General features: G+C 44.2%; 1 protein-coding gene and 1 pseudogene across 1 annotated transcript; one reads left to right on the top strand and one right to left on the bottom strand.

The window, feature by feature from the left end:
• The first annotated feature begins 17,779 nt into the window (after positions 1-17,779).
• Positions 17,780-19,932, top strand: LOC106588141 (dolichol-phosphate mannosyltransferase subunit 3-like; annotated as a pseudogene).
• An 11,441-nt stretch (positions 19,933-31,373) lies between these two features.
• Positions 31,374-44,643, bottom strand: LOC106588172 (ephrin-A1). Its single transcript, XM_014176894.2, has 5 exons — positions 44,354-44,643; positions 34,299-34,594; positions 33,621-33,686; positions 33,319-33,399; positions 31,374-33,104 (listed from the first exon to the last, which is right to left on the bottom strand). Exons 1-5 carry the CDS (start codon positions 44,449-44,451, stop codon positions 32,980-32,982), a joined length of 666 nt encoding a protein of 221 aa, XP_014032369.1. The 5' UTR covers positions 44,452-44,643; the 3' UTR covers positions 31,374-32,979.
• Between the last annotated feature and the right edge of the window lie 27,446 nt (positions 44,644-72,089).

The raw sequence follows: 72,089 nt of genomic DNA, 5'->3' as shown, positions 1-72,089 counted from the left end.
TTTTCTGACTTAATCTTACAGTATCTTCTTTGTCAACTCAAACGTTCTTTCTCTCTCGGTACCTTTGGGCCCCCGAGTGGCGCAGCAGTCGGGAGCCCAAACATTATCTCAGTGCTAGAGGCGTCACTACAGACCCTGGTTTGATTCCAGGCTGTATCACAACCGGCCGGGATTGGGAGTCCCATAGGGTGGCACACAATTGGCCCAGTGTCACGATTGTGTGTAAGAACGGACCAAGGCGCAGCGTGAATATCGTTCCACATATTTTATTATAATGTGAAACTATGCAAGACATACAATAAACCATAAACAAAACAACAAACCGTGACGAAGAGATGCTACATGCACTAACTCAAAATAATCTCCCACAAAACAAAGGTGGGAAAAACAACTACATAAATATGATCCCCAATTAGAGACAACGATGACCAGCTGCCTCTAATGGAGGATCATCAAATCAAATCAAATGTATTTATATAGCCCTTCTTACATCAGCTGATATCTCAAAGTGCTGTACAGAAACCCAGCCTAAAACCCCAAACAGCAAGCAATGCAGATGTAGAAGCACGGTGGCTAGGAAAAACTCCCTAGAAAGGCCAAAACCTAGGAAGAAACCTAGAGAGGAACCAGGCTATGAGGGGTGGCCAGTCCTCTTCTGGCTGTGCCGGGTGGAGATTATAACAGCACATGGCCTAGATGTTCAAATGTTCATAAATGACCAGCATTGTCAAATAATAATAATCATAGTAGTTGTCGAGGGTGCAACAAGTCAGTAACACGAGTAAGTGTCAGTTGGATTTTTCATAGCCGATCTTTGAGAGTATCTCTACCGCTCCTGCTGTCTCTAGAGAGTTGAAAACAGCAGGTCTGGGACAGGTAGCACGTCCGGTGAATAGGTCAGGGTTCCAGCAGGTCTGGGACAACAGGTCTGGGACAGGTAGCACGTCCGGTGAACAGGTCAGGGTTCCATAGCTGCAGGCAGAACAGTTGGAACTGGAGCAGCAGCACGGCCAGGTGAACTGCTGACAGCAAGGAGTCATCAAGCCAGGTAGTCCTGAGGCATGGTCCTAGGTCCTAGGGCTCAGGTCCTCCGAGAGAGAGAAAGAAAGAAAGAGAGAATTAGAGAGAGCATATTTAAATTCACACAGGACACCGGAAAGACAAGAGAAATACTCCAGATGTGACAGACTGACCCTAGCCCCCCGACACATAAACTACTGCAGCATAAATACTGGAGGCTGAGACAGGAGGGGTCAGGAGACACTGTGGCCCCATCCGATGAAACCCCCGGACAGGGCCAAACAGGTAGGATATAACCCCACCCACTTTGCCAAAGCACAGCCTCCACACCACTGGAGGGATAACTCCAACCACCAACATACCATCCCGGGACAAGGCCGAGTATAGCCCACAAAGATCTCCGCCACGGCACAGCCCAAGGGGGGGCGCCAACCCAGAAAGGAAGACCACGTCAGTGACTCAACCCACTCAAGTGACGCACCCCTCCTAGGGACGACATGGAAGAACACCAGTAAGCCAGTGACTCAGCCCCCGTAATAGGGGTAGAGGCAGAGAATCCCAGTGGAAAGAGGGGAAACCGGCCAGGCAGAGACAGCAAGGGCGGTTCGTTGCTCCAGCCTTTCCGTTCACCTTCACACCCCTGGGCCAGACTACACTTAATCATAGGACCTACTGAAGAGATGTGTCTTCAGTAAAGACTTAAAGGTTGAGACTGAGTCTGCGTCTCTCACATGGGTAGGCAGACCATTCCATAAAAATAGAGCTCTATAGGAGAAAGCCCTGCCTCTAGCTGTTTGCTTAGAAATTCTAGGAACAATTAGGAGGCCCGTGTCTTGTGACTGTAGCGTACGTGTAGGTATGTACGGCAGGACCAAATCGGAAAGATAGGTAGGAGCAAGCCCATGTAATGCTTTGTAGGTTAGCAGTAAAACCTTGAAATCAGCCCTTGCCTTAACAGGAAGCCAGTGTAGGGAGGCTAGCACTGGAGTAATATGATCATATTTTTTGGTTCTAGTCAGGATTCTAGCAGCCGTATTTAGCACTAACTGAAGTTTATTTAGTGCTTTATCCGGGTAGCCGGAAAGTAGAGCATTGCAGTTGTCCAACCTAGAAGTAACAAAGGCATGGATACATTTTTCTGCGTCATTTTTGGACAGAAAGTTTCTGATTTTTGCAATGTTACGTAGATGGAAAAAAGCTGTCCTTGAAACAGATCATCGAAAAAACCCAACATAGAAAAACAGAAACTAGACCCAAACAACATAGAAAAATAAACTAGAATAAACCCCCCAGTCACACCCTGACCTACTCTACCATAGAAAATAAGAGCACTCAATGGTCAGGACGTGACACCCAGCGTCGTCCGGGTTAGGATTTGGCCCGGGCAGGCTGTCAGTGTAAATAAGAATTTGTTCTTAACTGGCTTGCCTAGTTAAATAAAGGTAAAATAAAAAAAAAACGAAGTTCCTTCCAAGCTGTAACTTCACGCTGTGGGAAGCAGGGGTTCTGTTTGCATATGGGAGGCAGTCAGGGGTGTTGGGGGATTGAAGAAAAGTCTGGATGAGCATCTAGATTTAATGCACCATTCAGGTCATCAATTGTTCAACGTGCAAATTCCCTTCCTTTTAACCCCCTATCTTCTCAACATTTTGACTCTGTTCCCCCTGTTCCCTTCCCTCCTCTCCTCCTCTCTCGGCCCCTCTCCACTCCACAAACTCAATCCCCTGTTTCTCTCTCCCCACTGCTTCTCTCCCTCCCAGCCTCTCACTTTCACCTCTCTCTCCACTGCCCCTCTCCCTCCTAACCTCTCTCTCCACTGTATCTCCCTCCCAGTCACTCCTCCATCTCTCCCCACTGCCTTCCCCGTCCCTCTTCCCTTTCCCATGGAGGCTCTTGTGTCTGCCAGGCCCTCTCTGCTGGAGCACAGGTTTCCTGAGTACAGGAAAAGGAGCTGGCAGAGAAACACATTGAGAAACGCCAGCACGGTCGTTCCGACTGAGGCACACACGCACAGGGCTAGTCACACTGAGGTAACACAGACAACTACACTGCACGTCACAGAAACATATATTCGTATACAAAGGCATGTACAAATATATATAGGTAGATGCAGGCACACGTACGCACACGCTATTGCAAATGCATTTGTAGAGGGGTACTCACATTCACTGTCTGTAATAACTATTTGGCAATTGCAGTTTTATATATTCAGGCTCAGTACTCAACATACAATTAGAGTCAAATACTCACTAAATGTTTGTGTAGGGTAGGCCTATATGAGTAGAGTATGTGTGTGTTAAAAGACACACATATTCTACTAATATACACAAAAACATAGTATCTTACACACTTGTATGCATGTACAAACCCTGTTAAAACAGAATGAACCTGTGCCTGCAGGCACGCACACCATCACTCACACTATTAACAGTAAACACCAATGTCCCATTTTACTCAGTGAAAGATGTTAATGTCTCAGTGGCTCTTTAGTGTCTCCCTTGCCCTCCCTAAGTGAATGATGTGTACGTCTCTCTGGCCCCTAAGTACACTCTAAAAAGGGCAGTGCCCTCCGCTGCCTGCCAGCCACTCCAAGTTCACCACTGTGAATGAACGAATGTGACCCTCGGCACCTGAAGAGGCATTGACCTAATGACGCTGGCTGTGCCACTGAGCACATGAAACATCTGTTGGTCCATTTTTAACTTGGTATATCATTACCATCACCTAGGGTGAGACCAAGGTTGGGAATGATAATCTTTGAAAATGTGTTTTGAAATTGAGAGGAGGGGACATACAGTTGAAGTCGGAAGTTTACATACACTTAGGTTGGAGTCATTAAAACTCGTTTTTCAATCACAGTTAACAAACCATAGTTTTGGCAATTCGGTTAGGACATCTACTTTATGCATGGCACCTGTCATTTTTCCAACAATGGTTTCCAGACAGATTATTTCCCTTATAATTCACTGTATCACAATTCCAGTGGGTCAGAAGTTTACACACACTAAGTTGACTGTGCCTTTAAACAGCCATAAAATGATGTCATGGCTTTAGAAGCTTCTGATAGGCTAATTGACATCATTTCAGTCAATTGGAGGTGTACCTGTGGATGTATTTCAAGGCCTACCTTCACACTCAGTGCCTCTTTGCTTCACATCATGGGAAAATCAAAAGAAATCAGCCAAGACCTCAGAAAAAAAATTGTAGACCTCCACAAGTCTGGTTTATCATTGGGAGCAATTTCCAAACGCCTGAAGGTACCACGTTCATCTGTACAAACAATAGTACGCAAGTATAAACACCATGGGACCACGCGGGACCACGCAGCCGTCATACCAACTAGCAGTACTGTAGAAACTAAATGCATTACAACGGAACGATTTGACTAGTGTAATGTTAGTTAGCTACATAGTTGTCTTTGTATCAAAGATAAAGGCGTAGTACAGAGTAACAATCGAGGTTAGCTAGCCAGCTACATTTTCAAACAAAGTCAACAACGCAGCCACTGCTAGCTAGCCAACTCTACCAGCTAGCAGTACTGTATAATTTTTAGTCAATAAGATTTTTGCAACGTAAGCTTAACTTTCTGAACATTCGAGATGTGTAGTCCACTTGTGTAGCTAGCAGGACTGACTTTGTGTTAGCTAGCCAACGTTTAATTACTTCTGCGTTATGAAAGGAACTAGACACGGACACGAATGATCCATTGGTAGTTTGTTGTAACCAAGTATTGGTGCTAACCGTGTGTTATTGGATGCTAGCATGCTAGTTAGCTACGGCGTCATAGGATACGGTGCACTGGGTGGATTTCACGGAAGAAGACTGTACCAAGTTATCTAGCTGAATAAACTAAGTTTGAGCCTATTCCTGGAAACATTGAACCACTGTAGTTTACATCAATTGTAATTTCTAAAGTGGAAGTTGGAAAAGTTATATTTGAGTGTTTCCGTGAATGGTTAGTGAGGGAGGCCTTGCTCTCTCGCTTCCCCAGTTGTTTAGTTAATTTTCATGCCAATCTCCTTTGCATTAGCGTAGCCTCTCCTGTAGCCTGTCAACTATGTGTCTGTCTATCCCTGTTCTCTCCTCTCTGCACAGGCCATACAAACACTTCACACCGCGTGGCCGCTGCCACTCTAACCTGGTGGTCCCAGCGAGCATGACCCACGTGGAGTTCCAGGTCTCCGGCAGCCTCTGGAACTGCCGGTCTGCGGCCAACAAGGCAGAGTTCATCTCAGCCTATGCTACCCTCCAGTTTCTCGACTTCTTGGCGCTGATGGAAACATGGATTACCACAGAAAACACTGCTACTCCTACTGCTCTCTCCTCGTCTGACCACGTGTTCTCGCATACCCGAGAGCATCTGGTCAGCGGGGTGGTGGCACTGGAATCCTCATCTCTCCCAAGTGGACATTCTCTCTTTCTCCCCTGACCCATCTGTCTATCTCCTCCTTTGAATTCCATGCTGTCACAGTCACTAGCCCATTCAAGCTTAACATCCTTATCATTTATCGCCCTCCAGGTTCCCTTGGAGAGTTAATCAATGAGCTTGACGTCTTGATAAGTTCCTTTCCTGAGGATGACTCACCCCTCACAGTTCTGGGTGACTTTAACCTGTTAGGGCTAGGGGGCAGTATTGACACGGCTGGATAAAAAACGTACCCGATTTAATCTGGTTACCACTCCTACCCAGTAACTAGAATATGCATATACTTATTACATATGGATAGAAAACACCCTAAAGTTTCTAAAACTGTTTGAATGGTGTCTGTGAGTATAACAGAACTCAAATGGCAGGTCAAAACCTGAGAGATTCCTTTACAGGAAGTGGCCTGTCTGACCATTTCTTGAACTTCTTTTCCATCTCTATCTGATTCTGAAAAAGCGTGTGCGAGCAAGGAGGCCTACAAACCTGACTCAGTTACACCACCTCTCAGGAGGAATGGGACAAAATTCACCCAACTTATTGTGGGAAGCTTGTGGAAGGCTACCCGAAACGTTTGACCCAAGTCAAACAATTTAAAGGCAATGGTACCAAATGCAAATTGAATGTACGTAAACTTCTGACCCACTGGGAATGTGATGAAATAAATAAAAGCTGAAATAAATCATTCTCTCTACTATTATTCTGACATTTCACATTCTTAAAATAAGTGGTGATCCTAACTGACTTAACCTCTCTCGGGTATGTGGGACGAATCGTCCCACCTAGTCAACAGCCAGTGGAATCGAATGGCGCGAAATACAAATACCTTACAAATGCTATAACTTCAATTTCTCAAACACATGACTATTTTACACCATTTTAAAGACAAGACTCTCGTTAATCTAACCACATTGTCCGATTTCAAAAAGGCTTCACAGCGAAAGCAAAACATTAGATTATGTCAGGAGAGTACCCAGCCAGAAATAATCACACAGACATTTTTCAAGCTAGCAAATATGTCACAAAAACCAAACCACAGCTAAATGCAGCACTAACCTTTCATGATCTTCATCAGATGACACTCCTAGGACATTATGTTATACAATACATGCATGTTTTGTTCAATCAAGTTCATATTTATATCAAAAAACAGCTTTTTACATTAGCATGTGACGTTCAGAACTAGCAAACACACCGAAAACTTCCGGTGAATTTACTAAGTTACTCTTGATAACCGTTTACAAAATACATAATTATTTAAAGAATTATAGATACAGAACTCCTTTATGCAATTGCGGTGTCAGATTTTAAAATAGCTTTTCGGCAAAAGCACATTTTGCAATATTCTGAGTAGATAGCTCGGCCATCAAGGCTAGCTAAACAGACACTCGCCAACATCGAGGCTCAGTAAACTCAGAAAAATTGGATTACCTTTGCTGTTCTTTGTAAGAATGCACTCCCAAGACTTCTACTTCAACCACAAATGTTGTTTTGGTTCAAAATAATCCATAGTTATGTTCAAATATCCTCTGTTTTGTTCGTGCGTTCAGGTCCCTATCCGAACGGTGATGCGCGGACGCATGTCGTGACAAAAAATTTCAAAATATTCCATTACCGTACTTAGAAGCATGTCAAACGCTGTTTAAAATCATTTTTCTCGTAAAATAGCGATAATATTCCAACCGGGCGACGTTGTTTTCGTTCAAAGGCTGAAAGAAAAACATGGCCACTTCTCGGGCATCTCCTGTCTCTGAGCCACCAGCCTGACCACTCACAAACAGCGCTCCTGTACCTAGCCCAGAGACAGCAGAGATATCATTCCACTTTCTGGCGCCTTCAGAGAGCCTATGGGAGCCTTAGAAATTGTCACGTTACAGCAGACATCCTGTATTTTCGACAGAGATGCCACAGAAGCACAAGAAATGGTCAGAGAGGGCACTTCCTGTATGGAATCTTCTCAGGTTTTGGCCTGCCATATGAGTTCTGTTATACTCACAGACACCATTCAAACAGTTTATAAACTTTAGAGTGTTTTCTATCTACATCTACCAATTATATGCATATTCTCATTTCTGGAAAAGAGTAGTAACCAGTTTAAATCGGGTACGTTTTTTATCCGGCCGTGAAAATACTGCCCCCTACCCTAGAGAGTTTAAGACAGGGAATTTTTACTAGGATTAAATGTCAGGAATTGTGAAAGACTGAGTTTAAATGTATTTGGCTAAGGTATATGTAAACTTCCGACTTCAACTGTATGTTTGCTTCAAGAAACAATTAGAAGTACTTGTAATATGTGTTTCTAAAGAAACACAAAACAGACAAACTATGTTTTATTGTTTTTGCATTATCATCCCCTAGCTGTAACTAATGTTGTCGTTGTTGTTGTTGTAAATTGTTGGACACTGCTTGTATTAAATTCAATCTCGCTTTGGGGTGGCAGGTAGCCTAGTGGTTAGAGTGTTGGGCCAGTAACCGAAAGGTTGCTGGATTGAATCCCGGAGCTTACAAGGTAAAAATCTGTTCTTCTGCTCCTGAACAAGGCAGTTAACCCACTGTTCCCTGGTAGGCCACCATTGTAAATAAGAATTAGTTCTTAACTGACTTGCCTAGTTAAATAAAAAATGAAACACTACATATCACTATTTACCTATGATGTCAATACTCTGCACCCAGTGGTGAGTTGGTTTTTAGGAAGAAGGAAAGAAACCCGATTAATATTTTTATTAGATGATTTAACGATGTGGCTATATTTGTATTTTGAATTCATCTAACGTTACCGCAAATTCGCTGTCGAATAGATGCATTTTGTGTCGCATAGGAACCTAACTAAAGATAGATAGCTAAATAATCTGTTATCTCTACTCTAGTAAGATATCATAATTTCCTTGAGAAAAATAGCCATCATGTAGGCCAACTGACTGAAGCTATTTCTCTATCATCGGATGGGGCCACAGTGTCTTCTGATCCCTCCTGTCTCAGCCTCCAGTATTTATGCTGCAGTAGTTTATGTGTCGGGGGGCTAGGGTCAGTCTGTTACATCTGGAGTATTTCTCTTGTCTTATCCGGTGTCCTGTGTGAATTTAAATATGCTCTCTCTAATTCTCTCTTTCTCTCTTTCTTTCTTTCTCTCGGAGGACCTGAGCCCTAGGACCATGCCTCAGGACTACCTGGCATGATGACTACTTGCTGTCCCCAGTCCACCTGGCCGTGCTGCTGCTCCAGTTTCAACTGTTCTGCCTGCGGCTATGGAACCCTGACCTGTTCACCGGACGTGCTTGTTGCACCCTCGACAACTACTATGATTATTATTATTTGACCATGCTGGTCATTTATGAACATTTTAACATCTTGACCATGTTCTGTTATAATATCCACCCGGCACAGCCAGAAGAGGACTGGCCACCCCTCATGGCCTGGTTCCTCTCTAGGTTTCTTCCTAGGTTTTTGGCCTTTCTAGGGAGTTTTTCCTAGGGAGTTTTTCCTAGCCACCGTGCTTCTTTCACATGCATTGCTTGCTGTTTGGGGTTTTAGGCTGGGTTTCTGTACAGCACTTTGAGATATCAGCTGATGTACGAAGGGCTATATCAATAAATTTGATTTGATTTGAAATTTGATTTGATATTCATAGCTGAGCTGTACCTATATCATGTTGCCAGTTTCTACAGCGACAGATTTGTGCATGTATTCACCTGTTGGCTACGAGCTAGGGTAGCGCACTAGCTCATTTGTAGTATTGGCAAGGAATAGCCTAGCCCTGGGCATTTGCCGCGTTCATGTGCTAGTCGGAAATAGGAATCTCGGATATTCAATTCAATAATGTGATTTGTTAATTCGTTGAATGCGGCACGTGATTAGCTGCAACCAGTTAGCAAGTCGGACATTTCCGACTAACACGTGAACACGGCAATTGGCTGTGTTGGAGAAGATCAATGTATCATGGGTAAATAGTGACTGACTGACTGATCTACAAATAATAATGAGTCGTTATTAATGATGCAAGGTGATTTGTAGATCAGTCAGTCGGTAGTCACCTGCAGTCGAATTGATGCTCTCGAACACGGCCACAGTCTCAAGTCAGATGGCGTCACCTCTTCTGCAATGCTCCTCTCTTCAACCGATCAGTACAGGCAGAATCGATGCGCTTATGGAGCCAGATACCTGCCAAAAGGTTGAACGTACGTATCGTTAGGATCGTAAGGAAATACATATGTAAATTGTTCGGATGGTAAGAAAAGCCATGCATGAAACTTAATCGTTAAAATAGATCTATAAACGTTCAAATCCTATGTTACAACTATGAATGAACATTTACACGTTCAATTACTACTTTACGTCTCTCTTTACCCGGTTACTTATCTGTTTTGTGCATACAAACTTTTGTCAGTAATGTGGCATTTGCAAAGGACATGAACCGAACGTAGCTAGTTGAAGTTAGCTAATCATTAAAAAACAACTATAGTCAAGACATTAGAGATGCTTTGCATGTTTAATCCTGTTTAATTTCCAAAATACAAGTCTAGAGCTTGTTTTACAACTGCATTCAATAACGATGTTATACCAGTAGATTACGAAGTATAAATCAAATCCAATTTTATTGGTCACATACACATGGTCAGCAGATGTTATTGCGAGTGTAGCGAAATGCTTGGGCTTTTAGTTCTGGCAGTGCCGAAATACCTAACAAGTAATCTAACAATTCCCCAACAACTACCTAATACACACAAATCTAAGTAAAGGAATAGAATGAGAATATATACATATAAATATATGGATGAGCAATGACCGAGCGGCATAGGCAAGATGCAATAGATGGTATAAAATACAGTATAAACATGAGATGAGTAATGCAAGATATGTAAACATTATCAAAGTGACTAGCGATCCATTTATTAAAGTGGCCAATGATTTCAAGTTTGTATGTAGCCTCTCTGTGTTATGGATGTTTAAGTCTGATGGCCTTGAGATATTAGCTGTTTTTAAGTCTTTCGGTCCCAGCTTTGATGCACCTGTACTGACCGCACCTTCTGGATGGTAGTGGGGTGAACAGGCAATGGCTTGGGGGGGTTGTTGTCCTTGATTATATTTTTGGCCTTCCTGTGACATTGGATGCTGTAGGTGTACTGGAGGGCAGGTAGTTTGCCCCCAGTGATGTGTTGTTCAGACCGCACCACCCTCTGGAGAGCCCTGCGGTTGTGGGCGGTGCAGTTGCTGTACCAGGCGGTGATACAGCCCGACAGGATGCTCTCAATTGTGCATCTGTAAAAGTTTGTAAGGTTTTTATGTGACAAGCCAAATTTCTTCAGCCTCCTGAGATTGAAGAGGCGCTGTTGCACCTTCTTCACCACACTGTTTGTGTGGGTGGACCATTTCAGTTTGTCCGAGATATGTACGCCGAGGAGCTTAAAGCTTTCCATCTTCTCCACTGCTGTCCCATCAATGTGAATAGGGGGTGCTCCTTCTGCTGTTTCCTGAAGTCCATGATCATCTCCTTGTTTTGTTGACATTGACTGAGAGGTTGTGTTTGCAAAACACCTCAATCCAAGAATCCTCCCCTCCTCCCTGTAGGCTGTCTCGTCGTTGTTGGTAATCAAGCCTACTATTGTTGTGTCATCTGCAAACTTGATGATTGAGTTAGAGGCGTGCATGGCCTCACAGGCATGGGTGAACAGGGAGTACAGGAGGGGGCTGAGCACGCGCCCTTGTGGGGCCCCAGTGTTGAGGATCAGCGAAATGGAGATGTTGTTTCCTACCTTCACCACCTGGGGGTGGCCCGTCAGGAAGTCCAGGACCCAATTGCACAGGGCGGGGTTGAAACCCAGGGCATCAAGCCTAATGATGAGTTTGGAGGGTACTATGGTATTGAATGCTGAGCTATGGTCAATGAACAGCATTCTTACATAGGTGTTCCTCTTGTCCAAATGGGATAGGGCAGTGGCGATTGCGTCATCTGTGGACCTATTGGGGCGGTAAACAAATTGAAGTGGGTCTAGGGTGACAGGTAAGGTGGAAGTGATATATTCCTTGACTAGTCTCTCAATTCACCTCATGATGACAGCAGTGTGTGCTACGGTTCGATAGTAATTTAGTTCAGTTACCATTGCATTCTTTGGTACAGGAACAATGGTGGCCATCTCGAAGCATGTGGGGACAGCACACTGGGATAGGGAGCGATTGAATATGTTCGTAAACACACAAGCCAGCTGGTCTGCGCTTGCTCTGAAGACGCGGCTAGGGATGCTGTCTGGGCTGGCAGCCTTGCAAGGGTTAACATGTTTAAATGTCTTACTCACTTCAGCCACGTAGAAGGAGAGCCCACAGTCCTTGGTAGCGAGCCGCATCGGTGGCACTGTATTATCCTCAAAGCGGGCAAAGAAAGTGTTTAGTTTGTCTGGAAACAAGACGTCGGTGTCCTTGACGTGGCTGGTTTTCCTTTTGTAGTCTGTTATTGTGTGTAGACCCTCCCACATACATCTCGTGTCTGAACTGCTGAATTGCGACTCAACTTTGTCTCTATACTGACATTTTGCTTGTTTGATTTCCCTGCGGGGGGAATAAGTACACTGTTTGTATTCAGGCATATTCCCAGTCATCTTTCCATTGTTAAATGCGGTGGTTCGCGCTTTCAGTTGTGCGCGAACGCTGCCATCTATCCACGGTGTCTGGTTAGGGTAGGTTTTAATAGTCACAGTGGGTACAACATTTTCTATACACTTCCTTATAAACTCACTCACCGAATCAGCATATACGTCAATATTATTCTCTGAGGCTACCCGGAACATATCCTAGTCCGCGTGATCAAAACAATGTTGAAGCGTGGATTCCGATTGGTCAGACCAGCGTTGAATAGTCCTTAGCATGGGTACTTCGCAGAGGTGTGGACTCGAGTCACATGACTTGGACTCAAGTCAGACTCGAGTCACAAATATGATGACTTGCAACTCGACTTTGACGTTAACACCAATGACTCGTGACTTAACTTGGACTTGAGCCTTTTGGCTCGACTTGACTTGATACCCTCCCCAAGCCCAAATATTAAAAATTATGCTATTAAAAAAAGTGTGCAGTGCATCAAGTCTTCATTTAACGGATTACAGTTTGAATCGGACAGCAGCCAATCAAATTGTGCCAGCTGAGAAAAAGTTGTGCGTGGCAGTGCAGAGGAACGTCAGCGGGTGAATTCAGATGGAGCCCTTGGAAAGATGATACCCAAAATGATTATTTTCGGCTATACGGACGAGGCTGTATCAACAAAAAAACGGATTGCAACTTGCAAAACATGCTGGAAGAAAATTACAGATGAAGGCGCAAAAATGTCCAACTTTGTTCGACATTTGAAGCTGCACAAAGAATGGTAAGTCGTGGCTAATATAGCCGACAGTTATATAATTTATAACTTTACTAGTGTAGCATGCAGGCTAACGTTACGTTAAATCAATGAGCCTCCACACAGTCAGTCAGTGCAGAAACGTGATCATTGCACCCAAGATTGAGCTACAACTGGCTAGGCAGTTGGTAGCCTAAATCCTGCCTGATGTTACTGCTGTTCTTAAAACCATTGACATACGTTAGCCTACAGTAACCACACAGAGTGTGTGTGTGTGTGTGTTAAGGTTGGGCGATGGTGTACAAGCCTACATCGCCTGATTGCGCCCCATAGCGATCCTCGATAGTCGATCACTATTGGGGGGGGGGTCTTTCTCATGGCTACCCATGTATTTCCATGGAAATATAAGGTTTATTTGGAAAGTAATAAATATATAGATATTTTTAAAAGCATTCATGATTTGCGTAAATGTAATATACTAACTATTACTCTTGTTAAAAATATGAAATGGTATTACATTTGGTGAAGAGCACATTATGACTTGTTTAGAACTCAAAACTCAAAGTTTAGGACTTGAGACTTGACTTGATACTTGACGGTCTTGACGGTCTTGACTTGAGACTTGACTCGGACTTGCCTGTCTTGACTTGGGACTTGCCTTGAGACTTGAGTGCTAAGACTTGAGACTTACTTGCGACTTGTAAAACAATGACTTGGTCCCACCTCTGGTACTTCCTGTTTGAGTTTCTACCTATATGAAGGGAGGAGTGTATAGGAGGTGTATAGTCTTGGGCCTTCAGCAAATTACTTGTGTGAGAATGATAAAGACACAGAAGAGCCTTGTCTAGAATAACCATCTGAGCTGCAAAATAGAAAGTACATATGATTTAGGCTAGGCCTATTCAGCTATCTAAATATGCCATGTTGTTGTGTGTTATTTAATGGCCATATAATTGCATAATTTGTTTGTATAGCCGTGTGGGGCTATGGTGGTGCTCATGTAACCAAATGAATCACACTTTTCCCAGTATTTGGGAGCATGGACTGTAGGCCTTATATTAGGCATTTGACTGTTGTATTAGTGAATTCCACTCTGTATGTAGGCTTGTTATAGCCATTTGCGTTGCACAACCCCATCACGCAGAGGCTATATCCATATCAATAAATGAGACATAACAAAATATTGATTAAGTATTGGCTATAACCTGTCCTGAGTGAAAGAGCCAAGGGGTCATAAATGGTCAAGGCTATTTATAGCCTTTTCTTATTGCCAGATCTGTTTTCCCTGTCAGCCACTGCACGTGCTTCTTCAACTATTTTGTTTAACATTTATTTAGAGGATATATTTAGAGGCCTGTGAGCTAGGGCCTTTTTTTTTAAAAGGGAGCCCTATAATAAAAACAGTTATTAAACACAAATAGAGTTCTAAAATTATTCAGCAAGACACCAGTACCCAAAATGATAGCCTAAATTGCAATGCTTACAAGTTGAAGGCCTATTTTTTATTTGGATAGACCTAAATTAAACATTGAATTATTAAAGTGATAGGCTAAAGAACTTTGGAGAATTCAGATAATTTTGAATACACATGGACTTCAATAAACAAATGGATAAGACTGTTCTATTCTCTTTGAGTTAGTTCCTATTGCATCTCAGACAAATGACTGAATGGATGACATACTGACTGACTGAAGGATGAATTAAATGTTCAAGTATGTTGGAATGACGAGTTGCACGCATCATGCATGCGCTGCACTTTATTTGGCTAGTAGGCAAATAGGCCTCTACATTAGGGTATAATGACTGTTTGGCTGCATGCCTCCAGAAGGGCATCTTCTGAGGCTGAGAGGTGCTTTTCTGAAGGAACATGGTGCTGTGGTGCTGTATGGAGGTTACAAGCTCATCAACTGGGCAGCAGTGTCATGATGGAGGGAATAGTCTATACGGAGACTACTTACATTTACATTTAAGTAATTTAGCAGACGCTCTTATCCAGAGCGACTTACAAATTGGTGGATTCACCTTATGATATCCAGTGGAACAACCACTTTACAATAGTGCATCTAAATATTTTAAGGGGGGGGTTAGAAGGATTACTTTATCCTATCCTAGGTATTCCTTAAAGAGGTGGGGTTTCAGGTGTCTCCGGAAGGTGGTGATTGACTCCGCTGTCCTGGCGTCGTGAGGGAGCTTGTTCCACCATTGGGGTGCCAGAGCAGCGAACAGTTTTGACTGGGCTGAGCGGGAACTGTGCTTCCTCAGAGGTAGGGGGGCCAGCAGGCCAGAGGTGGATGAACGCAGTGCCCTTGTTTGGGTGTAGGGCCTGATCAGAGCCTGAAGGTATGGAGGTGCCGTTCCCTTCACAGTTCCGTAGGCAATCACCATGGTCTTGTAGCGGATGCGAGCTTCAACTGGAAGCCAGTGGAGAGAGCGGAGGAGCGGGGTGACCAATGCAGTAATGCAATACTTAAGACCAATGCAGCAGAGTTATTATAAAGTGTGGGAATAAGCTTATGTCAGATTTAGCCTCTGTTTATTCTCTCCCTTGTTCATTTCAAAGTCCATATGTTCATGACCCGATTCATATAAATCATGTCAAATTATTATATTTTAAATTCATATTAACCACTCCTACAGATATGATTTGGCAATATTTGGAGATATGAAATAAATATCAAAATGTTCAATAAAAAAATATTTTGAGTGGCAGACTCCAGTGGTCATACAAAATTCATAGATTCCCCAAACAGCTATTATTATTCTATGTTTCATTATTCCTGGTAGATACTACTAGTTATGTTTAATTATTCCTGGTATTTACTACTGGTTATTATTGCAGACAGAGCCCAGAGAATGGGGTGGTGCAAAACTGACTTAGTCATATTTTGATAAGGTGCATGCATGGGGATGTCCATGTCACCCAGAGATATGCAGATGTTGTAGAGAGACACCTAGCGGACTGAAACTTCACTGGTATAGGCATAATACAGCTAGTGCTATCTAGACTTACACTGGCAAACAAATCCATTACATTAGCTACTTAAATGTGAAGTAAACTCAACTGAGGAGAAATAGAGAATGGAGACTTTTAACTTGAAAACATGCAGGATACCTCTTTCCATTCCCTGACTTCCGTTTTTTTTGTACTGTGTTATGCTTGTTCAGGTAGCACTCCTCACAGGTCATTTGGTGTATGTTTTTTTTGTTGGTGAGATGAAACTGCCAAAACTCTGAAAGGTTTTATTGTACATCAGAATTGCAACAGATTTGTTCAAGTCTAAAATGTTAGTCCGTAATCGTAATGTGGTGTTTGTATGTTCACAGATGAAATTTCACGTTTATGTTCATGTTTCACACATGGATTTTCTTACAATCCTAACAATATGTACTGTACGTTCAACCGTTTGGCAGGTATTTGGCTCCATACGCGCTATCTGATGTAATGCTGCATTCAAACCAACTGGGAACTCGGAACTGGGAAGTGCGCTCAAAACAACTGGGAACTCTGAAAAAACCGAGCTCCCACTGGGAAAAATCGATTTGAACGTCATCCAACTCGGGAACTCGGGCCTCTTTCTAGAGCTCTGACTTTCTGACCTAAAGATCACTGACGTCATGATTTGACCTCGTATTTTTCAGAGTTCCCAGTTGTTTTGAACGTGGCATAAAACAATGAGCCCTGGGCAGAGGAGACGATGAATCTGTATTGTTCTTGACCAAGTGCACATGCGCCAAATCCACCTCTTTAAAAAGATCACTGTAAAAACGTACCCTAAATTGTCTACTTAATCTACTTGCATGAAAAAGTATTACATTTAGTGTAGCGCATGTGAAACATCCGGTTAATGTTAATTTCATATTGTTGTAGGTGATAAAAATCAATTATCTTTCTGGATCTGATCCAGCATCAACATGTGCGTGGCAAAAAATAAAGAAGCTAATGATCCTCTGTGGCTAAGTCATGCTCCCTGGTGAAGTATTTTGAATGATTTTATTTAGACAGGAGTAATTATATAGTTTTGGCGAAACATCAATTTCCTTTAAGGCAGTCCAACATCTTAACAGTGCATTGTGGACCCGCCAACTTTCTTTTCCAATCGCAAGAGGCTGAAACCAGAGATATATAATGACAAGATGCTCATGTCTCTGCCCTAACAATGGGATCTCTGTCCCAAAGGCGGGAAGGTAGGCGACAAGCTTAGGTCTGCATATGTCACGTCCTGACCCTTGTAAGAGGTCATTTGCCATAGTAGAGCGGTCAAGGCGTGACAGGTGGTTGTGTTGGGTGGTTTTGGGTTTTCTGTTTATATGTGGGGTTTTTCTAGTATTCTATTTCTATGTTTTGTTTTCCAGGTTTTTGCCGGGTATGGTTTCCAATCAGAGGCAGGTGTCTTTCGTTGTCTCTGATTGGAAGCCATACTTAGGCAGCCTGTTTTCCTTTGGGGCTTGTGGGTAGTTGTTTTCCGTTTTGTATACGTACCTGACAGAACTGTTGGCTGTCGTTTTGTTATTTTGTTGAAGTGTTATCATTAATAAAAGAAATATGAGCACTTTACACGCTGCACCTTGGTCCCCTTTCAACGACCCCTGTGACAGAACTACCCACCACCAATGGACCAAGCAGCGTGCATTCTCGAGGAGGAAGAGCAGGACCAAGCAGTATGGTTCAGAGGAGTGGACCTGGGAGGAGATCTTAGATGGGGCAGAACCCTGGACAAGCCCTGGGGAGTATCGCCGTCCGCAGTGGGAGATAGAGGCAGTGAAGGCGGAACGACGATACTGGGAGGAACAGCTAGGCAGGCAAGAAGAGGCCAAGAGGCAGCAGCAAAATACATTTTGGGGGGGGCACACGGGTAGATTGGCAAAGGCGAGGTTAAGACCTGAGCCAATTCCCCGTGCTTACCGTAGGGAGCGAGTGACGGTATAAGCACCGTGTTATGTGGTGGTGCGCACGGTGTCGCCCATGCGCACTCACAGCCCGGTGCGCTCGGTGCAATCTCCTCACCGTTGCCATGCTAGAGTTGGCCGGCTGCCTGGGAGATGCACCGGTTCAACGTATCTGGTCTCCAGTGCGTCTCTTCGGCCCAGGTTATCCTGCACCTACTCTACGCACGGTACCCCCCATTCACCAGCACGGCCCAGTTCGTCCTGTACCAGCGCTCCGCCCTTGCCAGGCTATTATCAACATCGAGCCAGGATGGGTTGTGCCAGCCCTAAGCGCCAGACCTCCAGTGCGCCTCCAAGGCCCAGTGTACCCTGTGCCTGCTCCGCGCACTCTCCCTCCAGTGCGCCACCATAGCCCAGTACGTCCTGTGCCTGCTCCGTGCACTCTCCCTCCAGTGCGCCACCATAGCCCAGTATGTCCTGTGTCTGCTTCTCGCACTCTTCCTCCAGTACGCCTCCATAGCCCAGTACGGGCCGGTGCCTGCTTTGAGCACGCGGTCCTCAGTGCATCACCCCAGTCTGGTGAGACCGGTTCCAGCTCCCCGTAGGAAGCCTCCAGTGATGATCAATGGTCCGAAGCCTCCAGCGATAATCCATGGCACGAAGCCTCCAGTGATGATCCATGGCTCGGCGCCTGTAGGGATGATCCATGGCACGAAGCCTCCAGTGATGATCCATGGCCCGGAGCCTGTAGGGATGATCCATGGCACGAAGCCTCCAGTGATGATCCATGGTGCGGAACCAGTAGTGATGATCCATGGCACGGAGCCTGCAGTGAAGGTCCCCGGTCCGGAACCTACAGAGACGCTCTCCAGTCCGGAGCCTCCACCGACGCTCTCCAGTCTGCAGCCTCCGGCGACACTCCTCAGCCCAGAGCCTCCGGCGACGCTTCTCAGCCCGGAGCCTCCGGCAACGCTCCTCAGCCTGGAGCCTCCGGCGACGCCACTCAGCCCGGAGCCTCCGACGATGCCCCTCAGCCCAGAGCCTTCAGCGGCGGTCTGCAGCCCAGATCTTCCAGCGGCGGCCTGCAGCCCAGATCCTCCAGTGGCGGCCTGCAGCCCAGATCCTCCAGTGGTGGCCTGCAGCCCAGATCCTCCAGCGGCGGCCTACAGCCCAGATCCTCCAGCGGCGGCCTGCAGCCCAGATCCTCCAGCGGTGGTCTACATCGCAGAGCTTCCGGTAAGGATCTACAGTCCGATTCCTCCAATAATGATCCACAGGCCAGGGTTTCAGAAGCGGAGGGATCTGCAGGCGGAACGGGGGTTACGCCCTGATCCGGAGCCACCTCCGTTGCTGGAGGATCGGAGGCAGAGGAAGGGTCTGGGTGTAGCGCATGAGCCGCCATAGACGTTTGTCACTTTCCCTTCCCTCCCTTTGTGTTTGGGGTTGTTTTTGTTGGGTTTTTGTTTGAGTGCAGTCGGGGTCTGCACCTTTGGGGGGGTGGGGTACTGTCACGTCCTGACCCTTGTAAGAGGTCATTTGCCATAGTAGTGCGGTCAGGGCATGACAGGTGGTTGTGTTGGGTGGTTTTGGTTTTCTGTTTATATGTGGGGTTTTTCTAGTATTCTATTTCTATGTTTTGTTTTCCAGGTTTTGGCCGGGTATGGTTTCCAATCAGAGGCAGGTGTCTTTCGTTGTCTCTGATTGGAAGCCATACTTAGGCAACCTGTTTTCCTTTGGGGTTTGTGGGTAGTTGTTTTCCGTTTTGTATACGTACCTGACGGAACTGTTGGCTGTCGTTTTGTTATTTTGTTGACGTGTTATCATTAATAAAAGAAATATGAGCACTTTACATGCTGCGCCTTGGTCCCCTTTCAACGACCCTTGTGACAGCATATTATTACCCTAAGAAATGCCCTGGGTTTATACAGAAAAGAATTTGGCGAGACTGAGCCCTCTCGCTTCGCCTCTTCGTTTGCTGAAACTACATCACTAGAGAAAAAGCACCCGAGCCCTGAAGTTTCCCATCATCCTGACCAAGCTCCTGGAGTGGGTGTTCGGCATCTCGGTAATAGGTGCAGCATTGGCTCTTGTGACTTTTGACCTTCTAGACATGAGGCTCCCAGAGGCCTACAGGGAGGTGGCCGGGCCCATGCCTATGTATCTGCTGCTAGTGTTCGGCTGCTACGAGGTAGCCACCTTCAACGACTGTGAGGAGGCATCCAAAGAACTACAGGCTCAGATAAAGGAGGCCAAGTAGGACCTGAGAAAAAAGGTTTGAAGATGTGAAAAGTAGAGACTATAGAGACTCTTGGAGAGACTGTTATAGACACCACAAAGACAGATTTGGAAACATACACAAGGCAAAGTTCTTATCATGGACCATGTTTTTTTTAAATTTCCTACAGTTCCCAATGTCCATAGAGTGGAGTGGATAAAGTCTTAAAATCAAATAGGTTCTTCCTGAGTTACATACATCATTGGATGCTGTAGTCCCTATTCTGTATTCATTATTCACCCTATACTGATGCCAAGTCACACGAAGACTCATCCATCATCCATATCTGACAGCACTATCCAGTAGCCATTTAGACAATGCATCTTACAAAAAACAGTAACACATAGCCCTTAGATCAGGTCCCCCAGCAGATATGTTTTCTGAAAATAAATCAATCATGTTTTAGCAAAGATTTCCATCCCTATTGTGTTTGCAAGTTGGTCACGTACACAACCGTTCAAAAGTTTGGGGTCACTTAGAAATGTCCTTGTTTTTGAAAGAAAAGCACATTTTCTGTCCTTTAAAATAACATCAAATTGATCAGAAATACAGTGTAGACATAGTTAATGTTGTAAATGACTATTGTAGCTGGAAACGGCTGATTTGAAGAAGAGTGAAGAGTGAACAGTGAAGAGGCGACTCCAGGATGCTGGCCTTCTAGGCAGAGTTGCAAAGAAAAAGCCATAGCTCAGATTGGCCAAAAAAATTATAATATTAAAATGGGCAAAGAACACAGACACTGGACAGAGGAACTCTGTCTAGAAGGCCAGCATCCCAGAGTCGCCTCTTCACTGTTGATGTTGAGACTGGTGTTTTGCGGGTACTATTTCATGAAGCTGCCAGTTGAGGACTTGTGAGACGTCTGTTTCTCAAACTAAACACTCTAATGTACTTGTCCTCTTGCTAAGTTGTGCACCGTGGCCTCCCACTCCTCTTTCTATTCTGGTTAGGGCCAGTTTGCGCTGTTCTGTGAAGGGAGTAGTACACAGCGTTGTACGAGATCTTCAGTTTCTTGGCAATTTCTCACATGGAATAGACTTCATTTCACAGAACAAGAATAGACTGACGAGTTTCAGAAGAAGGATCTTTTTTTCTGGCTATTTTGAACCTGTAATCGAACCCACAAATGCTGATGCTCCAGATACTCAACTAGTCTAAAGAAGGCCAGTTTTATTGCTTCTTTAATCAGAACAACAGTTTTCAGCTGTGCTAACATAATTGCAAAAGGGTTTTCTAATGATCAATTATCCTTTTAAAATGATAAACATGGATTAGCTAACACAACGTGCCATTGGAACACAGGAGTGATTGTTGCTGATAATGGGCCTCTTTACGCCTATGTTGATATTCCATTAAAAATCAGTCGTTTCCAGCTACAATAGTCATTTACAACATTAACAATGTCTACACTGTATTTCTTATCAAGTTGATGTTATTTTAATGGACAAGAAATGTGCTTTTCTTTCAAAAACAGGGACATTTCTAAGTGACCCCAAACTTTTGAATGGTAGTGTATGTTCTGATGCCACTGGTTATAAATGAACAAACTGCTGATTACATATGTTTGGTTTCAACCAATAACATCAATGGAAACAGAGCAAGCATATTAAATGCTTGTACTATTACATCACTAGTGCTTGTACTATTACGATAACCCTATAAAGGGCACTTGTGCACTGTGAAGGAAATAGACAAGATCCTTTAGGAATGTCTATAACATAAAGCACAGTCAAATCACTGTTCTGTGGCCAAGTGTAGTTCACTGTGAAAAGTCTACTAATGAATCTCAAGGGTCATGCTGGTACAGAACGGGACTAGTTTCTGTCCCAGGAATGTCAAACAATTGCGTACTGTCTAGCTAATTGAGTAGTATGTCTGGAGATTCAGCTGTTGATCGCATCGGCCAGTTTTTGTGTTCAAAAAGGGCACATTCCATTGTAATGTTTCTGACTTGTGTCCTGAGGCAATTGCGACTTAATAAAGACTGGCCGTTTTTTCCCAAAGCGCTCTTTCTCTCTATTTGTGTGTGTGTGTGTGTGTGTGTGTGTGTGTGTGTGTGTGTGTGTGTGTGTGTGTGTGTGTGTGTGTGTGTGTGTGTGTGTGTGTGTGTGTGTGTGTGTGTTTGATGAATATCTCAACATATGGCCTCGGCTTAGGAGCTTCTTTACTTCAACCACATAATGAATGCTCTCTACTGTTCTATGGATAGTCTAAAAAGGGTCTTATACAGTATTTGTTTGGCAACATAAAAATACATACTGTTTCCCTTTTTGAATTGGTTTCAGCTGAAATATATAGGCGAAAATATTTAGCTCAGAACTGATCTGATGTCTCTTTCTCTCGTCAGGCTAAAATGGCTGCCTTTGCTCATTTTCAGTGACCCCTGCTGGGCACAGATAGAGCACAGTCTGGGCAAAGGCATCATTAAAGGGCGTAAAAAAAAGTTATATAACGAATGCAAACAAATGCATTCCATGTGCCTGATTGGCGTGGGATCAAGCTCTGCCTTGCCACCCCCCATGGATCTGTTGCAAGCCCCACAGAAAAGTGGGGTAGTCCCGCAGATTTGCACTTTCCACTAATCACCTGCATGCGTAAATCTGACTTCATCTGTTTGTCTTTATCTCCAACTTTGATCGTTAGCCTGTAACACAAATAGTGTTGTAGTTAACATTGGCCTAATACATAAAAATAACTTTGTTGATGTCAATGTTTTGCATCAGACAAACAGAAAAGGGCCAAATCCAACAGAACTCTAGACTAAAGCACATTCTTAGATTTCAGTTTTAATCCCAAATCTCCAAAAGTGACATTGCCTTCAACACAGTTTGAGTATGTTTATGTTTTAGCGATAAATCTGCAATCTAATGTAGCCTACAACCAGTAATACACAAAGCTCTCCCATTAGTAATGACCTTTCAATTGGTATAGCTCTTTGTTAAATCTCCTTGCATTTTGTTTACAATGCACGTGAGAGGATTACCGTTAGTGTTATTGCTATGCGTTGGGCAAAAGGCTATTCACAAGAGGGAAGCTTTTGATTTAATACAGTACTGTAACTTGAAACGCAGAGTCAAATCCATAATAATGATCGCATAATAATGCAAAATCTCTTCCGGCCGGCCCACTGACGAGGCTTAGAGAAGAGTTATGATTCACACGGCAAAAGGTGGTGTAATGCTACCATTGCATTTCAACTAACCCAATGTGACTTTTGTAAGAGAGGCAGTCACAATAGACCTTGAGAAAACATTTTGTATGCCTTCTGGGCCCAAGCATTATGTCTCTGTGAAAAGTAATACGCCAGAGAATAAAATGGAATGGAGTTCAAATGAAAATGTATCATGATTTGTTCTTCAGGTAGTGTGACATTGACATAAGTTAATTCATCTGAGAATCAGTCTAAATGTCTTCTCACTGCTGAAGAACTTGAGATTGACATCTCTTTTCCAAGTGAGCCCTGGCCAAGAAATACAAGTGAAACAGCTTCCATCCATATCTTTTCTCATGTGGAAACTACGTGTTGAATTGCATTGTACAGAGTATATTCATTCATTCAAGGTAATTTATGAGGTGATGTTGATGTTATGAATTAACCTTTGCCCTCCAGGCCAATAGCTCCTGGTCCTAAAATAGGATAAAGTGGTATAGGCCTACCCTCAGCTGCCACTAATTTTAGTGTTACAAAGCAATCATTTTAACAGTGTAGTTTGGAGTGTTTGTAACGAAATAGGATATAAAAACATATTGCGTTATTTTCATATGCTTTTTCTTTGGAAATGAGTGTCCACAGACAAGCATATGAGAAGGATGTTTGTATAGAATAGTCAACAGATTCAATTCTTTGTATAGAATATTCAACCGATTCTATCAAAACTGTTCAACCCTATCCAAAGATTATTTTCATATGTTTTTTATATGATTTCCTGTGGAATTCTATGAAACTTTGTCATGAGTAGGTGTAGTCATTATCTGATACCTTGAAAGCAGATAATGTATCTATCTAGTCGCTAACCCTCACAACTATCAAATACTCCCCTTTCTCGGAACCATGAGCTGTCAACATCACCTCATGAATAACCTTGAACAAATGTTCTGAATAGATGTTTGTATGAAAAATTGTCCTTTTGGTCCACTGTGGCTCAGTTGGAAGAGCACGGCGCAGCTTTGGCGCTTGCAATACCAGGATAGTAGGTTTGGTTCCTGGGACCACCCATATGTAAAATGTATTCAGGCATGACTAAGTTGCTTTGGATAAAAGCGTCTGCTAAATGACATATATTATTAAATATGTTTGATAGATTTACTAGAGTTGACACACCATTGTTTCTACATTGCCAGTAAAAGGATGATTCATTTTGAATTATTAATTTGTTTTGTAACACAAAGTTCTGTGTAAGTCAAACTCATTTGAGTTCTTGCAGTCACTGCCTAGTGGTTTTGTGTGTTTTTTCTGTAGAATTTTAGCTTGCGTTTTGAAATATCAACCAACAATTTCATGAGAGGTCTGGTTTTGGCATGAGAGGATCTGACAGACAGGGAAGCAGTGAGAGAGAGAGATGACTTATGCACACAGAATGTACTCCCTGTTTTTTTGTTGCTCCCTCTGCAAGCTGAGCTGACGAGGCGTAGGGGAGACCGGGTTGGTTGTCACAGTGCTGATTACTCCCAATCCAAATGCTGCTTTGTAATAATTTTAAGGTTAAAAATGTGTGAATTATTTGAAAAAAACTCATCCACCTTGTCAATTCATTGAGGTGAGGGGAGTTTAGGTTTTTCATGTGATTTTATTTTATTATTATTTTCTTTGTAATTGTTAGGATTTTGGGAGTATCTATGAACAATTGTGTTTGTTGAAAAGAGGAAATGGAGAGCTATATTTAAAACCTATTTCAGAGTTCCTAGGTCAAGCCATGTGGTAAATAGCATCTTAATTAGCATTGGGGGGAGATCGGTTGTCACAATTAACTCCATTATAACATTTTTGGGGGTTGGTTGTGGGGAATTCCGTGGTAGAACGATAGTAACAGAATGACATCACAGGTCCCTGATCTGTACTATACAGAAATGCATAATTATGCATCTCAATCTCTTCATGGTGATGTATCCTCAATAGGTACACAAGGTAGAAACATGTACAATCCTCCTTTGCATGTTTGGGTATTGTTCTACACACTGGCTAATATGCTAATGAGCTCCTCCCTCCAAACAAGACCGGACCAAATCTGTATCAATCATAGATGTCTATGTTTCTCAGGTTTGGACAGCAAAGTAGAGCACAGCATATCAGAGTTAGAGCCCTGCATGTGAATTGTAAGCCCCTACCCATGACCGAGACATTCAGGCCCTACCCTACTCAGGCCCGATTGCTTCTGCCTAATTTAAAGCCAGGCCCCGTGAAAAGCCCGAAATCAGAAATAACTTCCTCTGTTAGTCAATCCATTAGCTGCTCCTCTTTGTCTGTCACTCGATCCCTGCTCATGGCAGCTTTGAGTCTGTGAGTAACCATAGCAATGGCTTTGCTTGGGCTGCCCTACTCATGAGGAGACATAAGAGCAGTTATCTGTTTGCTATTTTTCATCACTCTGCTAAAACTCAAGGAGCATTAATATTTTTTTGTGAAATAATCTCTCCTGTTTTATATTTGAAATCAGTCAATTGAAATAAGTAAATTAGGCCCTAATCTATGGATTTCACATGACTGGGCAGGGGTGCAGCCTGGTAAGGCATAGGTCCTGGGTGGGCATGGGTGGGCCTGGTAGGGAATAGGTCCTTGGTGGGCCTGTTAGGGCATAGGTCCTTGGTGAGCCTGTTATGGCATAGGTCCTTTCACATGACTAGGTCAGAATGAGTTTTTCCCCACAAAAGGGCTTTATTAGAGACAGAAATACTCCACATTGGAGGCGGCTTATGGTAGAGACATGAACATTACATTCTCTGGCAACAGCTCTGGTGGACATTCCTGCAGTCAGCATGTCAATTTCACGCTCCTTTAAAACTTGAGACATCTGTGGCATTGTGTTGTCTTACAAAACTGCAAGTTTTAGAGTGGCCTTTATTGTCCCCAGCACAAGGTGTACCTGTGTAATGATCGTGCTGTTTAATCAGCTTCTTGATATGCCACACCTGTCAGGTGGATGGATTATCTTGACAAAGGATAAAATGCTCACTAACAAGGATGCAAACAAATGTCTGCAAAGAATTTGAGAGAAATAATGTTTTTGTGCGTATGGAACATTTCTGGGAACTTTTATTTAAATAAAAGTTCCCAGAAATGTTCCATACGCACAAAAACATTATTTCTCTACATTTTTTTGCACACATTTGTTTGCATCCTTGTTAGTGAGCATTTTATCCTGTTGGATTTATATTTTTGTTCAGTGTATAATGTCAGGGCACTTCGGGCTCGGGTCGGGTAACAGAGCTTTTCTAGCCTTCCCTGTAGCTCAGTTGGTAGAGCATGGTGTTTGCAATGCCAGGGTTGTGGGTTTGATTCCCACAGGGGGCCAGCACAGAAAATAAATGTATGAAATTGTATGAAATGTATGCATTCACTACTGTAAGTTGCTCTGGATAAGAGCGTCTGCTAAATGACTAAAATGTAGAGTAGAGTTCTGTACAGTGGAGTACAATACAGTACATTATACTGTGCTCAACTCTACTGCACTGTGCTGAGCTAATACTCTACTGTTTTCTAAGACCCCTTTTCTATCTGTTTAACCAGAAATCAAAGCCTTTGCTTATTCCAAGGTTGAAATATATACACCAACTTTGATGTGCTCCTATGTTAGTGCTCATGGGGCCTTTTACATGGAAATGCCCTTGTCACAATCCAACCCATTGTAACCATATTGTTTGGGAACATTGCCACTACCAGTATACAATAAATCCCAAGCACTTTTGTGCTTGTGCTATAAAGAGCTCCCTTCGTTGCCTCCCTCTCACGCACATATTTTTTCTGTCACACACCCACACCGGCACACACGCATGTGTAAACACACGCATACACACATTTACTCAAAATGTCATATGTTATTATCAATGCATAAAATGCCGAATTTTGTTAGGAATATCTTTCGATCAAGGAAAGGCTTGGCTGTCTGTATGCTATATTGCCTCACTTCCTGTTACAAAAGGAATAAGCTACTAGCAAACATTGTGACAACCAACCCCATACTGCGTGACAACCAACTCCACGATGGGGCTGGTTGACACAAGTGGACAGAGTTTGTTTGATGGCTTATAACAATAATATATGCCATTAAGCAGACACGTCTATCTAAATTACAGTCATCCGTGCATACATTTTACATATGGGTGGTCGCTGGAAATGAACCCACTATCTTGATGTTGCAAGCGCCATGCTCTACTAACTGAGCTACAGAGGACCACTGGCTTATAACTCCATGTTGGAATAAGATATGAGGATAAAAAGTGTCCCAATTTCAACCCAAGACCTTGGTCTTTCTCCTAATATTGAAAATAGTCTTGTAAGATATACTGGTACTGAGAAATACACACAAGTAAAATGTGTGGCAACCAACCACGGTCTCCCCTACAGCACTGTGAGAGGAGCGCTGAAAAACAGGCATAAACAATATAGGGTCACATTTGGGTCCTCGCCAGTCCTACAGGGATCAAGACACAGTGCCAGCACTAAGAGTAGAGTTATCAACACAGACATGAATTTAAAACCTGAGAAAGTATAGGTTATCCTCCTATCATACCAAAAAGCGTTCCCCTCCTACACAATTCACATTTCACAGTAAAGCTCAAAACCTTGGAAAAGATAGGATGATGGCAAAGTCAGAGACTTAGGGGGAGGAAAAAGAGATAGGAAGAAAGGGATGAACTGGGCTGAAAACAGACGTGAGGGAGTGGGTCAGGCAGAGAGAAAGATAGAGAGAAAGCTAGTCTAAGAGACAAGGGCAGGACAGCTGAGCTGGAAAACATGGTAGATGACCCTGACTGAGTCATGATGGGTGAGAGGAGCGTGTGACAGGACATTTTGACAGGAACAGTAGACTACACCCAGACCGCGCTCCGATGGCAGGGTGTCAGGATGTGCCCTGATTGGAGAGAGAGCCTGAGCCGAGCTGCCTGACTGTGTTGTTGACAGTGACCAGGGTGTCTTCCTTCCCCTCAGCCCCCTGTGACCCTGACATGTACTCTCTCTCTCTGTTGTTTTTAGTCAGTAGCCTAGGCAATGGCTCAGGGGGATGTCCTGTGTAACACTTTGACGAGCTACGTTATATTTATGTTCATTTGATGTTGATATATACAGTGCATTTGGGAAAGTATTCAAACCCTTAACTTTTTCCACATTTTGTTACATTACAATCTTATTCTAAAATTGATTAAGATGTTTTTTTCCCTCATCAATCTACTCACAACACCTCATAATGACAGAACAAAAACAGGTTTTTACACATTTTTGCTAATTTGTTAAAAATAAAAAACTGAAATAACACATTTACATGAGTATTCAGAACCTTTACTCAGGACCTTGTTGAAGCAAAAAAGATAAAACAGGCTTTTAGACATTTTTTCAAATGTATTCAAAATAAAAACAGAAATAATTTATTTACATAAGTATTCAGACCCTTTGCTATGAGTCTTGAAATTGAGCTCAGGTGCATCCTGTTTCCATTGATCATCCTTGAGATGTTTCTACAACTTGATTAGAGTCCACCTGTGGTAAATTCAATTGATTGGACATGATTTGGAAAGGCACACACCAGTCTATATAAGGTCCCACTATTGACAGTGCATGTTAGAGCAAAAACCAAGCCATGAGGTCGAAAGAATTGCCCTTGGAGCTCTGAGACAGGATTGTGGCGAGGCACAGATCTGGGGAAGGGTACCAAAAATGGTCTGCAGCATTGAAGGTCTCCAAGAACAAAGTAGCCTCCATCATTCTTAAATGGAAGAAGTTTGGAACCACCAAGACTCTTCCTAGAGCTGGCCGCCCGGCCAAACTGAGCAATCGGGGGAGAAGGGCCTTGGTCACTCTAGAGTTCCTCTGGTGAGATGGGAGAACCTTCCAGAGGGACAACCATTCTGCAGCACTCAACCGATCAGGCCTTTATGGTAGAGTGGCCAGACGGAAGCCACTCCTCAGTACAAGGCACATGACAGCCCGCTTGGAGTTTGCCAAAATGCACCTTAAAGACTCTCAGACCATGAGAAACAAGATTCTCTGGTCTGATGAAACCAAAATTGAACTATTTGGCCTGAATACCAAGTGTCACGTCTGAAGGAATTCTGGCACCATCCCTACGGTGAAGCATGGTGGTGGCAGCATCATGCTGTGGGGATTTTTTTCAGCGGCATGGACTGGGAGACTGGTCAGGATCGAGGGAAAGATGAACGGAACAAAGTACAGAGAAGAGATCCTTGATGAAAACCTGCTCCAGAGTGCCCAAGACCTCAGACTGAGGCGAAAGTTCATCTTCCAACAGGACAATGACCTTAAGTACACAGCCAAGACAACGCAGGAGAAGTCTCTGAGCGTCCTTGAGTGGCCCAGCGAGAGCCCGGACTTGAACCCGATCGAACATCTCTGAATGTCCTTTTAGTGGCCCAGCCAGAGCCCGGATTTGAACATGATCGAACATCTCTGGAGAGACCTGAAAATAGCTGTGCAGCAATGCTCCCCATCCAACCTGACAGAGCTTAATAGGATCTGCAGAGAAGAATGGGAAAAATTCTCAAAATATAGATGTGGCAAGCTTGTAGTGTTATACCCAAGAAGACTCGAGGCTACCATAGTTGCTTCAACAAAGTACTCAGTAAAGTGTCTGAATACTTACTATGTAAATGTGATATTTCATAATATTTTTTTTTACATTTGCAAACATTTCTAAAAACCTGTTTTTGCTTTGCCATAATTCCTTTTTTACATTTTAGAATAAGTCTGTAACGTAGCAAAATTGGAAAAGGTCAAGGGGTCTGAAAACTGTATGTGCACACACCACTGCATAATAAAGAACTAGAATGAAATGATCAAGTCAGCCACAGGTCAGCCTATTGTGTTCCCACGGTTCCTGTTCCAATAAGCCACTGGCTGAACACACTAGTAATGAGATGCTAGCTAGCTTTCCACAACCACAGTGCCGCCCATGCAGGTTACAGATGCTACAACATGGTGTCCCAAATGGCACCATATTCCCTATATAGTGCACTACTTTTGACCAGGGCTCTTAAGGCTCTGGTCAAAAGTAGCGCACTAAAAAAGGGAATAGGGTACCATTTGGGACTCACACATGGCTACCATAACTTTAGATAACCTCCCCCTAGGCTCTGGAAACTCCTGACTCTTGTATCCTACCTACTCTGTTATTGGGTTAACGTCTGCTGGCCACGATCCATGCTGTGTCCTGCTGATTGGTTGGTAGACTCGGTCCAAAAACTCAGGGCTAGACCTGCTGGCTGTGCCAAACCCACTCTGTTGTCCTCCAAATTGTGAGCCTCTCACTGGGTCTCTGACATCAGTCCTGCTTCTATGTTGTTCATGCAGCTCTTAGTCAGTTCAACTATGTCTATGACTCCTGATATAAAATGCTTTGCTTGATATGACCTATGAGATTGGCTCATAGTATCAGGAAATGGTTGTGTCATATATGGCTACATGTCTAACAGCACTAGCACTTGATGTTTACGGCCTAAAAACACAATTGAATAAGATTTTTCTAATTCAGTGTCTAGACTGCCCTTACATTCAGTACAGGTGATAAAGATTTTACACGTGTTCCTCATTGCTCTTCACCTTTACTTATGTCAAAGCAGTGGACCAGCGAGTCAGGAGTCAACAGAAGAGCAATTCTCCTCAACAGGCTCCCATTATGTTGAGGCTCTCTGAAGGGTCAGCCGTCTGCTGGGCCTAATTTATGACAATCACTTTGAAAACACAGGGGAGTGGCTGTGGCACCACCACACTTTCGTGTCACAGCTGCTTTTACTGTCACGGCCGTAAAGCTCTTCTGGGAAGAGAAAGAGAACAATGGATGGAAATACAGAGAAGAGGACTACTATGGGATAGCAGAGAGGGGGATATGAAGGAGAAACGAGGGGGAGAGGGGTAGATATGGGCGGAGGTCCACAAAACTTTAGATATAAAGACAAGAGTAGGATCACACCTGTAGTTTTAGACCTCCTTGCCAAAAAGGCCAAGCCTATTGTTAATGACATACACAGCTCTGGCTCCATTGTAATCTTTTCCTGTCATGAGCCAAGACTTTGGCCTGGGAAAAACTGTCATGAACATCTATTTATTAACTCAATATTGATATGAGTGACCATTATTACAGCTATCAACTGATACTTTTTTTTGCACTGTAATATAATGGAAATCAGATCATTTTAAGAGGGGATGGAAAAATGTTAAACATTTGGAAAATGATAGTCAAAGAAAGGGAAGAGAAACCATTGGAAGGATGCTGAGCTCGTTTTCAAAAATATATTTTATTTCACATGGAAATTTCACATTTATCAAATGGATTCTTTATATAATATTCTATATATACACATATAATACACTTCACTACCACATGTACACAATAAGGTAACACGTTTTCTAAGAACAAAAAGGATTGACTCAATGTTAGTCATATACCGTTGCGTCTGACGTTCAAACCACCCTGTGAAGTCTAGTTGAGCTTTGCAGCTAAGATTGGTGCCGTGTCTTGTGATTTCAGTGGGTGTAGTCCTATAATCTCTCCGGAGTAGTTTTTCCCAAGATCTTTGCTTTATTGTAAAATGCTGAACTGCATTAAAGTACAACCAAATTGTAAATTATGTCCAATCAAATCAGAACTGTCTGAATAAAATGTCTTCCTTTTTTTACTTGGTTGTCTTTTTAGTGATTGAAGTAGAGGTTAGATGCAACAAACAGTGTTACATAGTGAAACACTCTGGCAAGTGTTGTGCTTAGTATAGATCAGTCTGGGTGATCTAGTTTAAAAAAACAGTACGAGTGCATGATCCAACAAAACAGAGAAGGTCCTTCTTCCGCTGCTACACACACACACACAACATGTTTGCTTTTGGCAGATGTAACATTTTGTTTGACCTCTCCCTCCCTCGCACACTTTCTCACTGAAACACTCATTCTCCCACTCGCGTGAACACTCCTTTCTCAGAGAGAGCTCACCATTAGTAAACATAGCATTTGATAAACTTACAATATTAGGTTAATCTTTCAGCAGCAAACTTTTATACATGTTTTTTTTCCAGAAAATGTACACAACACCGTTCCTTTCCATGTAGTCTCCCTTTATGAGTCTGCATTGTGGTGTCAGTCAGTCTGTGCCTCAGTCAGACTGGACAACTGAATAGTGTGTTGCATGTCTGTTGTGCTGTATGGTTAGTGCTGTGAAAGCACATGGTCGAGTCTGCAGAGGAACATTGATAGTTAGCTAACACATTCCCTGCTTTTGGTCGATGCTACATTGAGAAATAATCACTTGGACATTTAGTGCCACTCAATACAATTAACAGTACACAATAGTCACGGTTGGAATAGAATAGATACTGGAGAGATGATCACTGTATTCTTTGGCTCAAAAGGTTAGAGAAGATGATGCACTAAATGCTGTTTTTTCCTAATACAAATTCATATCAAATACAAACAGTTGTCCATTATAGGAAAGCCCGTTAGCTTTGTCTTCAGTGATTGCTCTTCGTCCATTCCAGTTTATGTTCCTCTTAATTTTTTTCTTCCTCACTTTTCCAAAATGAATTATGTTTTTTGGAGGAGTGTAAAAAAAAAGAAAAAAAAATACTAACATTAAAGAACAAAATCTGTGCAGGAAATACTGACATCTTAAAAAAGAAAGGAGATAGTTTAATGCCTCCTCACAAAACTCCAACCAAAGTCTCACTCAGCACACTTAGTGAATGTATGTCCATCTGTATTTACAACATTAAAAATGGCCCTCCCAGTGACCAGCACTAGGGCTTTGAGAACTGTCTTTTGTGTCTGTGGTTCCCCACAGACCAACTTCATTGTAGTCCCTCCAAGTCTTTAGGATCTGTAGTTCTTTCAGAGTCTCACTGTAACGACAGAAATAATAAGACTGGCACCATCAATGAGAGGATGGAGAAGGATGCTGTCGAAACCGCTGAATTTGTCCGCACGCTTTTCTGGACATCTGGCAGGATTACCACTGGGTCATCTATATGGAGAAAATATAGAAAATACATTAGTCCACGTTAACCCGGATTCCTTACACAGATTAATCCGAGTTCTGGATTGAAAAGCATGATCAATGAAGAATCGCCGCTGAAATATATTTTTAAGTATCATCCCTCCCAAACTTTCAGTCCTGGGGTCAAGTATAACTGGCCCATAGAGAGTACAACTGGTCAATGGTTTGTTCATTAACATACCTGCAGGCAGTCTGTTGGAGACGTTGTGTGCTCCACCCCCAGCTCCAGCTCTTCCAGTTGCAACCCTGGCCTCTTGAGATCCTGGATGAGAAAAATAACAAATCAATCCCTCTGCCTTACTGCAGCCTGGAGCTAAAATCATCATCATTATCAAACAAAGGCTACATTCCAAATGGTATCCGATTCCCTATATAGTGCACTCCTTTTGACCAGGGCCTGGTTAAAAGTAGTTCACTATGGGACGCAGACAAAAGCCTATACAGTACACTTCTCCACCCAACCACTAGGGCAGTGAAACTTACCATCAGCAGCTACGACGTTTACCCTGAGCCTGAGGCACTCCTGTCCGTGGTGGTGCAGAGGTTTGGCTGGAGAGGGGAAGGAACAAAGACGAGCGTTAATTACAGACAAACTAATGCACTTATCTTCCCATGTGGCCTTAATCCACCTCCACACACACAGACAGACGTGAATATACATGCATGGACACACAAGCGGCCTGCAGCCATCTGTGAGCAGGCAGTGTGTGTCCCGTCGCTCATCTAATTACAACACACTCAGGGTCACGGCGTCGCCTCTCTCTGGGTGACTGGCCACCGGCTATCTGCTAGCTAGCATGTGAGCACTAACGCACAACATAGCATGCTAACAACACAACATAGCACGCCAACATTCACTGAATGGTAACATAAGCCTTCAAGATGACAACTTGTTTTCCTGGATGCTTTGCCAAGGGTCATAAGGTCAAACTTTACTGTATACACTTCTATATCATCTGCAGTGCTTTTTCCATCACATTTTTCCCGATTTAAAAGTGGAATTTCACCCCACTCTCATTTTGACATTAGACTACTTTTGAGGTCTGAAAACATCTAACAGACATTGACTTTGTCCCTTTAAGTTCTTACCAAATTCTCTAGAAAGAATTTATTCACATGGATAAATAAAAATGGTGGACTATCTGCTAGCTAGACACTTACAGATATAGTAGTAGCTCTCTCCCTGGCGGAACTCCTTGCCCAGGGTGAAGGGGGTGAAACGCTGGAACTTCTCTGAGAACTTCTCAGCAGCGTGGGGTGCGAAGGGGTGGCCGCACTCCCAGCGCATCTGGTCGTAGGACTGAGGCTTGCAAGCGTCGTAGTCCTCCCGCTCCACCATGTAGAGCACGTAGCGCTCAGCATCCTGCGATGCCACCTCGCCCAGCGGGTAGTGGGGGCACACGATGTCCAGGTAGTCGTTCAGCCGCACCTCCACCGCATAGTCGTCCCATAGGAACCTGAGGACGAAGAGCAACGGGGGACGGATGGGGTTAGTCGAGTCACAAGTGGCATCGGGATTGATAAGTACGGCGATGGCTTAAAATACAACTACCAAATTCTTGATTATGTATCGACCGGTGACGTGTGCCCCGGATTCAACAGGGGAAATCATGGAGGAGATGGAGAGGCATGAGCAGCAGGCAGGGAGGAAACACTAAGTGGGGAAGTGAGCTGGGTGGATGTGTGCATAAATATGGATGATTGTGGACAGCAGCAGCAGAAGTGCTGGGCTGTGCTGGGAGCTAATCCTGAGTGCACATTGATCCCAGCTCCCCCGGGAACCCAGCGATGTTTACAGAAAATTATTAGCATTCAGTCAGGACACCGGGCCGGGAGATGAGTATCGACACTAAACTGCAGCCAGAGCTACACACCAGGCCATCACAGACAAGGGGTACAGAATGCCTAATCACTAACACACCGTCGCCCAGAAAGAGTGAGAGGCAGGAATATGAGGAGGCCAGGTCTCTCCTGAACATTTCCCCTTTTCATTAAGGACAGACAGACACACAGGTCGGGTCCCTGTCTGTTTCTGTCTCGTGCCACACTCCCCCTCGGGAAGCAGTCAGACTGTCTGCATGCCTCCCCTCCCTCCCTCCACTCCTAGCTTTTTACAACAGCAGTCCTAGGGTGGATTTACATTTGTAAAATATGTCTAGTGAGATCTATCTTTCTTCAACATTGGATTTGCAAGTTTTCTGCCCTACTAGCCTTGGATGGGATTCATGCTTCATGTGTGAGTGCAGCTATTAACATAATGTAAATGCCATAGTATATAGACAAACAAAATAAGGGTAGCAATTCAAACTATACAGGAGCTTCTAATCTAAACCATATTGCATAGTGTTGCAAACTTGATTAATGTAATGATTCACAAATGTATGGATATTTTAAAAACCTTTACATTTTCCATTTGGCTAACAGAGAAAAGAATGAAGGTAATTATTTAGGGGACGTATGGTGTGGGAAAACCCTTGTCTTTACACTGTTCCACTCCAAGGGGAGTCTCTTTACACTACACAAGTGTCTCTCCTGGACTGAGTTTGTGTCGTGTAAGGAGGTCCCCTAGTTCCACCCAGTAAAAAGCACAGCCCTCCCACCCTCCTCTACCGTTCTTTCTTTACCGTCATTCTTTATCACAGAGATATGCATTCATCCCCATCCATCACCACACACCAACCTGGAGGGAGCGGTAGCTAGCTCTAGTGACATACCACCCCCCCCACCAAGTGTTCAGTTACTCAAGATGTGCTTCTCCATTACCACCTCCTCCTGCCTGAAACTGTCCGCGTCACCAGCAGTGCCCAGAGTAACAGAGAAGTGAAGTAAACTCACCCGGGTTAAAATATTTCCACACCCGAATGCGTGTCTGAGATAGAATGTTATTGCTTTTGCAATGAATACATGTGCAACTCTGCATTTGGGGTACTTTCACAAAGCCAGCTAGTGTGTGGTGTGTTATATCCACCCTATTTTACACCGTACAGCTCTGGTTGCTCCGTAGCCCTGGGGGTGTGTATTTGCACATCTGTCAATGAAAACTCACCCTGGAGCCAAAATGTCTCCAATGTGTTTTTTGTTGTTGTTGAGAATTCCAGCTTCACCCCATGAAAGCAAAGAATGCAACAAGTGACATTTGGGATGTGTTCCGGGGGGGGGGTGCTGGTGTGACAATGTCCATATGTGTGAGTAACGATCAAAGTGCATGAGCAAAGAGAGGCCCGTCGCTCATTGGCTGGTGTTGTTGCTTGTTGCCGGTGAACACCCTGGTTAAAGGACAGACGCTGTGGCTACAAACTCCAAGCCCCTAATGCCCACTGACCCTCCCCTCCAGCACAACCCTCTCTGCCTCCCAGCTTCACCGCTTTCTCTCAATGCAGATGACCAGATTAACGGCACTGTGACAAGAGTAGTGTTAGGCCGGTCAAAAGAGCAACTGTTTCTCTCCGTATTCTAATGAAGCATGCCAACTACCATTTAGCTGCATAATAGTAGCATATTTAGCAAACACAGTGCCAGTAATTATTATTCCACTGACTGTGCTCTAGGACAGTTTAGTGCTCATCTGTCTGGCTGCCACACACTGTTTACAAGTTCTACTGTAGAGTGGTCACTCGCAATTCCAGCTAAATCAATAATACTATTGAGCAAACATGTTTGTATGCTGTGCTTGACCTAGTATCCTCCTCAAACAGTAACCACATGACTGAGCACGCACACACGCTGAGCACGCACACACTGACTCCCCCCCCCCCCCATCCCATGTGTTCATCAAAAGGGGGGTGCAATTAAAACACAAAAAAGGGGTGTTAAAGTCACCCTGGAGGGGAGTAATTATGCTTCCCCTCCCCCCACCCTGCCCCCCCCAGGCTGGGAGTGAGGGGAAGGGGGAAGCCATGTGAATAAGAGGGTCAGGGGCCTCTAGCTGCGAATGACTTTGATCTGTGTTAAACTTTGTGTGTGAGTGTTGCAGTTGCTTCATCTGATGGAATAGATCATGAACCAAATGAACAGGGGGATGAATGCACACCCCTGAGGGGCCCTTTTATTAATTGTAAATAGTTTAATTATCCCGGGGGCTTTTGTCTTCTACACCTTGGCATTAAAAGGGTCCTCAGCATCCGGACTGATTAAAGTTAATGTAAAACATTGTCACCATTACTCTGGAAAACTAAACAGATTCACTCTCTTCCTTTCAGTGTCCATGTTGAAAATGGTGCCTGAATTGTCTCTCACTATGGTTACAAAGCTGATTAATACTCTCTGTTGTTCCTGGGATGCTCAGTTTTAATAACAGCAATGTTTAGCTCCTGAGCAGAAATAACTAGAGGGAGGGGGTGACATTCTCTGCTTATGGATGACTTGTGGAACTATGACAGATATGCAACTATGTTTGTGTGTGTGTATTGGGTTTGCTGAGGAATCGTGTGTGTGTGTGTGTAAGGGTGGATAATGAATGACATCAGTAGCAGACAACCAGCCATGGATGTCGGGGTTCTGCGTCGGTGTCTGTCTGTGTGTTGTGTCTAGTGAAAATTAGACTCCATACTGGAGGAGAGGAAGATGCTCGAACAGAGTGAGTTATTGATGTATTAGAGCCTATTCAGGGGCAGGAGCCTAATCTCTCTACTTTAATCTCTCTGGCCAGTGTTTTACTTTCTTCTTCACCTCCACCCCTTCCTCTTTCATCTCTGCACTCTACCGCCCTGTGGAATGTGGGACCTCTGAGGGGAGGAGGGCTCACTCAGGATCAAAGGTTGGGCAATCGCAGTCAGCACCAGAGGGTCTTATACAGACACACACGGTCAGCAAGTGATGTGCTGCTCCCGTGCATTTCAAATCCCAGAGATGGATGTTGTGTGGAGAATCACCTGCTTTGAGGTTCAGTTTTAGTCTATTTAAAAGCACATGAGGTTCCACCAGCTGACAAGCTCACAACACCTGACCACTGTGACACCCCAGAAAAATCACCATCAGAGCCCTACTACTCACCATGATAGAGCGAGAGCCATGTTAGTCTAGAGCCATCGCATGAGTGGATCGGAATGCCGGAGGCCGCCTAATCGGCTCCTCCAAACCCGGATTATTGGGTGGAGCAGCGGCTGAGCTCGGGTCCATTCAGCGGCACCAGACTCTGCCTAATACAAGGGCTTAGAGCCGACACCGAGGCCCAGAGAGGGGGAACAGGAGTGGGGGAAAGACGGGGGAAAGGGCGGGGTGGGGCCTTGGGTCCATTGTTCCAAAACAGAGGGGGTATTACTGTGTGTGTGCGCGCGCATAAGGACATGGAGGGAAAATGAGGTGTTAAAAAAAAAGAGAGATGAAAGACATGGATAAAAGGGGAGGCATTTCTTTCTGAATGTATCCTCTGGAAAACAGTTAAGAGATTGAGAGCCCCTCTGAAATACAAGTCCGGCTGTGCTGTAGTGCTGGTTCACGGTTTTCTACACAGCTAAATTTCTCTTTCATTTCATCTCTCCATCCATCCATCTCTGTCAGGTCTCCCCACCCTCTCCCTGTCTGTCTTTCTTTCATCACTCAATAAGCCTAATAGTTCCCCATTTCATTCCAACCCCTTCCCTGCTCCTAGTACTCGCCGAACCAATCAGAGACTGTCTTGTTGGAATGCCAAACATGTGAGTTTGTGTCCCACCGTTTATAGAGAGGCTAGCACAGTTAATAGAAAAAAGAATGGGCCAACACTCTTAGCCCCTCCCTCTTAACACAATATTCAGAGGCGCAGGTTCATTCTTGGGTTGTGTTGACTTCTGTCATCAATCTCGCCTTTCTCTCTGTCACTTTACCTTTGTCCATTGTTCATTCTGACAGCGCCCCTGGCCAAAGATTTTAACTCCTTCCCTCCAACAAAGTAACCCCAGTGTGCACCAGCAACATAATTGCCTTATCTTGGACAACCGCGGGAGTTAGATGAATAGGTGTGCTCTTTCCAACTGTCTAACACAGTCCCCAGAGTCATTTGTACTTCTGTAAGAGCCTGACCAAAAAGGTCACCAATGAAATTACATTTATCAAGAGGCAAATATCTGTGCTAGGAAAATCGATTTTACCAAATTGATTTCCGCAAGATAAACTTTTTTTTTTTTTTCCCCAATCCTCGCTCAGTCGAGCCTCGTAGCGTAATGAATTCCTCCGAGAGTATAATAGTCTGTGAGCATTGACCATTGTTTGTCTGCCAGTGGCATTGAGACGGTACAAGTACATTTGGCTGAGATGTTCTATTCAATGCACAGGTCAACATTACACATCTTTACCTCCAGGGGGCAGTAGTAACTGGGGCAGAGTGTGAGCGAGAGTGTGGCCCATACTGTAGACGAGTGACAATATGCGCGCAATCGCTGTGGGAACAAGTTAACAACCAGAGTCCAGCCATTTAACCATTTCAACAGGACAAACACACAATGACCCTTATTCACACAACATTACACACATAATTCCCAGTTTTCAGAGACAATAATCAACCCCATGGAGTGCCATACACACATTCTCCTACACACTTCATTACAAATGCATGGCTACACGCAAAGACAATGACTATGTAGCTGGACAAGTCTGAACACACACGTTTATCATATTACTACATCTGTTGATCAGGAAAGTCTTTTATACTCAGTATTTGGGGTTGAAAGGTTGTAAAACATTAAGAAGGAGGTGGAGAACACACACACACACACCTTATCAAACAACCGATCACTATCAAATCACTATTCATCAAATTACTCTCAATGGCAGGAGACAAATTGTGTTGATTTCTGAAATGACACTGAGAAAATGTAATCAACTCCTCAGTGTGTAGATAAGTAATTAGTACAGGGTTCGGTGGTTGCCTGTGTGTGAGAAAGGTATTGTTTATTGTATAGGCAGGATATGCCATTTCACGGGAAAAGACTAGGCCAGGAAGCTCACACTTGTTGAGAAACATGCACATACTACCCCTGTGAAAACCTTTGGCCTGATTCACCATCTTCCTGTACTCAATACAATTTATAACCTTCCGTCTCCCACCCAGACAGACAGAAGACAATGAAGATTATTGAAGAAAAAATTAAATAAAATAAAAATATTAAAGGCTGACCTGTCATTATGGTCGTCGAGGTAAAGTCTGCTTAACTGATGATTACCAACTATAATACTGTCTGCACACCCCAACGACCATTGAGCCTATCGCAGCAGATTACCAGTAGTCCGCAATCTCAGCGTGTTTTCCTCCGATTCCAATTTACTAGACAGAGATTAGGGAGAAGATTATGGGACTTGGGGGAGATGGAGAAAGAGAATGAGTGGGGATGGAAGAGACATTCCCAGAAATGACTAGAAAGGGGGTGTAAAAAGATGGGAACAATATGGGATTCGAGAGAAAAGAGGAAAACTAGCCTTTTTCGCAGAAAAGAGCGATACAATTTAGATTGTCTAAGCAATGTAGAAATCCCTCATCTCGCACACCACCTACTGTCACCCGAAGAGGTGGCTAACCAACCCTTTTTCTCTCTCGCACACACACACACACACACCTTTGTTTTTCTCAATTTCACTCCTTTCAGAGTGGCAGAGCAGAGTTCTCAGACTGGTTCAACCACTTCCATTGCCCCATAAAATAAACACAAAGAGAAAAGCATACAGAGTGAGACAACAACTGAAAGAGGGGGCGAAATTGCTTGAGTTCATTGAAAAGCCCATGGCGGTTAGTGGAGGGGAAAGCTTGAAGGAGAGGTAAAGCTGAGAGAAAGAGCGCAAAGTGCCTAGTGGTGAATGGCTATGGGTGCCAAAAACAATAACAAAAAATGTACACACCTCTTAGCCTTCTTTCCTCCTTCCCCTTTTAGAGAAGGGGAGTAGGAGGTGAGGAAATAAATGAACTGAAAAGAGGCAGCATGTAAAGTTGAGATAAAAGGTGGAGAGAGAGAGCAGAGGGGGACCCAGAGACAGGAGGAAGAATGAATCTCCCTGAGGCAGTTCCAAAGCCGTGTGAAGAGGGGAGGCCTGAGTGGCAGCCAGCATTCAAAGACCACCGCAGTGACAGAATGACTGACAGACTGATAGAGGCAATGGCACTTCATCACCGTGTGCACTCTGAACCCCAATCAGTCACACCAGTTACTGTTCTGTTCTGAGGCACTCTGAAGAGAATTCCCCCAATTTGTATGGGAAGCACTACAAAAAACAGCCAAATTGTCTGGACAATGCTTGCAAAAATCACTCATATGGGTGAAACTTACCATAAAAATCATTAATTCAATGCAAATACACCATAAAAATAAAAAATAAATCACTTCTTTGGATGAAATGCACTATAGAGTGATAAGTCATTTGTGTGAAAATATCCCAGAGCTCATTTGGGCTAAAAAAAGCAAAACATTAACGAAGAAGATTAAACCCCCCAAAAAGATTAAATGTGCATCGAGAAAAAGCGATTACGTTGGAAATATGTGATGAGAAAAAGCCATTAAGTTGGAAAAGAGGTGTAAATAAAGTGGAAAATATGCTAAACAGAGAGAATGTTCACTCTAGCATGAGGGAGTGAGGAAAGAGTTAACATTGAACACGTCAAACTTTCTGCCACTGAATCAGCTTGAACAGGAATGAGGGAGGAGGCGGTGGAGAGAGGGAGAGACAGGTACAGGGAGAAGGAAGAGGGAGGTGTACTCGTGCTCTGTCAGGGGGGGGCAAAAATGTGTTTTACCCAGAGAAGGAGCAAGCTGAATGAGTAGGCTACAGTATAGCTTAACTTTGGGGTTATGAAGTCCATAGAGCACTAGAGACAATGTTAACATCAATCACAGAAATGCAGTGCAGCAGTGTGTAAGCATGGAAGTCTGGGTTAATGTGTGTGTGTGTGTGTGTGTGTGTGTGAGCGAGCCAGTGAGTCAGTCAGTGATTTAGGAGCTGGTGCTTTAACACACTGCCTCCCGCATGGGACACACCCTTCACACAGACACACAGAGAGCAAAGCATACTGATAGAGCAACTTCTGGGAACCAATGTGAATGATTAAGCCCTTCTTAACCTCAGATGCAAGCTTGCAGGTTGACACATATAGGCGCACACACACACACAACAACCCAGCCAATGCACTGTCAGATCTTAGTTGGACTGAAACAGCGGTTGCTCGCTCACTAGCAGCCGCGACCTTGCAGTCAACATGCCCCAAGGCGCACGCACACACACACACACACACACACACACCAGTGCATAGTACAGCATCTGTAACTGACACATACACAGTTTATTCCATATAGAGAAGCAGACACCTAACTGACCAAGATGATCAGTCTGCTGTCAATTAGATTAACTATAGCGTTCTAATCAAGACTACTGATTGATAGGCCACACAGACTGGGGGAGAGAGAGAGGGAGGGTGTCAACGCAAAAAGGACTGATAGAGGCAAACAAATCAACAGCAGAAGCACATCAAGCAGCAGTTGGGAGGGGGGAAACAGATTGAGAGAAAACCAAGAAAAGAAGAGAATTAATGAAAAAATATCTCTCTCTCCCGAACTCTCATTTACTTCTGCGAATGTGAGATTAAGTGCTGCCAGAGGGAGAGATTTAGTGCAGATATCCAGTAAAAATAGCAAGTGTGGGGATTAAGCGTTTATTTGCAGAAATGACGATCATTGTTGTCCCTGCATTGACGTAACACGCTTACATCTGGGACTGGTAACTTCATTCTCTGAGATTATGACATGGATGTGTTTCTGAGAACAACGACTGCAGTGGCATTGCCTTATGGGAAATCTCCATGGATCACAGCAGAGGAGAAACTAAGTTTAGTACTGTAGGAATGTGAATATATTTGTGTGTGTGTCTACAAGATGGGACGTGTTTGCATACAAGTGAGAGTGTATGCCTTGCTGTGATTGATTGGGTATTTGCTTAGTTTGCATGTGTGATTGAATGAGTTTGTGTGTTTGTATCTAAGTGTGTGTGTTTCAATCTCACACTCCAACACATTCCAAACTTTTCACCCCAACCACCATCAACCATAACTCGAATTGACCTCCATCTATTCAGTTGTCTCCAAACCCCAACAATTTGGCCTTAAATCTCTCCTTCCCAAGCTATCCATCTCACTCCCATAATATGACCTACTGGGCAGGCTTCAAGTTACCTCCTCTGTCTCATTACACCATTATTCCTCATCTTGCCACCTAAAAAAAATGAACCTTCATATGTCTCCCTGTACCGTCCTGTCAGCCCATCGATGATCCAGTGATTTAGTGGACAGACAGACAGGCCTAATTAAAATGGAGATATCAACGCCATCAGAGGGAAGGGATTTTGCAACCGATATTTCTACACCACACTGACGGACGAACACCTATAAACCAACACGGACATATTCCACTACTCTCCTGAAGAATGTACTACCACGGTCAAGTCTCTGGGTGACTGTTATAAGGCCTTTGGCAACGACAGGCATATCCATTTAAAAAGTGATATCTGTTGATAACAAAGGAATGTGGAATTACATTTGTTAGTTTGTTTGGGTCTTTCAATAGGAAATGTTATTATTACTGATTATCACATAACTATTACATTTAATAACTAATAGTCGCTAGTCTTGGTGTAAAGGTAGTGCTAATAATAACGCACCCCCCAATCCATAACCATATGTCCTTGAACGTGGTGTAACTTAGACGGTAGCCTATCAATACATCAGATTTATGGCATAACTATGTGTAACTACCAACTCCTTCTAAGCGGGTAGACAATCAGATTGTAGAAAAGTTTCCAGCAGGCAGTAGTGAAGCCAGTGACCAAGAAGATACTGTAACTGCCATGTATTATAATAACAACAGTGGGCAGCTGCATATATGCATCAGATTCAGTAGAATCAGTATGTAAACCAGTTGAGGAAGTAGGCTACACGCATTTAAATACCCCTGAACAATCACATTAATGCAGTTCACTAACAGGTTTAGGCTATTGCATGGTCATCGATATGCACAGACATAAACAGTTAGGCTACTGTCGCATTGTTGCGCATAGACTAGCTAGCCGACAATCATTTCAGCAAATCATTAAAGTAACAATCACAGCTGCCGATAGATGTTACTACCTTGTTGCACAGCTGCCAATAGATTGCATCTTATTACTTTGTTGCACTTGCGAATCGGATTCGCTAAACTGTTACAAATGAACAGTAATGAAAAAGAATGACAAAAAAAACCTAAGCGATCACAAACAGTTTAACTTACTTGGTATTTGTTCTATTCCAATATACGCTGTGCCTTTCTGCAGATGCAAACCAAGCGCAGAGACTCCCAACGAAGCACAGGCTCCAGACCAAATCCATTGTGGAGTGGGGAGGATGCGTGAGTCTAGCAGACAAATTCAACTTTGGAAAATATCTATGCGTCCATTAACGAGTAGGTTGTTTACTCAGGAAATTGACTTAGGCAAGCAATAGCTTTAAAAGAGAAATAAAAAATACGAAGGGGTTGTTTCAATTAAGCTCAGCCCGCAGTGAATGAACAACAACTTGCGTGATTTCTGGTTTTGTGGAACGCCTACTATCGTTAATCACGCCCCATTAGGATTAAGAACCAATGGGAGGACAAAGCACCTAGTTTTTCCACCTCTTGTTTGATAGACGCGAGATGCACGCCCTCTGTGGTACAGGTCGAAGAGGGGAATTTCAAATAAGTTTAAGGGCCTATTCTATTGACGATTTATTTTTCCAGACTTATTCGCAGTAGGGACTACGTCAATATCGATTACATGATTTTCGCAGAATCAAACGACCCAATCTGAGGGAAGTCAATTGTATAATAGCTTTCCAACACAACCACTCTATGGTGGTCAGTTAACACTGGGTTTCCCAAACTTTAGGCTATATGCGTAGCAAATGGCACCCTATTTCCTACAAAGTGCACTGGCCAACAGTAGTACACTATCTAGGGAATAGGGTGCCATTGGGATGCAAATTGCATTCTATTCTTGATTCTCAAGCCTCAATTTCAGTGAATGGTTTTGTGTAGGTCTGGTGACATTGCCAACATGACATAGGCCCATAGACATAACATGTAACTGGGGAGCATTTACTGTTGCAGTATTTGACATGCTATCCGATTAGCGTATATTACCTACAATGACATGTTACATTTAAACTAGACATTAAATCCAAACAATCCGATTAGTGCATATTACCTACAGTGACGTTACATTTAAGCTAGACATTAAATCCAAACAATCCGATTAGTGCATATTACTTACAATGACATGTTACATTTAAGCTAGACATTAAATCCAAACAATCCAATTAGCGCATATTACTTACAATGACAGGTTACATTTAAGCGAGACATTAACAAACCAATTAGGCACATTTGGGCAGAAATGCAATGGTTCATTGCATCAGTCTAAAAGTTTGCACATACACTGCTGCCATCTAGTGGCGAAAATCTGAATTGCAGCTGGGCTGGAATAATACATGATGGCCGTTCTCTTGCATTGATGGTACAAAAAAATACAAAAGAATGGTTGGTTTTATCTTTGTAATGTCTTTTACCAGATCTATTGTGTTAAATTCTCCTACATTCCTTTCACATTTCCACAAATTTCAAAGTATTTCCTTTCAAATGGTACCAAGAATATGCATATCCATGCTTCAGGGCCTGAGTTACAGGCAGTTAGATTTGGGTATGTCATTTTAGGCGAAAATGTTTAAAAAAAAGGGTCCGTTCCTGAAGAGGTTAAACTTCTTCAGGATTGGTGGGTCCCCTGCAGGACGGTTGAGCTAACGTAGCATTTATACCTGTGTTCTCTGTCTGTTTGTTGCCAGTTCGTCTTGTGCGTTCAAGCTAACCAGCCGTTTCCTGTCAGCTCCTATAGTTTCGCAGCCTCTCTTTCCTCGTCCTCCTGGATTTTGACCTCTGCTTGTCCTGACCCTGTACCCACTTGCGTGACCTCTCTGCCTGTCCCTGAGTCTGCCTGCTGTCCTGTACCATTGCTTCACCTCTGGATTACTAAACTCTGTCTGTCCCTAACCCTGACCCCGCCTGCCGTCCTGTACCTTTGACTTACCCTGGATCTTCGACCCCTGCCTGCCTTGACCTGTCTTTGCCTGCCCCTGTTGCTACAATAAACATTGTTACATCGACAGTCTGCACCTGGGTCTTACCTTGATTCTTGATATACAAGAGGGGTCCGAAGTAGGTGCAGACAATTGTCTACCTAAAATGTAGTAAACGCAGTAAAGATCTGTTCCAAATGTATCTACTGAGGTGTAAACCTCTGAGCTCTGACATACTAATGAGGCCATAAACCACACATACTTAGGCAACATACATTATTTTGGATACTGTATAGGAAAAGAGCTTTCTTTGAAATGCCCTATTTCGAGGTTGGGGTCCTTACATTTCATTTCCACTCAGCAATAAAATAACCACCTTGGGAAGACCATACTGTATGTAGTAGGCCTACATTGCAAACTTAAACACTTTACCTACCTCATTTAGCTAAGTGAAATAGTTCTGAGTCTGACAGGTAGGTAACATGACCTTTTAATCCTCACAGTTTCTTTCTAATTTCAACCAATGGGAATATGAAGTATCACACAAGGCACCACTGCACAAATGCACATGGATACTGGTATATCTGTTCAATTCTAGATAGGTTCTATTCTAGGCCTAATACAGATATAACTTGATTTTAGCATTTATGAATAACACTTTAATTCCATTAGATGCATTTTTAAGAATCACTTTTTGCATTTGTTCTTTGTCTCACTCTGAGGAAGATGAGTGGGAGAGAGCCTACAGTCAACGTAACTGAGTTTTGCATCGCAAGTGAGGGAAATTGCACTGGCAAAGCTTTTAACGTACCGTAAGAACTCATGTCAAAACATCATCCATAACATACACATGAGAGGACTTTTTCATAACTTATCCTCCTTCTGACACTGAGGTGTGAATTGAACAGAGAGATGAATGGAATAAAGGTTGCCAAAGTCTTTCTAAAGCTTGCTTTGTCAAACCAACACAATCTTTTCCACAAAAGAAATCCACCCACCGCAACTTCAGAAACACACATGAAGTACAATCTGAATATACAGTACCAGTTAAAAAATTGGACACACTGTAAGGGGTGCGTACTGGCGGCAGAGAAGTCAGGTGCAGGAGAGCAAAACTGATTTACAGCGGTGCAGTTTAATAAATAATAAATAAAACCACCGTAAACAGTACAAATAAATCAATGGGTAAAACCCGCCACACACCAGCATAACATGCACAAGCACTACAATAAACAATACCGGACAAGGACATGGGGGGAACAGAGGGGGCAGTACGCACTGGAAGGGAGAGAGGTTAGTGGAGGAGTGGCGGAGCGAGTTCTGACTCATCTTGGCCCAGGTCATGAACGCCGCCCACTCCCCCGGCCGGTCCTGGCAATAGGACCGCAGAAACCTGCCCACATCCTGGTTCACTCTCTCCACCTGCCCATTAATCTCGGAATGAAACCCAGAGGTAAGGCTTATCGAGACTGCCAGACGTTCCATGAACGCCTTTCAGACCTTCGAAGTGAACTGTGGACCTCGATCAGACACTATATCCTCAGGTACCCCGTAGTGCCGGAAGATGTGCGTAAACAAGGCCTCCGCAATCTGTAGGGCCGTAGGGAGACTGGGCAGAGGGAGGAGATGGCAGGACTTAGAGAACCAATCCACAACGACCAGGATCATGGTGTTTCCCTGTAAGGGGGGAGATCGGTAAGAAAATCCACCGACAGGTGCAACCAAGGCCGTTGTGGAACGGGTAAAGGGTGTAGCTTCCCTCTGGGCAGGTGCCTAGGAGCCTTACACTGGGCGCACACCGAGCAGGAGGAGACATAAACCCTCACGTCGTTGGCCAAGGTAGGCCACCAGTACCTCCCACTCAAACAGCGCACCATCCGACTGATCCCAGGATGACCAGAGGAGGGTGACGTGTGGGCCCAGTAGATCAACCGGTCACGGTCAGCAGACGGAACGTACAGACACCCACGGGACACTGGAGGGGAGCGGGCTCTGCACGTAACGCCTGCTCAATGTCCGCGTCCAGATCCCATACTACCGGCGCCACCAGGCAGGAGGCCGGGAGTATGGGAGTATGATCCATGGGCCGCTCCTCTGTGTCATACAGCCGGGACACTGCGTCTGCCTTCATATTCTGGGAACCTGGTCTGTAAGAAAGGGTGAAAACAAAATGGGTGAAAAACATGGCCCACCTTGCCTGACGAGGATCCAGTCTCCTCGCTGCCCGGATGTACTCCAGGTTGCGGTTGTCAGTCCAGGTGAGGAAAGGGTGTTTAGCCCCCTCAAGCCAATGTCTCCACGCCTTCAAAGCCTTGACCACAGTCAACAGCTCCTTGTCCCCCACATCATAGTTTCGCTCCGCCGGGCTGAGATTCCTCGAGAAGAAGGCACAGGGGCGGAGCTTCAGTGGCGTGCCCGAGCGCTGAGAGAGCACGGCTCCTATCCCAGCCTTGGACGCGTCCACTTCCACTATGAACGCCAAAGTGGGATCCGGATGGGCCAGCACGGGAGCTGAGGTAAACAGAGCTCTTAGGTGACCAAAAGCCCTGTCCGCCTCAGCAGACCACCGCAAACTTACCGGTCCCCCCTTCAGCAGTGAGGTAATGGGAGCCGTGGCCCATCGCGGCGCCGAGATGTTGCAGCATCTCTATGACGCGCTCCTCGACCCCTACAACCGGGGTACCTGCTCCTGCTGACTCCATGGTAGGTGTGTAATTCTGTCAGGAGTGTGCGCAACTGGTTAACTGAAGTCAGGTACAGGAGAGCAGAGATGAGTGAACAGGCACACTTAATTTGGCAGAAGGAAAACGGTCAGCCGCAACTGCGTAACGACACTCCCGCCAAAGGCAAAAGCGAATAGCACACTCGTCACACAAATAATGTACAGCATACAATACCATGGGTTCCAAACAACACCCGGCGAAGAACCAGCATGAAGCATCCCACATGACACGTAACGAACAATTACACACACAGACATGGGGGGAACAGAGGATAATATACACGTAGAGTGATGAGGGGATGTAAAACAGGTGTGCGGAAAAACAAGACAAAACAAATGGAAAATGAAAGGTGGAGCGGCGATGGCTAGAAGACCGGTAACGTCAACCGCCGAGCGCCGCCCGAACAAGGAGAGGAGCCGACTTCGGCGGGAGTCGTGACACAGACTTTTCTGCTCCTTGGAATCAGTGGCGGTGTGGATGACTCCTGGAATCAGTGGCTGTGCGGATGACTCCTGGCTCACCTTGATGATGATGACATCCCCTGTCACGCCCTGACCTGGGAGAGCCATTTTTCTCTGTTTGGTTAGGTCAGGGTGTGATATGGGTGGGCATTCTATGTCATTATATTTCTTTGTTTTGGCCGAGTATGGTTTCCAATCAGAGGCAGCTGTCTATCGTTGTCTCTGATTGGGAATCATACTTAGGCAGCCTTTTCCCACCTGTGTTTGTGGTAGTTGTTTTCCGTTTAGTTATCTATTGCCTGACGGAACTGTTTGCTTTCGTTTTGTTTCTTTGTTTAAGTGTTCCGTTATATTAATAAATATGAACACTTACCACGCTGCGTTTTGGTCCCCTTCTCATTACGACGAAAGCCATCACATCCCCAGTCTGGTGCCTGATGGGACCGGATTAGCAGCAGCTCACAAGGTCATTAGCTCTATATTTACCAGATCCACAGGCTGAACTTAATCTGTCAGTCACCTGCAGTGGACTCACAGGTAGCTAAATGCAGAGTTCCTTCTCCTTGGGAGTTTGCGGATCATTCCGGGGATGTTGTATGCCTGTCTGCCTCCCTGTACTGTGAATCCCAGTGGGCTAACAGGTAGCTAAATGCAAATTGCTTAAAACAAAGGAAGGACTGCATGACTGGGGTTGTTTTGTATAATAACGCTAGTTCTGGATGGTCAGAATGCAATGAATGAAGGTGAGGTATACCTTGGGGTTTTGCGTCTCGTTCCGGGGATGTTGCTTGCTGCCTCCCTCCCTCCCAGTACTGTGAATACCAATGGTTTTAGCCTGAGCTGTTATGGCGCTACCATTGTATAACGACATTAACATAATGGAAATGAGTGAATGTGTGAACGGCACACGGCCCAGTGTGTCCAGTGGATGTCCTATTATGGGCCTCCATGGGATGCTGCTGCTCGAATAGAAACACAACGACTAGATTCTATTTCTATGACTGCCCTGCTGTTACTCTAATGGGTAATTAGAGTAACAGTAGAACAATGCTTCCCATTGCTTGTCCTGGATGGATCTGTATATTGAGTTCCTTTTCTGGAACAAGAAAAGTGTTTGAAAGTGAAGTGTTTGGAATTTAGCATCTACAAGTCATCTTATTTTGGTTTTTAATATAGATCTGTAAAGATACGACACCCATCCACTAACTTGCTAATGCTGCACCTTCACGAACAGAATGGGGTTACAGAGGAACAAGCACAGCCAATATACTATATAGCCTATCTATGGGAACAAGTTTGTTCCTGCTATTTTTGTCCTTACTCTAGCATCAATGCTAAATTGCTCTCAACTCCCCCAAGGCAGCGGAAAGCAAACAGTGGTAAATGATTAGTGGTAGCTAGTCATGCAATAAAGCCTTAGTGAATAATAGTGAATAATCAGTGAGTGAACACCTATAAGCTATAGCAACAGTTAAGTTGTTAATGCCCTGGTTAATTATAAGAGGGTGAAATGAGTGGCTCATTATAGTGAGCGGAAGTAAATGATCAGTGGGCTGCCAGAGGAGTGTTGTGCTCAGGTAAACCTATTAAGACGACACATCTCAGTCAGAGGTCTCACGGTGAGCTCAGCACTCTGTGTGCTCTCAGGCTTAAGAGCACATAAAGAAACAGACCCGGGCAGAGGAACAAAGGACAACGGAGGAGAGGAGGAGGAGGAGGAGGAGGAGAGGAGGAGGATTGAGGCAAAATGCAAACACAGTGTTAGGTAACCAGAGCTTTCTCTGAGCAATACAGGGATTGAGAGAAGAAAAGTGAGTGAGGAAGAGTGAGGCTCAAGAGATAGAGCAGGTTGAGAAGAGTAAAGAAAAGATGTAAAGAGATGTAAACAAAAAAGATGCAAAAGGAGTGAAGAAGAGAGATGGAGCGAGGGAGGGATACCAAGAGACCAAAAGGGAGGGAGTGAGCGAGAGATTGTGACATAAATAGACCGTAAACAGATTACGGAATGGAAAGGACTGGTGAAAAGAAGGAGACACACAAACACAAGTAAACAAAGCAAGAAAGGAAGGAGGAATAAAGAGAAAATAAACTGCCAGAGCACACTGGCAGTAGTCCTCAATAGCTACTTCAATATGTATGAGAGAGTTTTCCCTGCTAATAGACACTATACGACAACGATAAGATAGAGAGAGGGAAGAAAGACAGGGAAAAGGAGAAGGAGGAGGATAGGGAATTCAGGTTTTCATGGTAAAAAGGGACTCTTACTCCATTCCAGTCACAAGACGTTTCTACATGTCCAAGAGATAAGCAGGAACAAGAGACCACCCAGAAGCCTTGTTTACAATCCCCTGTGTTTCCCTGACATAACAAAACAACAAGCTCTGAGTGCAGGAGCCCAACTCAAACAACCTGCCCACCAAATTACAACACTACGCTGTCGCCAAACAAAACAATTACATCATTATGATAACACAACGTAAACGTCCTCGCCGCATTACACATGCACAAAAGTATATAGTCAACGAAACCGCCACAAGGCCTGAAAATTGAAAATGTCACCAAATGTGCAGATTCAGAACACCTTTCTACAGAAGAAGATAGTGGAGAAAGTGAGCTATACTGTAATTGCGTACTTTCTGAGCTTTCGAAAGCCACAACTCGTGAGTTTGAAACGTGCACCTGCATAGGCTCTGAGAGAAGCCAGCCATAGCCAGACCTGCAGAAGATAGACTGTGCTTCTCATGCTGTCAGCCCCTAGGATGCTGCTGAAACAGCCCTACTGCGTGTCCCAAATGGAACCCTATTTAGTGCACTATTGTTGACCAGGGCACATAGGGTTCTGGCCAAAAGTAGTGCACTACATAGTGAATAGGGTGTCATTTGAGATGCGTACCAACCCTGCATTCTCTCATTACCTCAGAAAAATGTAAACACAAGCCACAGCAGCTCTCCTCCCAATAGAACAGCGATCTGTCCAGTGCACCCAGACCTCTGTGACATTGAAATCCTCACACAATACTATGGGGGAGAAGAGACTTGAGACTGGCACTTCCAGAGAACAGCGCGATCTGTCATATTGACGGGGACAGTGACTGACTCCGGTCAGTTACATTCCCATTCCATGACATTCTTGTTCACTTCCTCTGACAGATGTGATGTGAAATAATGTCCCAACAACAAAAAGTTACAACTTGCAACTTATTGTGCTGACTGACAGTGAATTCAGTAAACATGCATAGATTGTCATACTTGAGTAAAAGTAAAGATAACTTAATAGGAAATGACTCAAGTAAAAGTGAAAGTCACCAAATAAAATACTACTACAGGAAACATCTTAAAGTATTTGGTTTTAAATATACTTAAACATCAAAACTAAATGTAATTGCAAAAATGTACTTAAGTATCAAAAGTAAAAGTAAAAGTATAAATCATTTCAAATTCCTTATATTAAGCAAACCAGATGGAACAATTGTTCATGTTTTTTTTATTTACCGATAGCCAGTGGCACACTCCAACACTCAGACATACAGAAATAAAGCATTTGTGTTTAGTGAGTTCGACAGATCAGAGGCAGTAGAGATGACCAGGGAAGTTTACATTTACATTTACATTTAAGTCATTTAGCAGACGCTCTTATCCAGAGCGACTTACAAATTGGTGGATTCACCTTATGATATCCAGTGGAACAACCACTTTACAATAGTGCATCTAAATCTTTTAAGGGGGGGGTTAGAAGGATTACTTAATCCTATCCTAGGTATTCCTTAAAGAGGTGGGGTTTCAGGTGTCTCCGGAAGGTGGTGATTGACTTCGCTGTCCTGGCGTCGTGAGGGAGCTTGTTCCACCATTGGGGTGCCAGAGCAGCGAACAGTTTTGACTGGGCTGAGCGGGAACTGTGCTTCCTCAGAGGTAGGGGGGCCAGCAGGCCAGAGGTGGATGAACGCAGTGCCCTTGTTTGGGTGTAGGGCCTGATCAGAGCCTGAAGGTATGGAGGTGCCGTTCCCTTCACAGCTCCGTAGGCAATCACCATGGTCTTGTAGCGGATGCGAGCTTCAACTGGAAGCCAGTGGAGAGAGCGGAGGAGCGGGGTGACGTGAGAGAACTTGGGAAGGTTGAACACCAGACGGTTCAGGAAGTTCTCTTGATAAGGGTGTGAATCGGACCATTTCTGTCCTGCTAAGCATTCAAAATGTAACGATTACTTTTGGGGGTCGGGGAAAATGTATGGAGTAAAACGTACATCATTTTCATTAGGAATGTAGTGAAGTAAAAGTAAAAGTTGTCAAAAATATGAATAGTAAAGTAAAGTACAGATACCCCAAAAACGACTTAAGTAATACTTTAAAGTATTTTACTTAAGTACTTTACACCACTGGATATGACGGAAGCCTGAAATATGAATGGAAATAGATTCTTCATGTAATCACAGCATCAAAAGTTTGGAGTACACAACCGGTAAATACAAGTGTAAAGAAGGATGGTGTGCATGTGTTTAGTCTGTTTACGGACACGTGTTTGTGTGTGAGTATACAGCATGTGTGTGTGGTCCAGGCCGCCCTTAAAGCAGTTCCACTATGGCCTCGGTACTACACCCTGTCAGTGTGCCGTACTAAAAATCAGCTTAACTTCCATTAGCCCACCCTCCATTCACCATGGCACATGCTGCCACTCTCCATCTCCCTCATTACTTAAGAGAATGAGAAAATGAATTTTACAACCCCTGACATTTTCTCTCTTTCTCTTCACATCAACAGCCACGGCACACTCCACTACTCCCTCTCTCCTCCTCTTAAGACAATAAGGAAAAGGAATGAGCGAGGAATTTAATTTTATTGCCCCTCTCCCTTTCATTTTCCCTCCTTCTCCCCATTATTGACAAGGGCTCGTATCCAAAGCAGCACACTCCATCATTCTCCTTCTTCCTCATTACTTAAAACAAGGGAGGAGAAAATGAATTTTAGAGCTCCGGGCCCCTATCTGTCTCTTCACCCCCACCCCTCACCACTCAGCCCCCTCCCCTTATTCGAAGTGGCACGCCAATCCCCCCGCTCTTCTCATTACTTAACCGAAAGATTGGAAAATTATTTTCCTGCCTCTTTCCTTTCTTCCTCCATTCTGCTCTCCACCATTTCTCCACCAAGCCCACACTGGCTCCATTGTCTCTTCCTCTTACACTCCTAAGGAGGAAAAATATATTTTACAGCACCCCCCCTCCATCCCTCGTAAAGAAGTGCCACACTTCGCATTTATTTTGTCTGCCGCTTTTTACATTAAAAGAGGGAAAAATATATGTATGACACACTTCTTCTTCGTCACTGTACTGCTGCTTCCACCCTCTCTTGGAAGGCTTTTCTTTTCATTAGCATACTGGTGGTTCCCTTTGTCTCCCCACCCAGGCACACTTCTGCTCTGCGAGGCCCATGTGTCCACTTTGATGGCATGCAGAGGGGCCATTGTGACTGATAGAGGGTATTAAAAGGTAACTTAAGAGAACTGGCCCTTCTGTAGCCACACCCCCTCCCTCACCTCCTCCTTAGATTGGGTACTGTCATTACCTTTGCTGCCTGGCATTGTACACATATGCTATCTGTAGTCTCACTAAGTGGGCTACAGGGGCATGGGGTCAGCATTGATCTACTCCTCTTGGGCCTGTAATTATAAAGCATCTCAGAGTAGGACTACTGATCTAGGATCAGTTTAGCCTTTTAGATAATAATGAATATAATCATATGGACAGGGAGGATCTGATCCTAGATCTATTCTAATATGCTTTATGGATAGGGGACGTGGTCTTCCAACATGTAAAAGTAATCCTACATGGACGAAATCCAGCCTTAAAAGCTGACATATTCAAAATTGTTCTTTCAAAGAGCATACAACGGAATGTAGACTCCATGTGAGCTGACATCACACAACAAAGACAGTCTGTGCTCAAACGGGTCATAGAGCACTAGTTATGACACAGTTCTTTTGGATCTTCTCCTCCCCCAGAAGTACACTGCTACCACAACCTCTCTACACATACAGTATCTGCAGCCCAGATGCTACTCACCCCCCAACTCCTCACCCCCTCCTCTCACTCTTCCTCCTCCTTCGCTCTACTTGTGGCGGCTGTTTCCAGCACCCTATTCATTAACAGATTCTTAATGTTCCCGGATGAGTTGACTGTAATTTATAGTGGCAAAAAGTGCCTCAGTGTGTGTTGGTGTATGTGTGTACGTGTGTGCGTGCGTGTGTGCTTGTGTGTGCACTTGTGTGTTATTTCGTAAAGTACCAGGGATAGATTTTGATGTATGTACAACTGATTAGGCATGTGTGTATATTGATTTGCTTAATTAATGTTCATGCGTGTTTGAGTGTAGTACTGTATATGTAAATGTGCTTGTTCCTGCTTGCCTCTTCACTCTGAGTCTCCCTGGAGAGAGTCACGTCTTCCTAGAGGGCAATGCAAGGACAGCGACGAAGGCACATATCAGTTTTTTCGGAGGACTCTCAATGAGGTTTCTGTCTCCAGAGCAGACCTCAGTCAAAGTCCTGGAGTTTTCCATTCTGTCTGTTTTTCCCTTTCCCAGTCTACTGCCTCTACGCGTTGGGGCACGCTGAATTAAGATGACATGAGTTTGTGTGGGAAGTCCCCATGTCCACGGCCACACAAATGTGGGTATGTGTGTGTACAAGGTGTGTGTGTGTGTGGGTATGAGAGTGTCTTTCTTGGTGTGTGTGTGTGTGTGTGTGTGTGTGTGTGTGTGTGTGTGTGTGTGTGTGTGTGTGTGTGTGTGTGTGTGTGTGTGTGTGTGTGTGTGTGTGTGTGTGTGAGGGAGAGAGAGAGACCGTGCCGCTTGTAACGCCAAGATAGTGGGTTCAATTCCCGGGACCACCCGTGAGTAAAATGTATGCATGCATGACTATAAGTTGCTTTGGATAAAAACATCTGCCAAATGGCATATATTATAATTATGAGAGAGACAGAAACAGAGAGAGAGACAGAGACAAACAGAGACAGTGACAGACACAGAGAAACAGACACAGAGAAACAGAGACAAAGACAGTAACAGACACAGAGAAACAGACACGAGACAGAGAAACAGAGACAGAGACAGAGAGGTTCTGTGCCCAAACCTCATCACACAGATTTTGGCATGCTCACTCCCCCAGATTGTGGAGTATTGAATCCCAGTGTTGCTCCTCTCTTTCCTCTCTTTCGGGGTGCTGGTGGTGGTGGTGGGTGGAGGTTGTGGAGGTTACATAGATTGCGAGCCGCTTTGTGTGCCAAGGAAAGCCTGTTTCCTAGAAATGGATAAACACACACACACACACACACACACACACACACACACACACACACACACACACACACACACACACACACACACACACACACACACACACACACACACAACTAGTTCTCTTCACATAAACAGAGGCACTGTACTGCTCATATAAATGCCCACCCACACTAGTACACACATTCTTAAACACAAACACACACAGTCGTACACACACACACACACACACACACACACACACACACACACACACACACACACACACACACACACACACACACACACACACCCTAATGTACAGTACATAGTGCTGTGTCGGGGGGGACATTCCTTTTCCTTGACTTCTTGACCATTTGAATTTCCTGCACCTCGCTCCCTTGCCAGTTGAACGGAACTCCACGCACGGTAAAAATAACCCCTGGAAAGCCAGTCAGCAGTAGCAATGCTCCGCTCTGAAAACACAGGGTGCCCACTCCGCCTGTTAGCAGGAAGGTTTCTATTTGAGGAGAGTCAGGCTCCGGCGGTGGAAGCCGCTACTGCTTATAGTGCAGGGGGCTGGGCCGGGCTGGGTGGTAGGCGTGGGTGGTGAGATCCTTGAGGGTTGGAGGCTGGAGGTCCCACTGTCACACCTTTGAGCGCTTATTTCTAATGATTCCAGTTAGAGCGAAGTGCACTAATGGCTCACAGACATGTCACACATGTTGAGAAGGAGCACTGGGGATGATGGAATGCTGTGTGGGGATGTTCTACACACTGACATCCTGCCCCACTCAGGCAGCGAGGCAAGGTAAACAAAGGGAAATGAGCGCTCAGACGAGCAGCAGACGAGTAAATACACAACAGACATACACAAACACACACGGTCACACGCACAGGTTCAGGTACATACACAAACGCTGGAATGAAAACAAACACAGATGCTTGCCTATTTGTTCTCATTTGCAACCTGTTTTATGCTTTCATAGATGTGGACATGGACATATATACACACGCACACGCACACGCACTCACACATGCCAAGTATGTCCTCATCTGCAGCATGCATGGATAAGTATATGTGTGTGCGAGAGTGTCCTCTCAGACCTCACCACAGTGCACAGCTGGAAAGGAGAGAGAGACCCGAGTGTGTCAGTGTGGTCAGGTTAGGGGCCCTGTCTCTCTCTCCCTCCCTCTCTCTCTACAACACTCCTTTTCTCTGTCTTTCCTTTTCTTGAACTCCCTCGTTTTCTCGGGCCTCCCGCTCCCGTTCCCTCAGTCTGGTTTTGGCATGTCTGTCTGTCTGTCTGTCTGTCTGTCTGTCTGTCTGTCTGTCTGTCTGTCTGTCTGTCTGTCTGTCTGTCTGTCTGTCTGTCTGTCTGTCTGTCTGTCTGTCTGTCTGTCTGTCTGTCTGTCTGTCTGTCTGTCTGTCTGTCTGGCCAGACCACTCTGGCCAGTCCAGGTCTCTCCCAACTCAAATTTACAAACACACACATACACACACACAGAAATGACAGTTGCCATGGTGCCCTAGTGAAAGTCTAAGCAGAGAGCTCTTGTACAATTTGTTAATATTTTCGTAATGAATTCCTTTTTATAGAATGTTTTACCTACAATCTTTTTGCTTTAAGAATATAGCTAATTAATATAATCAGAATCCAAAACAGCATTAAGACTGAAGTCATTTGTTTGTATGTGTCAAAAGGTGGGTGTAGCTGGTGCATGATGACAGGCGCAGGAGAGCAGAACGAGTGAGCAACGTACTTTACTCAAAATAAAGGCACAAGGTAACAATACACCTGACCAACAATAAACGGTAATCAATTACGCACGGGTGAAAACAGCACCCGTCGAAAACCAGCCATAACGTACCGAATGAACACAGAAACAATCACACACAAAAACATGGGGGAAACAGAGGGTTAAATACATGAACATGTAATTGGGGAATGAAACCAGGTGTGTAGAAAACAAAGACAAAACAAATGGAAAATGAAAGGTGGATCAGTGTCACGTCCTGGCCAGTATAAGGTTAATTGTTTTTGTAGTTTGGTCAGGACGTGGCAGAGGGTATTTGTTTTATGTGGTTCGGGGTGGTGTGTTTGTGTAAAGGGTGTTTGATTTAGTATTTCCGGGTTTTTGGTTGATGGTCTATGTGTTTGTATTCCATGGTTAGTCTAGTGTGTGTGTTTCTATGTTTGGTTAATTGGGGTTGGGACTCTCAGTTGAAGGCAGGTGTTGTCTATCTGCCTTTGATTGAGAGTCCCATATATTAGGGTATGTTTGTGTGTGTGATTTGTGGGTGATTATTCTGTGTATAGCCTTGTGCCTTACCAGACTGTTTTTGTCGATTGTTCGGTCTTTGTTATTTTGGTGTTCATTTTGTATTTATTAAAAGAGGAAGATGAGCATACACATACCTGCTGCGTTTTGGTCCTCCATTTCCAACGACAAGCGTGACAGAATCACCCACCAACTATGGACCAAGCAGCAGAAAAAGGAGCAGAGGGAATTCGAGTTGGACTGGCGGGAGAAATGGACCTGGGAGGAAGTTCTGGACGGGGCCGGACCTTGGCACCAGGCTGGGGATTATCGACGCCCGCAGTGGGAAATTGAGGCAGCCAAGGCAGAGAGGCGGTGGTACGAGACCAAGTACGCGCTGAGGGTGAAGCACGAGAGGCACCCCCAAGAAATTTTTTTGGGGGGGCACACGGGTAGTTTGGCTAGGCGTAAGAAGAGCCGGAAGCCAGCTACCCGTGGTTATATGGAGGAGCGTATGGGGTGGAGAGCGCTATGTTTCGCTGAGGAGCGCACTATCTCACCCATACGCACGCACAGTCCGGTGCGCGTTATTCCAGCCCCTCGCAGGTGCCGTGCTAGAGCGGGCATCCAGCCTGGTAGGAGGATGCCTGCGCAGCGCATCTGGTCGCCGGTACGCCTCCGAGGACCAGGCTACCCAACTCCCGCTCTACGCACGGCTACCATCAGGCCCCTGCACAGCCCAGTCTGCCCTGTACGAGCACCCCGCTCGTACAGGGCTACTAGTTCCATCCAGCCAAGGCGGGTTGTGCAGGAGGTAAGATCTAGACCGACTGTGCGCCTCCATAGCCCTGGGTTTCCAGCTCCTGTCTCTCGTGCGGACCCGGAAGTGCGTCAACCCAGTCCGACTCGTCCTGTTCCCGCTCCCCGCACTAGCCTGGAGGTGCGTGTTCATAATCTGGTAAGCCCAGTACCAGCACCACGCACCAGGCTACAAGTGCGTCAACCCAGCCATGCCAGTCAACAGTCACCAGAGCTGCCTGCCAGTCAACAGTCGTCATCAGAGCTGCCCGCCAGTCAACAGTCGTCATCAGAGCTGCCCGCCAGTCAACAGTCGTCATCAGAGCTGCCCGCCAGTCAACAGTCGTCGTCAGAGCTGCCCGCCAGTCAACAGTCGTCGTCAGAGCTGCCCGCCAGTCAACAGTCGTCAGAGCTGCCCGCCAGTCAACAGTCGTCAGAGCTGCCCGCCAGTCAACAGTCGTCAGAGCTGCCCGCCAGTCAACAGTCGTCAGAGCTGCCCGCCAGTCAACAGTCGCCAGAGAGGTCAGACTGCGCTGAACTGCCGGAGTGGCCAGGCTTCCCTGAACTGCCGGAGTGGCCAGACTGCCCTGAACTGCCGGAGTGGCCAGACTGCCCTGAACTGCCGGAGTGGCCAGACTGCCCTGAACTGCCGGAGTGGCCAGACTGCCCTGAACTGCCGGAGTGGCCAGACTGCCCAGACTGTCCCGAGTTGCCAGACTGCCCAGACTGTCCCGAGTTGCCAGACTGCCCAGACTGTCCCGAGTTGCCAGACTGCCCAGACTGTCCCGAGTTGCCAGACTGCCCAGACTGTCCCGAGTTGCCAGACTGCCCAGACTGTCCCGAGCTGCCAGACTGCCCCGGCAGCCTGGAACGGCCTGAGCCGGAGCCACCTCCAGAAATAGGTGGGTTGGGGAGGGGGGGTGTAGCACAGTGCCGTCGTTGACGGCAGCCACCCTCCCTTCCCTCCCTTTAGAAAAGGGGGATTTTTTTTTGTTGGTGTTGCTTGGGATTATTTTTGGTTAAGGTGCTTCTGGGGTAGCACCTTTAAGGGGGGGGTACTGTCACGTCCTGGCCAGTATAAGGTTAATTGTTTTTGTGGTTTGGTCAGGACGTGGCAGAGGGTATTTGTTTTATGTGGTTCGGGGTGGTGTGTTTGTGTAAAGGGTGTTTGATTTAGTATTTCCGGGTTTTTGGTTGATGGTCTATGTGTTTGTATTCTATGGTTAGTCTAGTGTGTGTGTTTCTATGTTTGGTTAATTGGGGTTGGAACTCTCAGTTGAAGGCAGGTGTTGTCTATCTGCCTTTGATTGAGAGTCCCATATATTAGGGTATGTTTGTGTGTGTGATTTGTGGGTGATTATTCTGTGTATAGCCTTGTGCCTTACCAGACTGTTTTTGTCGATTGTTCGTTCTTTGTTATTTTGGTGTTCATTTTGTATTTATTAAAAGAGGAAGATGAGCATACACATACCTGCTGCGTTTTGGTCCTCCATTTCCAACGACAAGCATGACAATCAGCGATGGCTAGAAGACCGGTGACGTCGACCGCCGAACGCCGCCCGAACAAGGAGAGGGACCAACTTCGGCGGAAGTCGTGACATTATGGCTAGCTAGCTAATGTTAGCTGGCTAGCTGTTTTGATTTGAATGCCAACCAGTGTCCGGAGGTTGAAGATGGAGAGAAGCCGAAAGCAAGATGGCAGAGGTGTGGAGTAATGAGGATTGTAGGAGGACAAAGTTACAAGGTTTCTCTTTAATTATTTTTGTAATGTGGTGTGCTTTCTAGCGCCACGTGACTGCTGTAGCATCATCCAAGTGTGTGGTTTATTTTGGTAGTAGTGTTGAAGGAGTAGCTCGCTAGCTACCCACTACCAGTGGTGTAAAGTGCTAAAGTAAAAATACTTTAAAGTATTACTTAAGTCGTTTTTTGGGGTGTCTGTACTTTACTTTACTATTCATATTTTTGACAACTTTTACTTTTACTCCACTATATTCCTAAAGAAAATAATATACATTTTACTCCATTTTCCCAAACACCCAAAAGTGCTCGTTACATTTTGAATGCTTAACAGGACAGGAAAAGTGTCAAATTCACGCACTTATCAAGAGAACATCCCTGGTCACCCTTACTGCCTCTGATCTGACAGATTCACTGAACACAAATGCTTCATTTCTAAATTATGTCTGAGTGTTGGAGTGTGCCCATGACTATCCGTAAAATAAAAAAAACAAGAATATTCTGCAGTCTGATTTGCCTAAAATAAGGATTTTGAAATGATTTATACTTTTACTTTTGGTACTTAAGTATATTTAGAGATTACATTTACTTTTGATACTTTTAAGTATATTTCAAATCAAATACTTTTAGACTTTTACTGAAGTAGTATTTTACTGGGTGACTTTCACTTTTACTTGAGTCATTTTCTATTAAGGTGTCTTTACTTTTACCCAAGTATCCACAGCCACCTACTTCAGAGTCCATGGACTGAAGTGGCTTAGCTGAAACTTCATCTGACTGAGTTCTACTATGGAAAAGCCAGAGACAGCGAGACACGTTGATGAGACCGTGCTTCCTGCCTGCCTACGGACTTTATCTCCCCTCTTCTTTGAAAAGTGCTATATTTTATTATTATTAAATTGGATACATACATACATTCACACAGACACAAACACAAACACACCAACATAGACATTTTCATTCATTCTCAGTCCATTCACTTCCCTCCAAAATGTTTGTGAAGTTCCAATTTTCAAAACGACTTCTCGTTCTTTGTGCAACATGCCTCTTGTGTGAGTGCTGACTACATTACAAAATGATAAAACTAAACAGCTCGCTGAGATACCAACAGAAAAGACACACCAGGAAAACCGACTTATCGAAATAACAGCATCAGTTTAGACATAACTGTGGTGTTTATTCTGTATCTGTACAACAAGGACACAGAAGTCACAGTGAAGCCCAAACCTCAAACCACCCACCTCTCTGTTGTCATCAATTGAGTCAAATGGGGTTGACAATTCGAATGGATATTTCTTAGAAAAGAGGTCGATATGTTTCAGATGAGCAAGCCCATGGAAAACATGCATTTACATGGATGACACATCAATTCAAACATTTCCCAGAATGCATTTCCTATCTTTTTTGTTTTTGTTTTCCACTCAGTGTATTTCAGATCACTTAAAACTTTATTGACATTACGACGAATTTACAAAAAAACAACCTGGATAAAAGCACTTAGCAACAGCCGGTATGGAAAGAGCTAGTGCTAGTGAAATCAATGGAAAAACACTCTGCCAGAGCTCACACACTGTACTTATCTGTCGTGGATAGTGAATCTGGCCAACAGTGACTTGCACTCGCTACGTTGCCATGACCTCAGGGCAGGACACAGATGTTGGCAGCCGCAGGCCAGACAGACAACCCTTGGTCCAGTCCGGAGTGGAGACACTCTCATGAACCTAACCTCTAACATGAACTTTGACCTATCAATCTGAAGTTGAGGGCAAATCCTAGAGCAAGGCTTTTGCAAACTCCAATCTGCACTGTTGCTATTATTTTGGTGAGGGTTTGTTTTCGCCTACATGTAACCCATGGCTATTATTGTGTGGGGGATAAAAGGTGATATGCAGAGCAAAGAGAATTAAATCATTTGATATCCTGGGTGTGTGGTTTTCAAACAGTCCTGAAAGAGCTTGATTTTATGTTATGTGTAAAAGCATTCCCACAAAGGGAAAGAAAGGTGGGATGTAGACTTGTGTGTGTGTGTGTGTGTGTGTGTGTGTGTTTTGTGTGTTTGTACCTCAGGTCCTCTGAACAAACACAGCTGAGAAACAATCTTTCATCAAGCCCTTTTATTCCCCCCCTCACAGGCAGAGTGAATAAGGGTTTGTAGTTCCCTGGATCAAAACATGATTACACTGGATATTTAACCCAAGACACACATTATACATGAGTTCAAAAATACATGAAAGTTTGAGAGGCTGTCGATTCTATCTAGCTCAAAGACAAAGATGTTTAGCACATTAAAGAGTCAATTAACCCTGGGAATTGTGATAATCCTTTTGTACATGCTGAGATAAAACTTGAATGGCACTACATGCACAGACTTACTGTCCAGTCTACTGTATGTGATGGGATGTTTCAAAAGAGATATTCTCCCAATTAGACTAACCTATAAAGGTTAAATAAAATGCGGAACAAACAAGAATAAAAAATGACAATAATGATAGGATGATGCAAAAACAATGATTAGAAAACCCATGACATCAAATCAAATCAAATGTTATTTGTCACATGCGCCGAATACAACAGTGAAATGCTTACTTACAAGCCCTTAACCAACATTGCAGTTTTAAGAAAATACCTTAAAAAAAAAAGTATTTTAAAGAGCAGCAGTAAACAACAATAGTGGGGCTATGTACAGGGGGTACCGGTACAAAATCAATGTCAATGTGCGGGGCAACGGTGTCGAGGTAATTGAGGTAATATGTGCATGTAGGTAGAGTTATTAAAGTGACTATGCATATATAATAACAGAGAGTAGCAGCAGCGTTCCAGAAGGGGGTACAATGCAAATAGTCTGAGTAGCCCTTTGATTAGCTGTTCAGGAGTCTTATGGCTTGGGGGTAAAAGCTATTTAGGAGCCTCTTGGACCTAGACTTGGTGCTCCGGTACCGCTTGCCGTGCGGTAGCAGAGAGAACAGTCTATGACTAGGGTGGCTGAAGTCTTTGACAATTTTTAGGGCTTTCCTCTGACACCGCCTGGTATAGAGGTCCTGGATGGCAGGAAACTTGGCCCAAGTGATGTACTGGGCCGTACGCACTTCCCTCTGTAGTGCCTTGCGGTCGGAGGTTGAGCAGTTGACATACCAGGCAGTGATGCAACCCTTCAGGATGCTCTCGATGGTGCAGATGTAAAACCTTTTGAGGATCTGAGGACCCATGCAAATCTTTTCAGTCTCCTGAGGGGGAATAGGTTTTGTCGTGCCCTCTTCACGACTCTCTTGGTGTCCTTGGACCATGTTAGTTTGTTGGTGATGTGGACGCCAAGGAACTTGAAGCTGTCAACCTGCTCCGCTACAGCCCCTTCGATGAGAATGGGGACGTGCTCTGTCTTCCTTTTCCTGTAGTCCACAATCATCTCCTTTGTCTTGATCACGTTGAGGGAGAAGTTGTTGTCTTTGCACCACATGGTCAGGTCTCTGACCTCCTCCCTGTAGGCTGTCTCCTCGTTGTGGGTGATCAGGCAATTTTGTTGTGTCATCAGAAAACGTAATGATGGTGTTGGAGTCATGCCTGGCCGTGCAGTCATGAGTGAACAGGGAGTACAGGAGGGGGCTGAGCACACACCCCTGAGGGGCCCCTGTGTTGAGGATCAGCGTGGCGGATGTGTTGTTACCTACCCTTACCACCTGGGGGTGGCCCGTCAGGAATTCTGGGATCCAGTTGCAGAGGGAGGTGTTTAGTCCCAGGGTCCTTAGCTTAGTGATGAGCTTTGAGGGCAATATGGTGTTGAACGCTGAGCTATAGTCAAAGAATAGCATTCTCACATAGGTGTTCCTTTTGTCCAGGTGTGAAAGGACAGTGTGGAGTGCAATAGAGATTGCATCATCTTTGGATCTGTTGGTGCGGTATGCAAATTTGAGTGGGTCTAGTGTTTCTGGGATATTGGTGTTGATGTGAGCCATGACTAGCCTTTCAAAGCATTTCATGCGTAACACGTGAGTGTTACAGGTGGGTAGTTATTTAGGCAGGTTACCTTAGTGTTCTTTGGCACAGGGACTATGGTGGTCTGCTTGAAACATGTTGGTATTACAGACTCAGACAGGGAGAGGTTGAACATGTCAGTGAAGACAGTTGCCAGTTGGTCAGCGCATGCTCTGAGTACACGTCCTTGTAATCTGTTTGTTCCTGCAGCCTTGTGAATGTTAACCTGTTTGAAGGTCTTACTCACATCGGCTGCGGAGAGCTTGATCACACAGTCGTCCGGAACAGCTGATGATCTCATGCATGCTTCATTGTTACTTGCCTCGAAGCGAGCATGGAAGTTATTTAGCTCGTCTGGTAGGCTCGTGTCACTGGGCAGCTCTTGGCTGTGCTTCCCTTTCTAGTCTGTAATAGTTTGCAAGCCCATCTCACTGTATCGAATCTATGAAACAGACAAATGTCTACCAGATAGTAAATATGATCCATTCATACTCCATGCCGATCATTTTGGTACAATGGAAAAGAGCAATCACCAGAAAACAGACAAAGTATCAGCAATACCGCATTTGGTCCTTTCCAAGACAGTTTCTGCTGATGTCCCACTCATGTCGGAAAACAATGCCATCAACTCTGCTCTGCCTGACTCGTTACGACAAGGAGGCTTGTTATTCATACCAAGTGTGCCCTTCGGCTTGTTGACGGTTGGTAAAAACATTTAATCTTTAATCAAATTAAATGAGAGATGGAGTAGGAGAAAGCGCACACTGGGCTTGTTGCAGTTAATCATGCAGTCAGTTGGGCAGGCACGCCCCGGTGTTCCACCTTGGGTTATTTGCGTAACTTAATGAGGTATACAGCACACAGATGTCTTGGACCAGATATTGTCTGAGGTTATGAGCCATGCAGACAGATAAAGAGAGAGACCCCACAGAGATACACTGTAACCTCCAGTTCATGGAAACCTAGACGTGATGACACAGGGAGGGATCAAGGTGAGGATAATGGTTTCTACTGAATCACAGCTGAATCATCAACATGAAAATGTAATAACAGCCTTGATATTAAACTCTTCAATAAAGACAGTCTAAGCCGGGGGAAAAAAATATAAGCTGTTGGCGAATATCTAAAGATGGGCCTCCGGTACATTATGGTAATTAGACATTGTTGCTCCATATTGTACATCATTAATTCATAAAAAATGCCTTGGGCTGTTTGCTTAAATAGGACAACACAGTCCAAATATTGAAATAGATATTTATATCTGTCCCATTGGTAAAACATAAAGTGCCGGGAATGGGCAACCGGGTGATTCCCTGAACATACTGTGGTTACAGCCACGATATATTCCTTCATTCAGTAGTCACAGCCACGATAGTCTTTTATCTATCATAAAACTTACATAAGCCAGTATGTAAACTAGGTTTGTAGGGTGGTAAGCCTATAAAATGAAATATTGTTTGTTAATCAGAGCGATGAGAGCACTTAATAACACACACTTGGAGAAGCACAAGGCCTGACCCACTTCATATCAGAACTAGTGACCTAGATGTTTTGCATGACCTACTGCAATGTGAATGACATGCGGGCTGCTGACAACGATTGCTTCCCAAATGGCACCATATTCCCTATTTAGTGCACTACTTATGACCAGAAGTAGTGCACTAAATAGGGAATTTGGTGCCATTTTGGATGCAGGCAGGTGACAATGACAGCCGTCTGCAGACAGCCTCTGGGACTAGGACTGTAGCTGTTTTGATTCTTAGTCCAATCGCACGGTTAGATTTAAATGGCCGACAACAAGGAGAAAATGACTTGAACAAGTACAGATGTAGGAAATTAATTTTATCACCAATGCAAGAAATGTCAAACTTGGAGTGTATTTGAAGTTAAAAATGGCTTCTGAAGTTTACAATTTCCACTTAGAAATTTCAGACTTGCTTTTCCCTTGTACCAACCCCTACAAAAATTGCCATTAATTATAATCCACTAAACAATTCACATTTCCTGTTGCTGCAGGATTATTTTCCTAATGTAGCAAGCTGGCTCAAATTAAGAATCTACATCTGTAAATCTGTCACAGTTGTCTTCGTCTTCAGAAGAAATAGAGAAGTCCTCATCTGACAAAGTAGACCAATACGCAGCGGAGGTCGCGTTCATCTTTCAATTTAATTAATCAATAACGTGAACACTATACAAAACAAGAAACGCCGACAGTGCAACAGTTTTGCATGCTATACAAACACAGTGCAAAAACAACTACCCACAAACACAAAGCCAAACACACCCTATTATATAGGACTCCCAATCAAAGGCAACTCAACACACCTGCCTTCAATTGGGAGTCCCATCCCAATTAACTATACATAGAAAACGAACCTAGAACCTATACCCACAACTAACTAACTAAACATAGAAATACATAAACACAGAGCAGTGCCCCAAACCCCCGGAATACATAAATAAAACGACCTACTACCTACACCACCACCCCAAACCATATAAAACAAATACCCTCTGCCACATCCTGACCAAACTCCAACAACAAATAACCCTTCACTGGTCAGGACGTGACAAAATCTCCCAGTTGTCTCCAAGATAACAAAGCTAAAAGTTTAACCCTCGAAAAATAACTGCTGAGCAAGGAAGATGCTGCCATGCACAAATAAATATGGGCTGTGTGTTTGTTAATTAAGCAAAATATAACCCCCCAATGCTTTGCTCATAATACAGACTGGATGCATGATGATGTGTATTGTACTGTAGATTTAAAGATAAGCGTAAGGCCTGAGTAACATTTTATCACCGTCTCTGACCTTGTGTGTGTGAGTGTGTGTGTGCTTGTGAGCTGGCGTGTGGGGAGCATATTTTTCGTACCTTCTGTACATGTGTGTGTGTGTGCGTGCATGTGTGCGTTTGGGAGTCTATGTCGAGGGGAGTGTGTTCTTGTTGTGCGCGTTGCGTGCTGCTAAAGAGTTTATGTTATTCTGTTATCCTCCCTCCCTCGTTTACTTTCTATTCTGGGAAAGTCCAAATTACAGTTCTTCAGTGTGTGGTTGGCTTGTGTGGTTCAGAATTTGTACTTAACCTACCCTTCCTGCTCCGTCCCTCACACTCGCCCTCTGCCTCCCTACTTCCTCTCTTCTATACCTTCCTTGTTCCTTTCTCACTCTCACTCCATCTTGCTCCCTTGCTTTCCTTGTCCATTGTATTCTCAAATCCACGTTCTTCTGTTCACTTTCACTACATCCATCTTTCTACCGCACAGCCAACTCTCTCCGTTTCCCTCCCTCCAACTCCCTGACTTCTTCTTATCCTCTCTCCTCCCTCATTCCCATTGTCTCTCTCTCTCTTGCTCTCAGTTGTTTTGTCCCTCAGCCTGTTGCTCTGTGCTGTAGATTTCATGAATAAATCCATGTCTCCTTTAAAAACACGTCCTCCCTGTGGCTTTGCTCCACTCATTTCAGCTCTTCCTGTCTCCCTCATCTTCCTCCTATAATTACCATCATATAACGTATGGATCTTTCACTGCTCTTTACTCGCCATTTAAAAACATGACTTCCCCCCAGGAGTGTGTGTGTGTGTTTACCATTGTGCACCCTCAGCGGGTAGTAGACAACCGGGTGCATCCTGTTTTCAGGGGAAATGGAAGAGAGCCTGTGAAGCGACTTGTGCTTTTGGACATTAACAAAGCCACACTCCTCCTTAACTCCTCCTCCACATTTATGAGATTGGTGGAACAGTGCAGAAGAGAACCTCCCCAGATTTTTTCTTGTCAGGACCAGAATGAAGGAAACACCAGTCAGGCGTTTCTTTTAGAACAAACAACTGGGTTGCGTCCATAGATTTAGAACAAAAACACTTAATGACTGAGTGTCAGTCAACCGAACCGATAGAACGAACGACCAGACGGCTTGGGTAGCAACCCTAGATTTGTGTTGGGACTATATCTCGCGGAAGGATGAAATAGTATGAATAAATTCATCAAAATAAGCTATAGAAAATAATGAACAAAGTGGAAGGTGTGTGTGTGTGACCTTCCACGGAATTGCATTATTATCCATTATTTTGGATTATTTATACAGTGAGGGGGAAAAAGTATTTGATCCCCTGATTTTGTACGTTCGCCCACTGATAAAGAAATGATCGGTCTATAATTTTAATGGTAGGTTTATTTGAACAGTGAGATCCAAAACATCCAGAAAAATGCATGTCTAAAATGTTATAAAATGATTTGCATTTTAATGAGGGAAATAAGTATTTGACCCCTCTGCAAAACATGACTTAGTACTTGGTGGCAAAACCCTTGTTGGCAATCACAGAGGTCAGACATTTCTTGTAGTTGGCCACCAGGTTTGCACACATCTCAGGAGGGATTTTGTCCCACTCCTCTTTGCAGATCTTCTCCAAGTCATTAAGGTTTCGAGGCTGATGTTTGGCAACTCGAACCTTCAGCTCCATCCACAGATTTTCTATGGGATTAAGGTCTGGAGACTGACTAGGACATTCCAGGACCTTAATGTGCTTCTTCTTGAGCTACTCCTTTGTTGCCTTGGCCATGTGTTTTGGGTCATTGTCATGCTGGAATACCCATCCACGACCCATTTTCAATGCCCTGGCTGAGGGAAGGAGGTTCTCACCCAAGATTTGACGGTACATGGCCCCGTCCATCGTCCCTTTGATGCGATGAAGTTGTCCTGTCCCCTTAACAGAAAAACACCCACAAAGCATAATGTTTCCACCTCCATGTTTGACGGTGGGTATGGTGTTCTTGGGGTCATAGGCAGCATTCCTCCTCCTCTAAACACGGCGAGTTTAATTGATGCCAAAGAACTCCATTTTGGTCTCATCTGACCACAACACTTTCACCCAGTTGTCCTCTGAATCATTCAGATGTTCATTGGCAAACTTCAGATGGACATGTATATGTGCTTTCTTGAGCAGGGGGACCTTGCGGGTGCTGCAGGATTACAGTCCTTCACGGCGTAGTGTGTTACCAATTTTTTCTTGGTGACTATGGTCCCAGCTGCCTTGAGATAATTGACAAGATCCTCCCGTGTAGTTCTGGGCTGATTCCTCACCGTTCTCATGATCATTGCAACTCCACGAGGTGAGATCTTGCATGGAGCCCCAGGCCGAGGGAGATTGACAGTTCTTTTGTGTTTCTTCCATTTGCGAATAATCGCACCAACTGTTGTCACCTTCTCACCAAGCTGCTTGGTGATGGTCTTGTAGCCCATTCCAGCCTTGTGTAGGTCTACAATCTTGTCCCTGACATTCTTGGAGAGCTCTTTGGTCTTGGCCATGGTGGAGAGTTGATTGATTGCTTCTGTGGACAGGTGTCTTTTATACAGGTAACAAACTGAGATTAGGAGCACTCCCTTTAAGAGTGTGCTCCTAATCTCAGCTCATTACCTGTATAAAAGACACCTGGGAGCCAGAAATCTTTCTGATTGAGAGGGGGTCAAATACTTATTTCCCTCATTAAAATGCAAATCAATTTATAACATTTTTGACATGCGTTTTTCTGGATATTTTTGTTGTTATTCTGTCTCTCACTGTTCAAATAAACCTACCATTAAAATTATAGACTGATCATTTCTTTGTCAGTGGGCAAACGTACAAAATCAGCAGGGGATGAAATACTTTTTTCCCTCACTGTACCATTGGCTATAATTTAACACATTTGCCATTAGAAATGTGTTCATTTTCTGGTAAAAATGTGTTCAACATTCACTGAAGTAACTAGGAAGTTTACTAGATAGGTCCAGTAGTTGCCATGGTATCCAAACCAACATTCTTGCTAGTTTAGCTAACCAAACCATCAGTCCTAGCTTGTCATTATGAAAATCGATTTTCAAAAATGCCAATAATGTTTTAAATGAGACTTTTGCTTTAAAAAGCAGCTCAAACATAGAACTAACTATAGTCATTGAATTCTATCGCGCAAATATACCGTGCGTTATAGGGAATTGTAAATGGAGTGGTTAGTGCCATGAATGCTGATTGGCTGACAGCCGTGCTATATCAGACCGTCTACCACGGGTATGACAAAACATTTCTTCTTACTGCTCTTATTACGTTGGTAACTAGTTTCTAATAGCAATAAGGCACCTCGGGGGTTTGTGATATATGGCCAATATACCACATCTAAGGGCTTTATCGAGGCACTCTGCGTTGTGTCGTGCTTAAGAACAGCCCTTAGCCGCACTCAGAGGAGCTTAGATATGACCACTTCCTCTTCCTGCACACTGGACTCAAATCAACAACGATATTTTTAACACATAATCTAGATATTTAAGTGTGAAATTTTTATTTATTTATTGTAAAAGGTGTGGGTGGGTGTTTGTGAGAGTTTGTGTTTCTTGAAAGATATGGATGTGGGACACAATCTAGACATTTAAGTGTAAAACATTTTATTTTTAGTAAAAGGTGTGGGTGGGAGTTTGTGGGAGTGTGTTTCTTTGAAAGATATGATGGATGTGAGAAGTGGGAAGTTAATTTTCATGCCTATCAGACAAATCCTCTTATGAATCCTTTCAGGTCCTATTTCCTCTCTCTCTTTTCCATATAACAGACGACTGGCAACTCATTAACCTCTGAATGACCAGCCGACCTCTCTCTTTCCCTGGTCTATGGTGGTAATCCATCCCTTCCTCTGTGTGTGTGTGTGTGTGTGTGTGTGTGTGTGTGTGTGTGTGTGTGTGTGT

Source organism: Salmo salar, chromosome ssa27 (genome assembly GCF_905237065.1).
Source record: "Salmo salar chromosome ssa27, Ssal_v3.1, whole genome shotgun sequence".
NCBI lineage: Eukaryota > Metazoa > Chordata > Actinopteri > Salmoniformes > Salmonidae > Salmo > Salmo salar.
The sequence above is the reverse complement of the archived record's forward strand: the minus strand, read 5'-3'. Positions and strand labels throughout refer to the sequence as shown.

What these genes read in the sequence shown, in the direction of transcription:
- LOC106588172 (XM_014176894.2), bottom strand. Translation starts at nt 44,451, where the DNA reads ATGGATTTGGTCTGGAGCCTGTGCTTCGTTGGGAGTCTCTGCGCTTGG. An exon ending in TGGAATAGAACAAATACCAA is followed by an intron (nt 34,595 to 44,353) that starts GTAAGTTAAACT and finishes CTTCGTCCTCAG; the next exon opens with GTTCCTATGGGACGACTATG. An exon ending in AGAGAGCTACTACTATATCT is followed by an intron (nt 33,687 to 34,298) that starts GTAAGTGTCTAG and finishes TCCCCTCTCCAG; the next exon opens with CCAAACCTCTGCACCACCAC.